This window comes from Chrysemys picta, chromosome 5 (genome assembly GCF_011386835.1).
Source record: "Chrysemys picta bellii isolate R12L10 chromosome 5, ASM1138683v2, whole genome shotgun sequence".
In the NCBI taxonomy this organism is placed as follows: domain Eukaryota; kingdom Metazoa; phylum Chordata; order Testudines; family Emydidae; genus Chrysemys; species Chrysemys picta.
Genome location: NC_088795.1, coordinates 62233851 through 62305939, shown reverse-complemented (window position 1 = coordinate 62305939; position 72089 = coordinate 62233851). Strand labels below are relative to the sequence as shown.

The window sequence follows — 72089 nt, the reverse complement described above, 5'->3', positions numbered from 1 at the left end:
TTGAGCTCTATGCCAATAATAAAATCTTTGCAAAACTGAACTATATAAAATAATTTAATAAAAAAATAAAAAATGTAATACAAAAATCCATGTACTCACCTAGATATATGTATATAATAAAAGACACCACATTACAGGTTGACTCCTGCCAACTGCAATGTCACAGCAGAAGGGGTGCTAGCCAGCCATGATTTCTAGGGACATAAGAAGGCCAGAGAAAATGTTCTCTTTAGAATAATTTTTGTGCTAATGCCCCTTTTACCTTCGTTACTTGAGATATTCAGCACTTGATTGTACGGTCATCACATTTTTAAAGGCATGTTCAGATAATCTTTTAAGTATTTTGGTTTGCTATACCTAGTGTGAGAAAAAAAATAGAGGGATTTGAGCCAGGCCTTCTAGGTGAATATCTGTGTCCTACAAAATTATGCATGTGCAATCGTTTCCTTCAAATTTCAGAGTGGAAAGATATTTACCAGCCTGGAAGGACCTTCTTTGATTTCCTGATAGGTAGTTTAGTACTTGATTTTTAGCACAGAATCCACCAAAGGAGGTAAAATACTAATCTCACTGTCTTTTCTTTTCAGTTATTAAATGTATATGATAAGCTCTTCCTCAATATAATAATGGCTTTTCTCTTTCACAAGTTCCAGGGACATCAGGCCTGTGAGGAATAGATAGAGAAACAGATTTAGAAGAGTGATAGGCTCAACCACCAGTCCCGCACCACTTGGATTTGTCTAGCAATTCTATTAGTGACGACTAAATGTAAAAGGTGGGAATGCAAATTAAGGAGGCACAGCAAGAAGAACTGACAAAATGAAGACCAAGAATCAGGCCAAAAGGCTGTATCTACAATAGTTATGCCAAAGCCTATTGGCTAAATCTTCCTTGTCTTACACAATTTGTCCGTCTGAAATCAATGGGGGACATATATAAGAAAAGCAGGAGATAGCCCTCTGGCCGGAGAAAACTTGTTGTTGAACAGACTGTCCCTCTACAAGTCTTCCCTTCTGCCTTTTACCTCAAGAGAGAGCAATGCTTTGAGGACAATGCACCTCATCTAACCTGGACAGATATTTCCTTCCACATATTCCACTTTTGTAAAATTACAGCTAAAAATGCATCTACATGATATGTTTTTAGAGGCTTTTTTCCCTTTATTAGTGTCATCATATAGAACTTAATGTGCACCAGAATTTAAAACAAAAATAAAAGCCATGCTTCTTTTGAAATCACATGTTAAGACCCTGGATCAAGATATCTGCATTTCAAGATAAGGTACCGGATTGTTGTGGTATATTTGAAAACTGTTGGAATAGTAGGCTGACACTTTAATTTATATGGGGTTTCCTGGTCCTGCTTGCAGGCTAGAGGGTAGGGAAGAGTGCAATCAGAGTCAGTCTGGAGACAGCCAGCTTAGAGTAAGGTGGGGTGAGTTGTGCCTCTCTGTTTTAGGGATCAGCCTCTTTGTCTCTTTGCTTGGGGGTTCTTGGTGTGTTATTGTTCTGAATTTTAAGAAATAAAGGAGTGTGACATTACAACCTTCCAGCAAGAGTATTTATTCTTTTATCTAACTTCTTTGTGTTTATGGCATGAATTGTGCTCTTATTTGAGAGGAGTCAGTGGAGTTAATTTAATTGAAACACGTTTAAAAAAAGCCAATTTGAATCAAATATATGCCAACATAAATCAGATTTTTAGAGACTAAGAAATAAAGGGACTAAACTTGCAGAAATTTCACTATTGATGGCATTAGAATTATTGCACAGATAGAAGGGGGATGTCTGTCTGTGTGACACTGTTCTTTGATCATCCCATTGATTTCCATTAAAACTACATTAACAGCATAGAGTCACCTCTTCAGCTAGTGCTGAGCAGTCCCTAAATCACTTTCCTTAAAGGGATACTTCTTAGAAAACTGAAAGGTGAGCCTCACTTGTTTTCCTACCCTGCCTTACCTATTACCATGGGCATTTCAGTGTGTGTGTGTGGGGGGGGGGGGGGGGTGATTTGGCCCAGAGAGCAGAAGCCCCAAATAGGAGTGTGCTATGCAGACCTGGGAGCAGTGGGGAATATATGAAGAAAAACCTACGCTTAGTGACTGAGTACTTTCAGTCTTTGTCTTTTGAATATGTGTTACCATCACATATGCATATGATTTTCAGCATCATACATTATTTTAACATACTTGTGATGATGAATAGCTCAGTATTTATTAAAGTTCAATTGTGGAGCTCATTCTGGCTATATAATCTAGTTTATTCTATAGATCACATACAAAGTAAACAATAGCAACCTCGAGATTCATATTTCCTTTCCACTGTGATGTTTGCTCAGTCACTAAAGCTGATGAATCAGCTGCAGTACTGAGGTTTTGTTCAGTAAAAATTCATTCTGGAGTGTACTGCTGTTGTATTTAGCTCCTTTGATTATCCTAGTCTAATTGTGTTTGAACAAACATTTGGATAAAGAAGAAATAAAGCACTAAATAAGAAAAGAACTTCTACAAAAGTCTGATGCTTGAAAGGCTGATAAATTTGTAACCTCTATTACAATTATTTAATTGTAAGAAGTAGCCAGCTGTAAACAGCTAGAATGTCTTCAATTTTAGAAGGCTGTAAACCAGGGCAACAATCTGAAAGAGCCTTATCTGTCGTTCTAGGTAGATAATGGTAATTCTGTGGTATATTGAAAACTGTAAAAAAAATCATATGCTGTCACTTTAAATCCTGGTCCTACTTACAAACTAAGGGGCTCTGCACAGAACCAGAGCCTAACAGAGTCCGTTTACAGACAGTCTAGAGAAAGGTGATGTTAGCTGTGCCTCTGTTTTAGAGAGCAGCCTGCTTTGTTTCTCTGTTTTTTGGGTTCTTGTGTGCTGAATTCTAAGAAATAAAGTAGTGTTATGTTGCAACCTTCCAGCAAAAATATTTATGGTTTTATTCACGTCACTATGGTATAAACATCAATTCTTATCTGCCTGTCCTAGGTACTTATATGTCCTGCATCACTGTAGTATCTGAGTACCATGCAATCTTTAATGTATTTATCCTCACAACAACCCTATGAGGTAGGAAAGTGCTATTACCCCCATTCTACAGATGGGAAATGGAGGCACAAAGAAGGTGGAATTCACAAAAGTAGTTAGGCACCAAAATCCAACACTTAGGTGCCTAAGTCCCAGTTTTGGCTCTATTACAATCAACAAAACTCTCCCCAAACCTTGTAGGGACCTAAATTCAATCAGCATTTAAGTTTTTAAGAGAAAAAGTTCCTAAGGCCCTTACATTCCTGCCTCTTTGCACATGCACTGCTGCCTCGCTGTAAGTGTCCAGATGTTAGTCTCCTGCCTAAGACCCAGAGCAATTCATGAACTATGGAAAGACAGATATTCATCTACCTAAGTAGCATGGAGGGCCCAATCCAGTAGGTGTGCTTGGATGCTACATACCAGACCAGGTCCCATTCAAACTCCAAGAGGAGGTGGTAGTAGCAGTAGCCACCTTATAACTTCTAGCCCAACGGTTAGAGCACTTAACTAGGATTTAGGAAACTCACGTTCAATTCCTCCCTCTCTACTGGAGAGAGAAGAAAGGATTTGAATAGAGGTCTCCCACCTCTCAGGAGAGTGCTCTAACAACTGAGCTATAGGATATTCTGACATAGGGCTCCCTTAGTCTCTCTTGTTGAAGCTGTTTTGTTATGGAAAAATAGTGAAAAAGTGACTGGAGGTGAGGGGAGGGGCAGCTGGTCCCAGGATCTACCATCTCCCAAGTGAGTGTCCTAACCACTGGACTACAGAGTTATTAACTCTCACTTTCTGCCTGGACCAATCTTCACATCCAACAGTGAAGGCAACTCTTCTTGTCCAGATCTCGCCAACTGTTGTTTCCATGGTAACATTTCTCTTCCCCCACCAAAACCCCACTCTGAGAGCTTGTCACAGATCTGAGTATCTGTGTGGGGCCAGGTGGCAAAGAATATACAGGGAGGAGATTTTTATGCTCATAATTCCTCACACTACACTCATGGGTGAAAAATATAATACAGTCCCAGGTGCTATAGATTTTTCTCAGCCCCTCACACTCATGCTACAGACTCCTGTTTAATGGGTATGGCTTGCCAAAAACCACCAGAATTACATTTCATGAAAACTTTTGAAGTTTCACCATTTGTTTCCAGCTGATGCAGAACAAAACCATGTTTTTGTGGAAAAAAAGCAAGCGACAGAAAAGCCAGGTGGTCAGGGCACTCACCTACAATGTGAGAGCAGATTCAAGTCCCTGATTTCTATGAGGCAAAGCAGGAATTTGAACCTAGGTCTCCCACCAGACTAGTGCCTATTCTGTAGTGGGTCTCTCTCTCTCTGACCAGAAATTCCATCCTGGACCCAAAAAACCTTCCCTGATAAAAGGTTAGCTAAAACAGACAGTCTTCCATGAAAAGTTTCCATTTAAACAAATTGGTATTTTCTAACATCAACAAAAGAAAAAAGGATTTGTTGAAGAGTTTCAAACCACCTCTAGTCTTGAGTGCTTTTGAAGGCAGGGAAGGCCCTGCCATAAGTCCTAGTGAGTGCAAAGTCTCTTCCATAATTTATATCACGTTTTGCTTAGATGCAGCTCTTGCTGAGAATCAGATTTACTGTGCTTTAGCTATATGTATACCCACACTCAGAGCTTCTAGTAAAACAACGCTTTGCACATACCTAATATTAGAAGCATTAAGGATGATATTGTGGCATTTACATCACAACCCTCTGCATCGGCCAGTACAGAGCCATACAATCCCAGGAAAAGCTCTGGGGAGGCTGTGCCTCAGGACAACACAATCTTTTCTGGCACTGCTCTTTGCGCATAGGTCTGTTCCAAGCATTAGAATGAAGCACATTGCTTCCTCTAGTGGAGCCAACATGTTCCATGAACAGGAGTGATGTGGAGATGGCTGGGGCAAAATGTCACCTCCTTCCTGCCCCTTTCCAGCCTCCTGCTTTCCCTGAAGCAGAAGAAAACAAACCCTGCATTCTGGAGAATCCAGAGAGCGTAAGTACTGCTATTGTGAGTAGCCCTAGTGCACCCCTCCACCCAGGGTGCCTATGAGATTGCCTGTTAATCTGGCCTTTGAAGAACAAAGCTTTGTTGCTTAGTATTTTCAAAGTAGTGCTCCACATTCCTCACCAGAATCCACCTCCAGGCTCCCCACAAATTCCTCATGTACTGAGAGTTTGCAGCTATGGATTTAGGCTAGAGAGGCACAGAATGGCGGAGGGAAATTCTACCACCATGGCATGCTTCCTCAGCCCTGTAGGACACAGTTGAGTTACACAAGAAAGTAATTTGGCCCATTGACTTAAATGGAACATTGATTTCAATGGGAGTTTTGCCTAAGGAGGAACTGTTGGATTGGGTCCTAGGTTACGTCGAAGAAGCATAATTATTAAATTGAAATGTGTGACAATGACTCACATTTCCATCAGAGCTGCTAGCAAGTATATGCAGCATTACAACAACTTCTTTTTAGAAAGAGACTATAAAGCCATTCATTTGATGTAATGCTTTACAAGATCAAGATTTCCTATTAAAAGTAATGTGAATGAGTAGTTACAGCACAGCTAAACCTGCTAGAATTAGAATATATTATCTTTCGTCAACATTATCAAACTTTATTTTTTTGTGTACAGTGACACAGAACAAAGAAAAACTGTTCAGTAGCTTTATCTTATAAAAGGTGAAATCACAGAATTTAACTAGCAAAAATTAAGTTAAACTACCATTCAAATAGGAGTTTATTAGCAGAAGCCAACATAAAAATACAGGAAGCTTGTAAATATTTGTTTTTAATATGGTAAATTTATACACAGGAGCTCATGTAAAAGCAAATTATCCTTCAAAACATTTAGTGAAAATCCAATGCAAGTTTTAAAAAGTTATAGGGAAGAACAGGTTATTGTTTCACCTTATTGATCAATTTCCCCATAGTTTATAACAATAGAAGCTTATTTTAACTTGATGCTCTTTTAGGTTTATAATAATCCCACTTTACAATAATATTACTTGTTATAAAGTTTATTTGTTACTGTAGCGGGGTGGTCACCCCGCTCCAGCCCTGAAGGGGTTAAAGCAGCCCTGGAGAGGGTGTGGCAGGGGAAAAGCCAGGCTGATGTGGGGAAGCAGCCACAGCTGGGGCCACACCCCAATCAGGCCACAGCTGGCCCTATAAGAGGGCTGAGGGCCAGCAGGTGGAAAAAAAAGAGTCTCTCTCTGGCTCTAAAGAGAGAAGGACCTGGCTGCCTAGGAAGCTGAGGAGGGTACCTAGGGTGGAGCTAGGGCTGGCTCCAGGCACCAGCATAGCAAGCAGGTGCTTGGGGCAGCCAATTCAAAGGGGCGGCACTCCGTCTGGTATTGGGGCGGCATGTCCGGGTCTTCGGCGGGAAATTCGGCAGCGGGTCCCTCATTCCCTCTCTTCCTCTTTGAATTGCTGCCGAATTGCCGCCGAAGAGAAGGAGGACCTGCCACCGAACTGTCACAGAAGAAGCGGCGTGATGGAGCTGCTGCCAAAGTTCCGCCGCTCATCTGTTTTTTGGGGGGGGTTTTGCCGCTTGGGGCAGCAGAAAAGCTGGAGCCGGCCCTGGGTGGAGCAGTGCTGGGGAAGGGCAGAGGGAGCTGGGGAGCTCCAGCCTAGCTAAGCCCCAGGCTGCAGGCCGAGTTAAGGGCCCACAAAAGTACTGGGGCTGCAGAGGGGCAGCCCAGATATAGGCAGAGGCAGCTGGTCCACCCCCTTTGCCGATGATGAGTGGTTTACAGACTGCAGCCTGCCTCAGGGAGCGGAGGCTAGAGGATGACTGCAGTGGCCACTGAGGCAAGGTGGGGATTGGGGGTTCCCCTGGGAGGGGAGACCCAGAGTGAGTGGGTGCTGTGGTGGGCAGAACCCCTGGGCAAAGGGCACCGGGGTCTGGGAGGGACATGAGGGCCAGCAGCAGGTGAGACATCAGCTGCTAGAGGGCCCTCCAGAGCTGGAAAAGAGCTAATTCCCTGGAAAACCAGCAGGAGGCGCTGCAGCAGTAAGTCATCACCCCGCCATAGTTACATTAACATTTAATAATATTTAGCAGGTCCATATGTTTTTCATCATAAAACTACATTACAAAAATAAACTGATTAACTTGCAGGACAGCCTGTGAGGTAGATAAACATTCCTGTTTTACAGAGGAGGGAATAGAAGATGATAGATTTACTCAAGGACTTAAATGCCAGGGCTGCTTTAAAAAAAAAAAAAAAGAGTTCCTGTCAGTCCTATGCTCAAACATAGAATCATAGAAGATTAGGGTTGGAAGAGACCTCAGGAGGTCATCTAGTCCAACCCCCTGCTCAAAGTAGGACCAATCCCCAACTAAATCATCCCAGCCAGGGCTTTGTCAACCTGGGCTTTAAAAACTTCTAAGGATGGAGATTCCACCACCTCCCTAGGTAACCCATTCAAGTGCTTCACCATCCTCTTAGTGAAAGTGTTTCCCAATATCCAACCTAAACCTCCCCACTGCAACTTGAGTCCATTGCTCCTTGTTCTGTCATCGGCCATCACTGAGAACAGCCTAGCTCCATCCTCTTTGGAAACCCCCTTTCAGATAGTTGAAGGCTGCTATTAAATTCCCCCCTCACTCGTCTCTTCTGAAGACTAAACAAGCCCAGTTCCCTCAGCCTCTCTTCGTAAGTCATGTGCTCCAGCCCCCTGATCAATTTTGTTGCCCTCCGCTGGACTCTCTTCAATTTGTCCACCCCCTTTCTGTAGTGGGGGGCCCAAAACTGGACGCAATACTCCAGATGTGGCCTCACCAGTGCTGAATAGAGTGGAATAATCACTTCCCTCGATCTGCTGGCAATGCTCCTACTAATGCAATATGCCATTAGCCTTCTTGGCAACAAGGGCACACTGCGGACTCATATCCAACTTGCCAAGGGTGCAATCTATCCAGATCATTAATAAAGATGTTGAACAAAACCAGCCCCAGGACTGACCCCTGGGGCACGCCGCTTGATACCAGCTGCCAACTAGACATCAAGCCATTGATCACTGCCCATAGAGCACGACAATCTAGCCAGCTTTCTACCCATGTTCTAGTCCATTCATCCAGTCCATACTTTTTAAACTTGCTGGCAAGAATACTGTGGGAGACCGTATCAAAAGCTTTGCTAAAGTCAAGATATCACATCCACCATGTTCCCCATATCCACAGAGACAGTTATTTCATCATAGAAAGTATTCAGGTTGGTCAGGCATGACTTGCCCCTGGTGAATCCATGTTGACTGTTCCTGATCACCTTCCTCTCCTCCAAGTGCTTCATACGAGGCCAAAGGTGAAGCCAAAAATGTCAGTGGGACTTATGAGATAAAATTTGCAAAAGAGACATAGGCTCTTCTCTATTTTAGTGCCTGTACAATTTAGATTAATTTAGGTGTAAAGCCTCACAAAGCAGCCGTCCATTTCTTCCTTGGCACTTCATTTATCACTCAGTGTTTCTGCTGCAAACAATGGACATCATCACAGTTGATATAAAAACACTGAATATTAATTTAATTGTTTAATTTTGTTTTCTAGCTCCTTCAGTATAGTAAACACTTCAAAACATGTAGTGTTCATGAAGTAGTTAGTGATGAGGTTCATCTACCTGAAACTGTTCCACAAAGATAACCCTCACAAGCCAGGCTACTGCCCAGAACAATTCCTCAAGTGGCCAGATCCATTGCTAGTATAAATCAGCAAAGCTCCAGTGAAGTCACTGGAACCATGACACCTTCATTTATTAACAGGATCACCTCACCTCTATTTTTTTATCTCCTGGATGGTGAATCCCACCCACAAACTCTTCACAAGGGAGACTTAGGCACTGAAGTCCAAAACCCCTGCACAGCTGCCCCCTAACCCTTTAGGCACCTAAAGTCCCTAGAAGCCTAAATTTCCACTGGTAAAGTCCTTGAGAAACCTAAATTTCTGCACACAGCTATCTAAGTCCCGGCACTACCAAGCAGCTCAGCACCAGAGCTGCAGCAGGATTCGCAAGGCAATACCCACCTATCTCACCTGAGGGGCCTAATCTGATAGATGTGCTCAGAAACTGCCCTAGAGCACATCTGTTGGGTCCCACAAACACACACAGCCAAAAGAGGTGGTGAAACCCTCTTTTCATCCAATAGCCCAGTGGTTAGAGCATCCAGGATGTGAGAGACCTATGTTGAAATCTCTGTTCTGCTTGATGTAGAGCAGAGATTTGAACCATGTCTCCCAGTTCCTAGCAGAGTGCCCTAACACTTGGACTATAGGTTATGTCTCTCTGACTCTCTCCTGACCAAGCTATTCCAATCTGTATAAGATACTTAGATAGTCATTGGAGCAGGGCCTAGAATTCAGGTCCCCAGGTGAGGGCCCAAGTCATTCTCTCTGGCACAGTGAATATTTAATTTCTACACCTACCTCCTTGTTTTTTCTTTAAAAACGGTGCAACTCCAGGAGGGGTCCGCAGCCTTGAACCCTGAGTGCAGACAGGCACACCCCTCCAGACCAGAATTAGGACCCCAACTCCCTTTGAGGGGCAGGACTGATGCCCACCCTTCTCCTCAGTGTTTCCTATTGGCTAGCTTAGGCAGCTCCCAACTCAGTGTGCGGCTTCTGTGAATCCCTTCTTCAGGCACCTAACTCTGTCAATGCACAGTATTAAGGAGCCTAACTGTGAATTCCAATTGGTGGAAGGACACCTAGAAGTTAGGCACTGCAATACTTAGCCTAAGTCCCCCTTGTGAATCCCAGCCTGTGGGCTTTTTCCCAGAAAGTAGCACTTGAAATGTTTAAGGCCTAAGCTGAATGTACACCTCCAGCTCCTGGAATGCTTAAGGGCTTGCCTAAATGGGAAGTTATACCACTATAAGGTGTGAATTTATACTGCTATTGTTATACTGGTATAAACCTTTCCCCAGGGACTCTCTTATTCCAGAAGAAGAGTGACTTTTTTAGCTTATGTCACTTTGGATCAATGGGTGAAAAGCATTAAAGAGTTAGATATTGTTATACCAGAAAAAGACACCCTTCTTCCAGAATAAGAGTTATACCAGTAGAACTATAGCAGTATAATTATATGGGTATAGCTTTGCCACTTAATTTCTCAGTGTAGATCAACACATAGTGTCATTCCAGCACGGTACACCTCCACTCCTGGTACAGCAATGAATCACTCAGTTTCCCCTTACCTCAGTTCTCTCTGCCTTAAGCACAATTCAGTTGCTGAGGTGACAGCCCTCCATGTAAATCACCAAAGAATCCATCCTTTACAGTAATCAAAGGCCAAAGGAAGATATCAACCTCAGTCTTCTGCTTGGGGCACAGCCCTTCCTTTGAGGATCTGGACTGTTGCACACAACAATCTTCAGCCCTTCTTTTGTGCTCAGTTTCCACTACTCCTGGTCTCCGATAAGCCTTTCTTCATCCCCTTACCGGAAGGGGTAATCGCCCACCATTACCCACCACCACCCCGGAGGATGGCAACATAGGGAGAAAACCACAGTCACTACTATGGGTGTCTGGCACTCAATCATACACAACTCAGTTATCAGATCCATAACTCAAACTCAATCTTCCTGTGCACCAGCCTGGCATCTTTGGAAAGACTTTTCCCTCAGGTCTTTCAAGCTCCAGTCCTGGGCTCAAACTTCTTTCCCCTTGGGACAGGGTATACACAGCCCTCCTTTCTGAGATTGTGCTTTAATCCTGGTTGGCTTCCCCAACCCACCAGAGCTCAGGCTTGGAGAGTGTCCTTGCAAATCTCACTAGACGTCTTCCCAAGTGAGCTGAGAGCTGTCCTTTATAATACTCAGGAGGTAGTCACCTGAGTGACACCTGGCCCTCATTCCCAACTAGGTCTGATGATCCTCCCTGGAACATATATTCTTAAAGATCCATGCGTTGGAACAGGTTGGCCTTATGTACCACTGTCCTTAACAGAGACAGACGACCCTGTTACAGGCACCCAGAGATGAGGAAGAAGAGGCAACCAAAGGTTCATCCAGTGATGTGGCAGGAGAAGGCAGTTCCTCAAGCACCCGCTCCTCCTCCTGCAATACCCAAGTTTGGTGGTGTTGCATATTAGGCTGCCCTAAGCTGAGGATCAGGGGATTGCAATGGCACCTTTGTACAATTCTTAGATCCTTGCTGAAGAAACAATCTGACGGTCTCTCTAACTTTTGCCCCTCAAGTCAACAATTGTTGTGGACAGTTATTTAGGGCTACACATTCAAACCATTCTGAAACTGAAGCTAGTACAGAATGCAGCAGGTGGCTTCTTAAGCCAGGTTTTATGCTGGGATAACTGGTGCTGCACAATCTGCAGCAATGTCAGAGGATTCTGTGTGAAATAGGGGGTTGATTTTTGCCTTATAAGTCCCTAAATGTTTTTGATGCCATCTATTTGAAATTACTTCTTTTCCACCACTTCCTGTAGCAGTCGAGATCACTTGAAAAGTTCAAACTGTCAGTCTACTCTTGGCAGCTAAACATTCTGAGTGAGGTGTCATGGGTTTAGGAATTCACTTCCATCTTCAGTTTCTTAGAGTCCAAATGGAATGGCATTCAGGACACACTGCAAAACTGTTCTTCTGGGCTTTTCAAAGGATGAAGAGTAGTGAGGAATGAATGGGAGATTACAACTGACATCAGGGTGGATACTCTGTGAGCAGCTAAGAAGAGTTTTTAGGTATTCTGCCTTTTTAAGCATTATTTTTATTGATGCATTTGGTCAAACAATGTTATTTTTCTGTACTGTTCCTATAGTTTAACATAGGAGCATCTGAAATCTACATAAATATCCCTGTTCTTCACTTTTGTCCATTTTAATTGCTGTTTTAATAATGACATATCCTTGTGCCCTTATTTAACCCATGCCTAATAAAATCACCAAATTATGGCAAGGATACCACATTATAAAAATGAACCAACACTGTGCCTGGTCATTAGAATAATCAGTACAACTTATATTGTGGCTATACCTTGAAAATGGGTAAATCTTTCTAACCAAGAATCAGAGGTTACTCACCTTGTGCAGTAAAAGACGGTTACTCACCGTTGTAACTGTTGTTCTTCGAGATGTGTTGCTCATATCCATTCCATTAGGTGTGTGCGCGCCGCGTGCACGATCGTCGGAAGATTTTTACCCTAGCAACACCGGCGGGTCGGCTGTGGAGCCCCCTAGAGTGGCGCCTTCATGGCGCTGAATATATACCCCAGCCGACCCGGCACCCCCTCAGTTCCTTCTTGCCGGCTACTCCGACAGTGGGGACGGGGGGCGGGTTTGGAATGGATATGAGCAACACATCTCGAAGAACAACAGTTACAACGGTGAGTAACCGTCTTTTCTTCTTCGAGTGCTTGCTCATATCCATTCCATTAGGTGACTCCCAAGCCCAACTTAGGTGGTGGGGTCGGAGTGAGACATTGCTGTGTGCAAAACCGCTGATCCGAAGGCAGCATCGTCCCTGGACTGCTGCACTAGTGCATAGTGAGCCGTAAACGTGTGGACTGATGACCAAACCGCCGCTCTACAAATGTCCTGGATGGGAACTTGCGCCAGGAAAGCCGTCGAGGAAGCTTGGGCCCTCGTGGAGTGAGCGGTGAGGTGCGGTGCTGAGACACCCGCCAGGTCATAGCAAGTCCGGATGCAAGACGTAATCCAGGAGGATAGGCGTTGTGAGGAGACCGGTGAGCCTTTCATTCGGTCGGCCACTGCAACGAAGAGTTGCGTCGTCTTTCTAAAGTGCCTTGTGCGGTCAATATAGAAGGCCAGGGCTCTGCGTACGTCCAGAGAATGCAAACGTTGATCCTGGCGAGTAGCATGTGGTTTAGGATGAAAGACCGGGAGAAATATATCCTGGTTGATATGAAATGGAGAAACCACCTTAGGAAGAAAGGCAGGATGTGGGCGGAGCTGCACTTTATCCTTATGGAAAACTGTGTAAGGGGGCTCGGATGTAAGCGCCCTGAGTTCAGAAACGCGCCTTGCTGAGGTGATGGCTACGAGGAAGGCTGTCTTCCAGGATAGGTACAGAAGTGAACAGGTGGCCAGTGGCTCGAATGGAGGACCTGTGAGCTTGGAGAGAACCAGGTTGAGGTCCCACGTCGGAACGGGCTGACGTTGTTGTGGGTACATCCGGTCTAAGCCCTTGAGGAATCTAACGACCATCGGGTTAGAGAATACCGAAGACGCGAGTTCCCCTGGATGAAAGGCCGATATAGCGGCCAGGTGAACTCTAATTGAAGATATCGCCAACCCTTGCTGTTTTAGGGAGAGGAGATATTCCAATATGAGAGGAATAGGCGCCTGTAACGGGGACGTGGCTCGTTGTTCGCACCAACAGGAGAACCGCTTCCACTTGGCCAAGTATGTGGTCCGTGTTGAGGGCTTCCTACTGCTCAGCAGAATCTGTTGGACAGAGTGCGAGCACTGCTGCTCTGCCTGGGTGAACCATGGAGCAGCCACGCCGTGAGGTGGAGTGATTGCAGGCCGGGGTGACGCAGGCGGCCGTGGTCCTGAGAGATGAGATCCGGGCATAATGGAAGCAGGATCGGTGTCTGAACCGAGAGCTCCAACAGCGTGGTGTACCAATGTTGTCTCGGCCACGCTGGGGCGATCAGAATCACCTGTGCCTGGTCTCTGCGCAATTTGAGCAGTACCTTGTGGACCAGAGGAAACGGAGGGAAGGCATAAAACAGGTGGTCTTTCCAGGAAAGGAGAAACGCATCCGAGAGGGATCCCGGAGCTCGACCTTGCAGGGAGCAGAACACGTGGCACTTCCTGTTGTCTCGAGATGCAAACAGGTCTATCTGGGGAAACCCCCACTTCTGGAAAACGGAATGTATGATGTCCGGACGGATAGACCACTCGTGCGTTTGAAAGGACCTGCTGAGTTGGTCCGCCAGAGTGTTCTGGACTCCAGGGAGGAACGATGCCGTGAGATGGATTGAGTGGGCGATGCAGAAGTCCCACAGGCGAATGGCCTCTTGGCATAGAATTGACGAACGTGCTCCTCCTTGCTTGTTGATGTAAAACATGGCAGTGGTGTTGTCGATGAGAACTAACACACAGCGGCCACGTAGGAGATTGAGAAATGCCTGGCACGCCAGGCGCACCGCCATCAGTTCCCGAACATTGATGTGCAGGGCTATCTGGGTTGCAGTCCACAGGCCCTGGGTATGGTGTTCGTTGAGATGGGCGCCCCAACCCAGGGATGAAGCGTCTGTGACCAGGTGCAGAGAGGGTTGTGGGGCGTGAAAAGGCATCCCCTCGCAAACCACCTTGTGGTCTAGCCACCATGTGAGGGAGGTCAGGACCGAGTTCGGGACCGTGACCACCATGTTCAGGCTGTCCCGATGTGGGCGGTATATTGATGACACCCAGGTCTGGAGTGGGCGAAGCCGAAGTCTGGCATGCCTGGTTACGTACGTGCAGGAAGCTATGTGACCCAGCAGGGTAAGGCACGACCTCACCGTGGTAGTTGGGAAGGCCTCGAGTCCTTGAATGAGGCTCGTGATGGTGCAAAAGCGATTGTCTGGCAGGATGGCTTGTGCACGTCTGGAGTCTAGAACCGCGCCGATGAATTCCATTCTCTGGGTAGGTTCTAGAGTGGATTTGTCCTTGTTGAGTAGGATACCCAATTTGTTGAATGTGTGCACTATTATGTGGACGTGATCTCGAACTTGTTCTTTGGTGCGACCGCGTACCAGCCAGTCGTCTAGGTACGGGAACACCTGTTTCCCTTGCCGACGAAGGTACGCTGCCACGACAGCCATACATTTCGTGAACACCCTTGGGGCCGAGGATAGGCCGAAGGGAAGGACTGCAAATTGGTAGTGCACCTTGCTTACCACGAACCGCAGGAAGCGTCTGTGAGGCGGGTAAATTGCTATGTGAAAGTATGCATCTTTCATGTCGAGGGCGGCGAACCAGTCTCCAGGATCGAGAGAAGGGATAATGGTCCCCAAAGGGACCATGCGGAACTTCAACTTTACTACGAATTTGTTGAGTCCGCGCAAGTCCAAGATGGGTCGCAGACCTCCTTTGGACTTGGGAAAGAGGAAGTAACGGGAATAGAATCCCCTGCCCCTTAACTCCACTGGAACCTCCTCTATGGCCCCGATAGTAAGGAGCGTGGAAACTTCCTGTATAAGAAGTTGCTCGTGAGAAGGGTCCCTGAAGAGGGACGGGGAAGGGGGGGAGGAGGGGGGAATTGAGGAAAACTGGATAGCATATCCCCTGTCCACAGTTGCGAAGGACCCAACGGTCCGAAGTTATAAGGGACCAGGCATGGTGGAAATGGGAAAGGCGATCCCGAAAGGATGGGGCTGGATCCTGTGGGATGACTGGGGCGCCGTCCTCGACCGCACCTTCAAAAGTCCTGCCTGGGGCCTGAAGGTGGTCTAGGTGGCCCCTGGTTCTGACCAGGTTGAGGGCCGGTCCACCTTCTTCTACCACCTCGCCCTCGCCTCCGGGTCGAGTCCTGTCTCTGACGAGGCGGGGGGGGGGTAGAAGCGCTGAGGCTGCGGTCTAAATGGCCTGCGCTGAGGGCCCACGACATGCATCCCCAAGGAACGCATGATCGTCCTGGAGTCCTTGAGGCTCTGCAGGCGAGAGTCCGTCTTTTCTGAAAACAACCCTTGTCCTTCAAAGGGCAGATCCTGCAGGGTTTGCTGCAGTTCCTGAGGCAGACCCGAAACCTGGAGCCAGGAGATCCTCCGCATAGCGATACCTGAGGCCAGGGTTCTCGCAGCAGAGTCCGCTATGTCTAAGGAGGCCTGTAAGGAGGTCCGAGCCACCTTCTTACCCTCCTCCACCAGGGCTCCAAACTCCTCCCTGGACTCTTGGGGAACCAACTCCTTGAACTTCCCCATAGAGTTCCAGGAGTTAAAGCTATAGCGGCTCAAGAGCGCCTGTTGATTAGCCGCTCTAAGTTGCAGCCCTCCGGCTGAGTAAACTTTACGGCCGAATAAATCGAGGCGTTTAGCCTCCTTCGATTTGGGCGCTGCGGCCTGCTGACCGTGGCGCTCCCTTGCGTTCACTGATGCCACCACCAGTGAACACGGCTGGGGGTGGGTATACAAGTACCCGTAGTCTTTAGACGGGACAAAGTATTTCCTTTCCACCCCTCTCGCTGTGGGTGGGATAGAGGCAGGAGTCTGCCATATCGTAGATACATTGGCTTGTATCGTGCGGATCAGGGGTAACGCCACCCTCGATGGGGCATCCGCTCCGAGGATATTCACGATGGGGTCGTGCACCTCCACTATCTCCTCCGCCTGCAGGTCCATATTACGGGCCATCCTACGCAGAAGATCTTGGTGAGCCCGAAGATCTATTGGAGGTGGACCTGTGCACAATGTGCCCGCCACTGCCTCATCCGGAGAGGAAGAGGAAGATGCCTCCGGTGGAACAGGATCCAAGGGAGGGTCCTGGTCTCCCTGCTCCTGGGCCGGAGCATCACCTGCGCTTGAGTCCAGGGCGTCAGGTGGTGCGGACACGGAAGCCCCCATGCCCCCTGGCGGAGGCCGAGAGATGGTGGACTCCGGGGCCCTTCTAACAGAGTGACCGGAGCGAGAGGTCGAAGCAACTGGAGCCCCTTGCGCCTGATGGTACGCCCACGGGGTCCAAAACGACCAGTGAGATGGGCCATGAGAATGGTCCTCTGTTATATTCTGCCAATGGCCCAAGTCCTGTTCCTCGGCTTGCCCCTGAGGGGGGTATGCCGATCTCGAGAGGTCCTCCGAGGAGCGAGACCCCGATCTCGATGGCCATGGCGGTGCCGAGAGCGTCGAGACGATTCCCGTGGGCTGTGGTGCCGCACGGTGCCGGTCTGGAGATGATCTATCTCCACGCGGTGCCGGCGATCGGTGCCGGGACCGCGACCGGTGCCGATGACCTCGTCGGTGCCGGGAGTCGGATCTGGACCTCGACGAGGACCTGGAGTATGCCCGGTACCGGGAGCGGCCTCTCGACGTCGAGCGGCGACCGTAGCGGTGCCGAGAACTACGTCTCGACGTTGATCGGTGCCGACGATCATAGCGGTGCCGAGACGTAGAGCGGTGCCGCGAAGAAGATCTTGGCCGCGAGTACGACCGGTGCCGAGGTGATATTCGGTGCCGGGACTGCGAGCGGCGTGGGGACCTGCTTCGGGACCTGGATCGGTGCCGAGGTTCCAGCCCTCGCGATGGAGGGCGCATCAAGGCAGGTTTCCCCTTCGACTGGACCGGACGAGGCAACGGTGCCATCGGTGCCGGTGGTTGAGGCGGTGCCGGCTCCGTGAGAGCTATTAAGTCTCTCGCCGTCGCGAAGGTCTCTGGCGTCGACGGGAGGCACTGTATCACCGCCGGCCTCGGTGGAGACGCCGTCTGCACCGGACTCAACGGCCTCGGCGCCGGAGTCGACGGTGCTGGAGGCACCTGTTTCCGGTGCTCCACCGGCGTACGCGGCTCTACCCCCGGCACTGGGGGAGCCAGCGTCTTCGGCACGGAGGTCCCCGTCTTATGGGCTTTCTTATGCCCTGGGGATAATGACCGGCGCCGAGGCACTTGCTGTGCTTGCGGTGCCGACGAGGTCCGGTGCCGGGAAGGCTCATCTGACGCCACTCGCGTGGTCGTCATGGCCGGTGCCGCCGGGGCACTGCGCACCGAGGCGCTAGGTGCCGGGGCCTGACTTGTAGATGGAGCGTCCGGACTAAGTGACGCCTCCATCAGGAGTTGCCGGAGCCGAAAGTCCCGCTCCTTCTTGGTCCTTGGTCTGAAGGCCTTACAGATCTTGCACTTATCTGTTTGATGGGACTCTCCCAGGCACTTCAGACAGGAGTCGTGCGGGTCGCTCGTGGGCATAGGCTTAGCGCAGGAGGCGCACAGCTTGAAGCCGGGAGCGTTGGGCATGAGCCCGGCCCCGCGGCCGGGGGAGAAAGGGGGAGACGACCCCCTTAATCCCCTGAACTATTATAACAACTAGACAACTTTTAAAACTATTGAACTATTTAACTATAAACACTAGGACTATAACTATAACTATAACTGCGAATAACGAACTAAGCTAGGGAGAGTGGAGAACAGCTAAGCAGCGCTCCACAGTTCCAACGACCGTCAGGGGCGGTAAGAAGGAACTGAGGGGGTGCCGGGTCGGCTGGGGTATATATTCAGCGCCATGAAGGCGCCACTCTAGGGGGCTCCACAGCCGACCCGCCGGTGTTGCTAGGGTAAAAATCTTCCGACGATCGTGCACGCGGCGCGCACACACCTAATGGAATGGATATGAGCAAGCACTCGAAGAAGAACTGAAATTCTTCAAGATGTGTGTCCCTGTGGGTGCTCTACTTCAGGTGTGGGTGTGTTCCAGCACTGTCTATCGGAGATTTTCAGTAGCAATGTCTGGTCGGGGTGCACGTGCACAGTAGCACTCTCTACCGTGGAGTGTTTAGCTTGTACCCCGAAGTAGAGGGGAGGAATGTGGGTAGTGGAGCAGCCACAGGGGGACACATCTCAAAGAACCTTAATTAGTGCACAAGGTGAGAAACCTTCTCTTCTTCTTTGACTGCTGTCCCTGTGGGCGCTCCACTTTAGGTGAATTTAGAGCAGTGCCCTACATTCCAGAGGATGGAAGGGACTTCGGATTTGAATTCATTGCTGAGGTTAGTACAGTGAGGCCTAGTCTTGTGTTTTGAGCTTAAACTGAGAGTAATTGCATAGTGGTTCGTGAATGTGTGTTCAGAGGCCAAGTTGGACACCCTGCAGATGTCTAGAATAGGCACATTGTGTAGGAATGCTGTGGAGGTAAATGAAGCTCTTGTTGAGAAGGTTCTGATACCTGGAGGGACTTCAGTGTTGTGTAGTGAATAGCACATATGGATACAGCTAGATATCCATTTAGATAATCTTTGCATAGATATGGCAGAGCCTTTTGATGGTTCTATTGTTGACACAAAAAGTCAAGGGTAATAACTAGGCTATCTAATTTTATTTGAAGGTTTTTAGTGATACTGCTAATGGACTCCATCTCAAGCCAAGGACAATTGAGAAGGAACTGTAGGGGTTGGGGTGTGCACATTAGATGAGGCACCAGTGGCGCCGCAAGACTGCTACTGCATATGCGCACCCCGACGAGACACTGCTATAGAAAATCTCCGATCAACGGCACCAGGACACACCGACACCTGAAGTGGAGCACCTACAGGGACAGCACTCAAAGACCTAGAGGCCAGAAAGTTTCATTATATATGTGATAGACATATTAACTTTGCCCTCTATAAATAATATTGCAATCAAACATGAAGTGTGCCATTTCTTTCCTGTTCTTCAGTTCAGTGAAACCCCTTGCCTGCCCATCTACAAATATTTGTACTGTACAAGTGAAGAGATTGGGGGGGGGGGGTAATTGCCTTTTTATAGGCTTTTAATCTACATGGTTAGAATGAAGGAATGGTAACCAGGATAATTTTGAGGTTGTACCAGTCATTTATTTATAATTATTTTAGAATCAGTAATAAGGGATAAATTAGGAGAACATTTGGACACAGAACAATTTAACCAGGACAATCAGCATCGATTTACAAAGAGGAGCTCATGCGTAACGAATCTGATTAATTTCTTTAAAGATGAGACAGTGAGAACTGGCAAGGAAGCAGTAGACATAATCTACATGGACTTCAATATAGCTTTTTTATGGACGCAAACTGAAGACTATTGTGTAAGGTTAATAAATGACTTATTGAGATAACATTTTTAATTTGATAAAATCTAATTTAGCGAGCAAAATCAGAGAACAGTGCTAGAGGGATAAAAACAGCATAGTCTAGGCACCTTGCTCACTCTGTCAGTGATCTTAAGAGAAGGAATCTATAGCACAGTATAAAGATTTGCAAGAGGCACTAACAGAGAGAGGTTAATAATGAAATGGGATATAAAGGATCCTGCAAAAAGGGTGGGGAAGACATTTTAACACAATTTAATGCTTTTTAAAAAAAAAAGCTAAGACTCAAAGTCTGGGGCACTAATAATCTAGCCACAACATCAATACCCCATCTTTCACAGGAAACTAAGGCCCAGATCATCAAAGGTACAGAGGTACCTAACTGCTTTTTTAGGTGCCTAAAGTCCAACTTTTAGGCACCAGTGATATTCTCACCTGTAGGTGCCTAAAACCCCCTAGATGCCTACATTTCTACCCAGAAGGCATGGTCAAAGCTACAGACGTCCTGATGTCACCCCACAGTTAATGAGCTGCTTGCAGCACAAACACAAGCCAAACCTTCAGTGGGATTCTCAAAGTAGGTGTTTCCCGGTCTCTCTCACCTGTGGGGCCCAATCTGGTAGGCTTGCTCTCAGCTCACCTTACCAGAGTAAAATATAGCCAGAGGGCAAGTAGGTCAGGAATTTTGGGGGCTGGTTGGATGTGTAGCACAGTGGTTCAGGCACTCTCCTAGGATATGGGAAACCCAAATGCAAATCATTGCTCTGCCTGAGTTGGAGCTGGGCCTTGAACGCAGGTCTCCCACATCTCAGGTGAGTGCTTTAACCAGTATCTGCACCAGGAGTGATTGTAAAAGGCCCCACCCTAAAACAGCCTGACTGTTGGGGCACTCACCTGGGATACAGAAGAGCTGGGTCCAGGTCTTGCTCCAAATCAGGTACAGCAAGGATTTGAAAACATGTCTCCCACATCCCTGTTAAATACCCTAACCAATGGACTATTGACTACAATAAGGACGGCTCTGTGGTCTTTCATGAGAAATGGCTGACCTGACTTAGATGCTTAACTCCCCAAGAGGGATCATAGCTGAGAATCACAAGCAGAGATAAGCACCTTCCTCTGGCCCATCAGACACTTAAGTACCTTTGTGAATCTTGGCCTCAAATCACTGCATTTAACTCCTGGCTTGCTGAGGTGGCTCCCCACTCAGCTTGCTTGCTTCTGATAATCACTTTTATGGGTGCCTAACTCTCCCTGTGCATTATATGGGGAGCCTAGGGACCTACCTCAGGGCTGAGAATTTCACCTGGTGACTAGGAGTTAGGCACTGCAATGCCTAAAATCCCTTTGTGAATCTAGCCCTATGCAAATAAGTCAGTCATGAGGAGCTCACGCAGCCTGACCACACTCGATAGAAGAGTATTCAAGATATCCAATGGGTTTTCCCTTGGGTTGTCCTTTATTCTTACGAATTTAATAATGGGAGCATGACCTTAACATACAGCTGAAGATCTCATTTCTTTTGCCAGCTGACTTCACTTACTCCTTTTCCTTGAGATGGCTTACCTCTTTTTTTTATGCTGGTGGTATGGCATATCATAAGATCTTCTTGTATTCTTTTCACTTACTTCTTCCATAGCTGTAGTCATCACCTTAGCCCTTCCTCAAGCACAATTTCTTCATTTGTTACACCCTGAATTCTCAACAAGCTGGATCACTTCTTATCAGGTGTCTTCACAGAACCACAAAGCCCTGAATCAGAGTCCATGGAGGTCAATATAGAAGCTCTCATTTAAAAGGCAAATCATAGAAATATAGGACTGGAAAGGACTCATGAGGTCATTTAGTCCAGCCTCCTGCTAAAAGGCAGGACCAAGTATTCTTAGACCATCCCTGACAGATGTTTGTCTAACCTGTTCGTAAAAATCTCCAAGGATGAGGATAACACAACTTCCCTGGGTAACCTATTCCAGTTACCTAGCTACCTTTATATATTTTTTTCTAATATCTAACCTAAATCTTCCTTTTTGTAGATTAAGCTGATTAGTTCTTGTCCTATTTTCAGTTAGCATGGAGAAAACTTGATCACCATCCTCTTTATCAAAAACAACAAGGAGTCCTTGTTATAAAGAGGATGACAGGTTTCAGAGTGGTAGCCATGTTAGTCTGTATCAGCAAAAACAACAAGGAGTCCTCGTGGCACCTTAGAGACTAACAATTTATTTGGGCATAAGCTTTCGTGGGCTAGAACCTACTTCATCAGATGCATGGAGTGGAAAATACATTTATACAAAATGGAGTAATGTAGGTAAGTATAGTGGTCAGTAGGTTTCTGGTATAGGGTGGTGTTTATGTGACCATCATTTATTAGCACTGTAAGTGTCTAGGAAGTGGATCTCTTGTGTGGACTGGTCCAGGCTGAGGTTGATGATGGGGTGGAAATTGTTGAAATCCTGGTGGAATTCCTCAAGGGCCTCCTTCCCATGAGTCCAGATGATGATGTCATCAATGTAGTGCAAGTAGAGTAGGGGCGTTAGGGTACGACAGCTGAGGAAGTGTTGTTCTAAGTCAGACATAAAAATGTTGGCATACTGTGGGGTCATGCAGGTACCCATAGCAGTCCTGCTGACTTGAAGGTATAAATTGTCCCCAAATCTGAAATAGTTGTGGGTGAGAACAAAGTCACAAAGTTCAGCCACCAGGTCTGCCGTGACATTATAGGCGATACTATTCCTGAAGGCTTGTAGTCCATCTTTGTGTGCAGTGTTGGTGTAGAGAGCTTCTACATCCATAGTGGCTGGGATGGTGTTTTCTGGAAACATGCCTCCAGCTTTCATCCAGACCATATCACACGATCCATTGTCTACAACCTCATTTGCTCCAATCCCTCAGACAGAGACAAACGCCTACAGGATCTCTATCAACCATTCTTAAAACTACAATACCCACCTGGTGAAGTTAAGAAACAGATTGACAGAGCCAGAAGGGCACCCAGAAGTTACTGTCTTTGTTGGGCCTGTCTTGTAGTAGGTAACAGAACGCCACTAGCCGTCACCTATAGCCCACAACTGAAACCTCTCCAGCGCATCATCAAGGATCTACAACCTATCCTGAAGGATGATCCCTTACTCTTACAGACCTTGGGAGACAGGCCAGTCCTCGCTTACAGACAGCCCCCAACCTGAAGCAAATACTCACCAGCAACTACACACCACACAACAAAAACACTAACCCAGGAACCAAACCCTGCAACAAATCCTGGTGCCAACTCTATCCACATATCTATTCAAGAGACACCATCATAGAATCTAACCACATCAGCCACACCATCAGGGGCTCGTTCACCTGCACATCTACCAATGTGATATATGCCATCATGTGCCAGCAATGCCCCTCTGCAATGTACATTGGCCAAACCAGACAGTCTCTACGCAAAAGAATAAATGGACACAAATCTGACATCAGGAATTACAACATTCAAAAACCAGTAGGAGAACACTTCAGCCTCCCTGGTCACTCAATAACAGACTTAAAAGTGGCAATTCTTCAACAAAAAATTTTCAAAAACATACTCCAATGTGAAACTGCAGAACTGGGATTAATTTGCAAACTGGACACCATCAAAGTAGGCCTGAATAAAGACTGGGAGTGGATGAGTCATTACAAAACCTAATTTCCCCCTACTAATTTCCCAATACTGTTACTCACACTTTCTTGTCAACTGTTTGAAATGTGCCACCCTCATTACCACTACAAAAGTGATTTTTCCTCCCTTGGTATTCTACTGTTAATTGAATTGTCTTGTTAGACTAACCCCCCCACCCCTACCTGGTAAGATGTCTCGTTAGACTGACCCCCACCCCTACCTGGCAACTCCCATCTTTTCATGTACTATGTATAAATATACTGTATTTTCCAATCCATACATCTGATGAAGTGGGTTCTAGCCCACGAAAGCTTATGCCCAAATAAATTTGTTAGTCTCTAAGGTGCCACAAGGACTCCTTGTTGTTTTTGCTGATACAGACTAAGACGGCTACCACTCTGAAACCTGTCATCCTCTTTATAACAGCCCTTAACATATTTGACTGTTAGCAGGTCCCCTATCAGTTTTTTTAAGTCAAAACATGTCATTTTTTAAACCTTTCCTCACAGATCATGTTTTCTAAACCTTTCTTTTTTGTTGCTCTCCTCTGGACTCGACTTTGTTCACATCTTTCTTAAAGTGAGGCACCCAAAGCTGGACACAGTAGTCAAGCTGAGGCCTCACCAGTGCCGAGGATAGCCAAACAATTACCTCCCATGCAACTTGAGCAAGATTTTTATATAAAATCTCTTACTTCAGCTGTTTGTTGAGCTTTTCCAAGCAGTGCGAACATAGGTCATTGTTACTTGTATTGTATGTCTCTGTCTTAAAAAATGTATTGAACTGACGATATGGATTGTAACTTGAAGATAATGAAATCTCTCGATAACAACTTTAAATCATTTCAACAGTTGACAATCTGTCTAGTTGGTCTTGCTGTCCTCACCTTCTCTCTTTTTCCACCTCAACATTCAGCAATGCTTCAAAACACTAGTAGTGTTTAAAGATTCTATAATGGATGTGTTGTCATAACTCTTTTAGTGGTAGGCTATGAATTGGGATACATTTTGGTTCACTGTGCAGTTATTTATTGTCCATTATGAACGGAATGCACTTTGTTACTATATCTTACATATTATAAGAAATATTCTTTCTGAAATACAAATAGAAAACAAATTTATCTTAAAGTAATAAAGTTATTTTACAACTTTTAAAAACAAGTTATCTACACTAAAATTATTTGGAGAGAATATTCCCATTACACAAGGACATCTGCTTATATTGGCATAATTATTAATCACTACACTGATTTTTTTTAAAAGCTTGCCTAATTTTATGAAACTGATATCTGCTTAAATGCAATTAGAATTTGTCCATCAGCAATTTTATTTAGATTTAACAGAAATGTTACCAAAAAATCAAAGAAACACATTAATTATCAAGTGCACAAATTGCCAATTTAGTGCTTTAATTAACTGCCATTGTTCCTTATAAAGCAACTATTGTACCTCTAAAGCAGAATTTTAAAAAAAAATGTTTAATTCTATAATGATTAAACATTATACTTAATTGGAATTGTCTCCAATAATCCATATATAGGGAATTGCATAACTATTTAGTTTTTACCCAGTTTTGCAATTCTCTGTATCTTGGATTTGGGGGATGGTCCTGCTTGGTAATTATTTTACGATTATTTCTCAATTTTATGGTATGTAATCCTCTGTATTCAGATTGCCTGATAGTCATTGTTAGGGATTTAAATAATCACAAAACAGTTAATTTATCAATAACCTTGTAAATATGCAAATCTCTCTACTATGATTGGCTCATGTACTTAGAATTTTCTAGGTTGCAACTTGCAAACAAGGGGGACAGAGTAAAAAAATGAAAAAAATCCACTCTGTCACTTGTTTACCTTCCACTTTTCCAAGTGAAAAAAAAAAAATTAAAGTGATAGTGGGGAGTATACCCATCTAAACTTTTAATTTTTAAAATCAATAAAACATTTCATTTAGAATTTTTTGCCAAAAAATCAAAATTTTCCAAAACCCTGATTTTTCTTATTTTTTTTTATTTTTGTAAACACTTACTTAAAAAAAAATAATCTAGTAATTAGGCAGCATTTTCGGCAATCCCAGCCATTATACAGGCTGTGCAAAATGGAGGCTGCTTACACTTTATCACAATGAGCATCCCAAAAGGTCTAAGCAGAATCTAGGCCTAAGGGAATAACTGAAAACAAGAAAGTTCAAAAGTGATTCTATTTTCTATCATGTTGGATTTAAACAGTAGAAAAATTTCTCTCAGTGTGTAAGGAACAAGGGTATCTCATGAGATTGAAATTTATCAGATAAGCATAAATCTAGTATGAAATGGAAATGCTACCTATCATCAAAAATCATTACAGGTTACAATGCTAGGTATCTAGGACTGTAAGAGACTTGCCCAAACTCTGTCACGCAGCATTCCTGTGCCAACGCTTTCTCTAAACCAAGAAGCAAGCTACGGTCATTTTGGGCAGCAATGTAAAATAAAAATAATTGGATGTTGTATTCCTAGAGAATCAAATGGGCAGAAAGACCCCACTGCACTAAAATATTAGCTTGCTTTGTAATAGAATGAGCTAATAAAGCCTGAATTTTGTGAACTGTTATGGACATCCTTGTTTTACCATTAGAGATCCTTTAGTGTATACATAGGGGCAGCATGAGAACTGTTTGCAAAGATTAAAGAGTACTTGAAACTATTTATACATTATCTTCATAAGCTATAATGTTTAGGAATTTACACTTTTAAAAGTGTTCCAGAAAAATTGATGAAAAACTTAAGTGTCCAGTTGCTGCTTGAAGTATTATATTTACCTCTTGAAAATGTTCATGACGGTTCTTTCCTTTTGTAAACTTTGGCAACATTTACATAGAAAATTTGTCATGCCTGTCAAGCATTTTGATTTACAGCGAATACGTAAATTTCAAAAGTAAATAGCACAGCGTCCATTGCAATACTCTACTGTTCTAGTTACCGCAGTGACCTGATGGGTCAAGACCACTGACTTACACTTCCAGATATGTTACTCACTTGCTGTACATAATGCAGTAACTTTCTATAATTTTTATTTTATTGAGAAAAAGTTTAATATATTTTTATAGTGCTTAGTATCTTTCCCTCAGCTTACCATACGAGGTCAAATCCTTGCCCAGTGCAAACTGAAACAGAGCTTATAACAATTTATATCAGCTAAGGATCTACTCCCACCCTATCCCAGTGCCAATATCCACCTTCATCACCTTGATCGATCAGTCCATCAGCCCTCACAGAGAGAGCGCCGATCGCAACGTGTATCTGTCTTAAAATACAAGACATTCTCAAGGATATATCTAGATGTGTACATTCCTTTTTTCTAGGTCTAGGATTTAAATAACACTGTTATGAGAGTACAACTCTGCTTCAGAAAGTGCATAAGAAATCAAAGCACTTGTTTACAGTAATCTTGAAAATTTGGACATGACCACAGATGCCTTGTTAGAAAATAAGGACCTGTTGATAGCAATGGTGGAGGCAGCAGTGCATACAGGATGCGCACATTTTCTCTATCATGCACTCTAACCTGAAGAAGGTGGTGAGCCCATCTACACTACAGCTTCAACCAGTAGGAAATGGGAAATAACTACAAAGTTAGCTAGTGCTATAATGTAAATTCCCATTGCGTCTGGTCACATACGTTTTAGAATTAGTTGGAATGTTTGTAGAAACTTTATGTACAGCAGCATTTCCTAAAGCATTGGGCACAACCTAGGCTTGAAGGCTAGTTGGAGAGGGGCAGATGTATAAATTAAGAAGGGCAGGCCTTTTACAGCACATGGTGGAGCTGAAAAAGGAGTGTAGTTTCATTTTCCTAAACAGGGCTCAAGTTTCAAAAGTTTGGCACAAACTGTTGTATAGCAAGCATTAAAGTATATGAACAATAAAATACAGCATTGTTTATAGTTGTTAGAGAGCTATATACAATGCTGTAACTTGAAAGATTGATCCATTTATGCTATCAAATTTGAGAAGTGGTGGATTCTCCATCTCTTCTTGTCTTCACATCAAGCCTGGATGCCTTTCTTTAGTCAAATACATTTTCTCTCAACACTGGAGTAGTCATTTGAAATTCTATGGCCTGTATTATACTGCAAGTCAAGCTAGATGATCCAACGCTCTCTTGTAGCACTCAAGAAAATAAGTGATTTCTTGGTATCTTAAAACAATATGCCTTTAATAGAAAAAGTTCCACTGGAAGTGTTGTTCACAATGCATTATTCACTTTACAGGGATGAAGGGAGTTTTCTCCTATATAATCATCCAGTTGCTGGTGATGTAGAAATGAGAGAGAAAACTCGCTTTTCTGTAAATGTATATTTGATCAGTACAGTTATGGGCAAAAATAAATGTTTCTTACCATGACATGATTTCATTTTCCTGGAAATAACTGTGCTGGACTGGAGCTATTATCCATCTTCCAGTATATACTCTTTTACATACAAAATAGACTTTTACACAATAAATGAATAAAAAAGCCTTTTGGATGACACATACTATTTGAATTCCATAGTTTGGTTTGAGGAGAAAGGTTTAGCGTTTTTGCTATGTAAAGCTACCCCCTTCCAGTGTTAAAAGGATCATTTAACTTGAAGTCCTTGTTTTTATGTACTGGCAAATGCCTCCCTCTGCAGGAAATTGGAAGCCAATTGCAGCTACACCCTGTTGCAGCATAAAAAAATAAATGTCCAAGAAACAAGATAATAGAATTAGTAGAGGAGAATCCACTTAATTAGTTCTTTATTAATGGCATAATGTATCTAGGCTCTAGTTCTGATTTGGTCAATGATTCAATCTGTGATGTCAGGCAAGTCAATGCTTTCTGTGCCTCAATTTCCCCATCTGTAAAAGAGTGATATTACCCACCTTTGTAAAGCACTTTCAAGCCTTTAGATGTTACATAGGGGGAAGTATCATCAATTAATACTATTTTGTTTATTAAATGGAATCCTTACTATTGCCTGCAAGCCTAGCACCAGTACTGTGCTTAAAAGGTGTTAAATTTAGCACAGGTTTCCTGCTGTGCAACTTTAGTTCAGTTCTGGCTCATGCCCTAATCTATGGCTGTTAGGTGAGTCTATATTACCTAGTTTCATTTAGGCAGCGCCTGGCTGTTAAAGTGCAAGACTGAGAATAAAGAGGTCTGAGTTCTATCTGCCACAGATTTGTGGGACAGTTTGTTTGTTTTTAAAAAGGTAGTCGTTGGCGATAGCCACTTTTGAAAATTCCACTAGGCACCTAACTCCCACTGGGGATTCCCAATAGTGGAGATGCCATTTAATAAACAGTGATAAATAATTATACTTTGCCCTTATGTAGCATGTATAAATGCTCTAAAGTATTTTACAAAGATGGAAGTTAGACCGCTAGGTGCTTTTGAAAATCCTACTAAGCATCAATCTGCAGCTTTAGATGCCTAAATGCCTTTTAAATCAGGCCCTGGGTGACTCTGTGCCAGTCATTTAATTGCACTGTGCCCTGGTTTCCCAATCTGTAAAATGGGGATAATAGCTACCTTACAGACGTTCTGCAAGACTATTATTGTAAAGCTCTCTGAGTTCCTTGGATAGAAAACACTTTGTAGGTACAAATATTCAGTTAGTATTAAGGAATTAACTATATGGACTATTCTGGCAGCTGCTCTCCCTGCTTCTGCCACAGAACCCGGCTATAATACTGCATCTGCAGTAGCAGGCTGGTCGCAAATATGTTAGGCAATTCTTTATGAAGGAGCAATATTCTTGATAAGTAGCATGATGCTGTTGGTTAGAGTGCCAGCTTTCAGCACCAAGATTCAAATCCTGAAGGGGTCACTTAAATATTTAATTACAATGCCCCCCATCTTCAGAAGTGTCAGAACAGTACTCAGTGCACAGGACAGGGGCAGGATGGGAAAAGGTATTTTGCAACCAACTTTGACACGCCAAGCCCCAGAGCTATTCAGCCATAACCATAAATTTTAGGCCTTGGGACTGCTCCAAGTTGTGGTGGCTTGTAACAGCCCCACTAGCAGAGACTGCCAGAATGCCACAAACTCTGGCCATACCCTGTGGCTCCCAGCATACACCTTAGTAGGAGATGGGGAGGGCACAGAGTTGCCCATGTCAACTTCCCCAATGCTGGGGGAATTGTCTGATTTAGCGCAGCTTTAATGGTTAATTGGTACAAAGGGGGCTTAGCACAGGATGACCTACACATAAAAATAATCTTTCCAAGATGTGTTATATACCCTTGCAGTGTCCACTCTCAAAACTAAACTATTTATTGTATCGCAGATTTGTAAATGGATTCCACCTTTTTTAACCAGCATGTCAGTATTAGTATAAATCACAGTACACAATTCAATTTTTTTCCTATAGTTTTTCAAAATTCAATGAGAAAAGCTTTGTGACAACTGTCCTTCCTGAAGATTAACTGGTTCCATTGAGAGATTTCTCAATTCTCTGAAGATTGTGTAATCAGCACATTTGTGTCAAGTATCAAAGGAGAAGGCACTCAGGCAGATGCATTTGTTGAGATTTTTTTAAATTGCTTACTCTATATAAAGTGTATAATACACAGGCTACACATGACTTCAAACCCACAAATGGATCAACATTCACTGTGCATCAGCCATTTCTTTAGCTTATTCCTTACAACATTGTTAACTCCAGAATGATTGGATGAACTTTCCTTTCAGAGGAACTAAAATTTCCAGGAATGAATACATTCAGCTTACATACAGCCAAGTATTGCTAATACAGTTCAATTTTAACCAGTTCTTTTTAAGACTTTATACTTTTGGTCAGTCAGCATTTTGTACAGCTTGAATTACCTTAGAGAAAATTATGAATCTGGTTACTAAAGTTATAATGATAATTGAAAAGGATCAAATTCATTCCCCTTTGCAAAGCCCATGTAGTCTTTGCTCAGCATATGAAGTGGGGGTGCACAGGTTTAAACCGCCATTGTGGTTGCATGGCTGCAATGTAGTACCTGCAATTATTATTCTATCCTACAGGTTTCATACAAAATGTCTGATACCCCACCCTGCTCATTAGATGAGTAGTCATGAAATCCCATAACCATCCCACAGCCTGCCCCAAGAAACCCTCCCTGCTGGCCTATTGGTAAGTGTCAAGAAGGCCCCTACATTCGTGATCACTCTACATAGACAACAGGCTTTAATGTCCCAGAGGGCCTTGCATGGCCCACCCCACATAGGAAGATTCCCTTGTTGGTGTCATTAGGCATAACCCTAAGTAACTTGGGAGGTGGAAGACCACAAGTGTCAATGAAGCCTTCCTGCACCAGGCCTAAATGAACCAAACTCCTTCCATGTTTAACTCTAATCGACCTCTAAAGCCAGATGCAGAAATTGGAATGTGTAACAGTTTATCAGGTGCCGCACCGCTCATATCGGTACCAAGCGGTAATAATGAGGCCTGCATACTTCTGGCTGAAAGGCAAAATAATAAATCAAAGGAAAGGGACAAGGTAATAATTCAAAAAGAAGTTACTAACAAGCTGGACTTATAGCCACCAAGATGATTTAATTGCTTAAATGTAATTGCTTGCTACTTGCTTAAAGTAAACTATTATAAGAGGAAGGGAGAGGGAAGGGAGGGGGATGAAGGGAAAAGCCTAGCTGCAAAAAGAATAAAAAGGGAAAACTTAGTGTGCTTGATCTGAGACGTGCCAGTCTCCTTGCACCGCTTTGAAATCTCAAATAAACTTTGATTGCTTCTCCACCCTGGTGTGTTCATTGGCACGAAGCACACCAGGCAACAAACCCCGCTGTTGCTTTCCTCGGGCACTCTGTGCCGGCAACACCCTCAAAAGCATTACAGGAATTTTTCACACTTTTGTACAGACTACTACAAGTGTTATGTTTAACACTTATGGAATGCTAATCCCGGGGGAAGGGTTTTAAAAGGTTATTAATAAATATACTATCAGTATAAAATGAAGTGTGTTTTCTTGTATATGTACAAAACTCAGCATATTTTCACATATGCACAAACTGACTGGTTAAAAAGTGTTTCAATATTAAAGAAATCATCATGAAAATTATTCAAAAATTAATCTGAGCGAAGACAAAGGATTTCTGACACCCCAAATTCAAATTCAAAATTGCAGATTATACCAGGCAATTTGTGCCTCACTCTCAGGTTAAGATTCCCTGTTCTAAGGAATCAATTTGATTGAATATTGTACAATATAATAAAAACTGAAGTACTTTTTTCTTACACCAAAAGCAAAAGTGTGCTAGACTGACGTTTTGAATTCCTCTCCTATACCAGCCATCCATGTTATTCCTGAACTGACAGTAAACAATATTAGCATTCTGATTATATTTGCTTCGTGTTTAAGCTTCACGGACTGACCAAAGGAACAAGAGTCCCAAGGTTGGTCCACATCAAATTTTCTTATGTAACAGTGAAACATGCCAAGCTAGTTTATGAACCTCCACCCCATTCACACATCATCTCTAAAATAAAGTTATTTTACCCTCAAAGCATGTGCTTAAAGAGAAGTTCATTTATGTAAGTGCTTCCGTGGGGGGAGAATGAGGCCCTGTCTGTAAACAATGTTGAGCATTCAACAATATATGCAAACCCCACAAATATCTTTTAAAGAACAGCATAAATTTAATGTCAAAATATTTGAATTCAAGTACAGAAATTAACACATGATTTCAACATTTAAAAAAAAAAACAGCACAACTCTTTTTTTAAAACAGAACTATTATACAGGTAATACCAAAACACAGATGAAGCTTAACAATTTTAACTCTGAATAAATTAACAGCACAAAAAGTAAGATAATTTACTCTATTACTAAAACTATGCAAAGGACCACAATAGTAAATTATTTCTTTAAAGTTAAAAAAAAAGTTTCTTAAAATCTCTCTTTTGCATCATTTTCCGGCTACATAATAGTTGCCTTCTCGCTAAGTAACTACTAATCTTCAACATAACAGCGATCCTTGGTAACAAGATTACAACCAATATTTGCACAGATTAAATTAAAGAGATACTATTCAGTAAAGTAATTATTAGAAAACATAACATAAACCACTGGGTTCTATTGCCCACACTTTGACCAGGAACCATAAACAGATAAAAGAGCATCAATCTACAGTACACAGGCCAAGAAAAGAAACTTTTTTGAACTTTATCTTTTGACAAATGCTTAGTAAAATACTTATATTTACTGAAATGTGAAAAGTTCCCTATATGGAAGTAAATATATTTTACTCATGAAAATGAATAGTGTAGACCCAATTAAAAACTAAAATTGAAAACTTTCATATTAATGCTGTAAAACTTTTTCTTCAAAAGAATGAGGCCTCATTAGAGATATATACTCGCTGTCCAACATGGCTGCCATTAGCAAGCAGAATTGTTGGTGATAAGGGGTAGCTTGGATAAAAATAAGGCCTTGATGTGTATGGAGGCACGCTGGGTGTCCCAGAAGAGAGAGTGGCACTAACAGGGGAAATGCTATTTACTGAGCTGCGACGAAAATTGTAGTCTGTAAATAAATATATGAATAGTTACTTTGCATGTAAGTCTATAAATACAAATTTAATTCAAAGAGGCAAAATAGACTACTACACAAAAAATCATTTTCTAACATGTTTCAATCCTCAATATTTTGTTGATAGCAATGGAGACTATGCTGATTTGTCGCCTTGCAAATCCTGTTTTACCAGTATGAGACACAAATACCTGCACTTCACTGATATACTTCTATACCAGGACCACAGATTTGACTGGAAAGGTATCTTTCCACTAAGAAATTTGTTTTGCATCTTTCTACCTTTGCAGAAACAAATCTCTGATTTATATTACTACCACAAGATACTAATTTTCTTCCAAATTAGATCTGGTACAGAAATACTGGGATTTCATCTCTGAAAGAAGAGGTGTAACCAGTTCATTTTTGCCTTTTTCTAAGATTTATTATTTACAATACAAACTGATAGAATCTTCTCTAAAACTACAGAAATGTGGAGGGTGAGGTATTCTAACTAGATTACTTTGCCAATATTTGATTTACATACTACTGCAAACCTTTTATAAAAGTCTAGTTGTACTTACCATTTAAAGTATTACTGGTAAATACAATTTTAAATAAATCATCCCTTTAAAACAAAAACTATATTAATCAAACATTTGCAAAAAGACAAATAAAATGTAATAAATTTCACTAATCTTTAAATTAAACCATTTAAAATACAGAGATGCTATTTGTAGAATTGTTGTTTCCCAATAAACACATACTTTATTTCCCAGTAATTCTCATACACCATACAGTGTTATCCTTTTCTCCAAAATAATAAATTCTGAACTTTTCAAACATGCAACTATGCTCTTCGTGGTAGTTCAAGCCAAACAAGGTGCAGAGTTGATTCTAGAAATAAGGAGACCTTCTGGCTTCCAAAAAGCACTGTACACTATTTTCAGAGGGAATTGCAAATAAAGTCATTTTAAGGTGAAGGTGAAGGTCTGCACTGCAGTATCCTCATAATTCTGTAAATGTGGTACCTCAATTTTTTGGCAAGCATTAACTTAATGAAGTCAATGAGAATAAATGTTTAGCCAACAGGAATGAGACCAACAGCAGTAGTGTAAGCTCAAGCATCATCAGAAAGGACCTAGTTAAGAGAAAAAATGGGAGAAATTAAAAAAACTGAAACTATTTAGAAAGTTTAGTTTCATTTTCAGTATTGAGACTAAAAAAAAATAATTTTTTTTTCAAAATTTAATTTTCCAATAAACATTCACGGTGGAAATTAGCAAAAACGTATACATCAGTAAGTGATGAGTTTTCAAGCAAATTCTCTGATCCTTCACTGACAACTGTGCAGGCAGACCCATGCACCAGAGTTCCAGTGCAAGATGAGAATCAAAAATTAAGAAACTTTTCATCAAGTAATTTTTAAAAAAGCGTCTTTATGACTTCCAATGACCAGTTATTACTAAGTTATCCAGAAACATTTCTTTACACTGTTCTGGCTCTGAAATGGGGTCATGTAAATTAACATCAGGCCCATCACTTCTTCTGATAAATACAGAATATAATTTGTTTATACTGTATAGAAGATAAATGCTTTATATTATATTATTCCAGTTATTCATATATTTCATGTGCTATATATCAATTTTGTATTATCAGCCTTTTCATTTTACTTGTTTTTATTAAACACATTAAATATTCATTCTGAAAAAACACATTTTGGGGTGCCATATTCTGCCACACTGAGTAATTATTCATGAACTATCCTACTGATTTCAGTGGGACTACTCAGAGTAAGGTTGTAACTCTGGTGACATAACCTGGCCATTTAGCAGCAGAGTAAAATGAGCCAACTTCATTTCTACTAAAACTCCACTGAAGTGAATCAAGTTATGCCAGGGATGAATTTGACCCAACGTCGCCAAGTTTATATTTCTTACCTGTTATTTATTTTCTCCAAATTCTCCTACACAGATCCAGACTGATGAGGTTATGTTCCCTGTCTGTAAGTAGTGGAGACAGAGAATAACTGAATCTTCAAGACAATGTTGTGATCCCTACTTGAAGTATATGGAACCCTAGGAGACTCGGTTACAAAAAATTCCCAACAGTATAATTAATACTCAGGAATGAATAAAAAACTTCATATTTTCAAAATGCCTTAAAAGCATTTGACTATTTAACCCTGCAACAACTCAGTTGAGTAGGTACAAGTATCCCCCTTTAAACAGATGGGGAAACTGAGGCAAAGAAGTTAAAGACATGGTTCTCAGAAGTGCTGAGCACCCATAACTCAAACTGAAATAATTATTAATAATCCATTCAGTCTTCTAGAGAAGATAAGACCTTAATTTCTAATGTAAGAGGCAGTATTTGACTTTTTTTTAAAAATGATGCTTTCTTTATACATCACAAAGAAACAACAAAAGGTAGTAGCCCAATTTCTTTTCTTTCACATCACCATTAAACTTTAGCACTCTGTGCCCAAAAAGGAAGGCAGAGATTGTCCTAGTACAATGAAAGCCTCATAGCACTAGAAAATATTTTGCATCTGTATGTATAAGGCCTGATTTTCAAATGAGAAGCTCCAAGTCTGAGCATAAAATTGTTTGTGGTTGCAAAATGCACTCAAAATTGGAGGTCCAGTTAAGGTCCTTTTAAAAATCAGACCCATAAACTTCACCTGTGCAGCACCTAACATATTCAAAACCTGACTGCAGACTAGCTAAAGCAATTGCACAGGTGAGCAATGGGGCTCTTTGCAGGTAGCAGTACTAGAGGGAGAGCAATCTCCGTGGGAAGGGGTGGGGAGTAGCCTTGGCTTCAACTCCTCAACACACTAACCAGTGCAACTGAGTTAGTGCACTGGGGAAAGTAATCTGTACCAAATATAAACTGGTGCAGATTATTTGCCTCCTGGATTTCTGGGGCACAACTATAAACTGCCCTTTGCTCAGAACTGTGACAAAGCCCTCACCTACTAAATATTCACAAGCTTCTCAATTACAGACCACTAGAACTCACTGTAAAGAGCACCTTGTAACAATATAAATCCTTCCAAATAAACTAAGTCTTCTCTTTACAAGAGACTTTTTGAAAAAAAGACAGAAGAATCAATTTCTGGTGTACAGTGTATGATTAAATTATTTTCAGGAAAAAAAAAGAAAAATGAGTTTGAGAGCAACTCATTTAAGTCTGTAATTTTAACAACAATCAAAATGATACAAATCTTTTTATACAAATTCTAACAATAATAAGGTTTCAAGAAAGAATCAAAGTAAAGCACGGGATAATATTAGTAGCTTAAAAAGTCTGGTGATATCAGGATTTCAGACTATGGAAAAGGTTCCCTACTTCGCTCTAATTGCTCCAACAAATACATCTTGAATTTTGATAAAGCAAACTGAGACCAGACCATATTGAAAAAAGTATAACTCAATTATATGGCAATATGAAAGGCTTGGTGTTTAAATCATAGCACCATGAAAGAAAAGGTTTCTTTATTCAATAATATGTAGAAAGATGGATCCTACTGGTATCTTCAAGGAAATAATAGGATTAAGTATTTATGTTGAAATCATTGCTTTAAACGCCAGACCAAGAGCAAAAAGTTTCTCGGGTGAATTATCTATTTTGTCCTTGATTTATAAGGACTATGTTGAACACAATAACTGAATTTATATTTTTAGATAGCCTCTTTGTGCTTCAGTTCCCCATGCTTCTGAATTTATACAGCTAGCCATACAACATGAGAAAATGATTAATTGGAATTAAAAACAAGAAAGCTGTCATTTAGAAATTGTAATGAAGATAAACTTTCTTATATACTCATTACAATGAGCAGGAAAAGAAAAAATAAAAAGCATTGAAGAAATCACTAAGCGATTTACTGCAGGTAAATTCTAGGATCACTGTAACCTATCCATAACAATCAAAATCTGTGCAGTAGGCAGTGTTTATGTTTCTGAATATTCCTCTTAATTAGGATGAAAAGACACTGGTGTAGGTAGTCTGTTCCCACATTAAAAAACATAGGCAGCAACTATGAATCAAGGAATATTCACAAGGATTTTCACGCCGAGGTGACCCTGCATTGTCATGTTAGAGGAAGGGAATAACGTATATCTTCCCCATGGAGCAGCCACCCGCAAACCTGCTGTATCCCCTAGGATTCACAGGAGGACACAAATCCTCACAGCAGCGCCAACCCTCTGCATCTCCCCCCCATGTGAAGTGAAGGTCCATTACAGCCACAATGCCAGGGACTCCACCTCTAGCTGTGGAGGCTTCCGAGGACCACCAAAGGCTCTGCAAGCGAGTTTATGCAATCTGTGGTAAATGGTGTGAGTGTTGGGTGATAGCGACATGCTTCCCCTGCTCCCCCAACCTTTCTCCCTGCAAGAATCTCTGATCACAAACATATCACTCTGCAGGGCTGTGGGAGGGCAATTTGGGGCACTGATACAGAAAGACTGAGCCCCTCTTCTGCACACAGGGAGATCCACACATGGATCTCAAGATGAATGATGTGGTCCAAGAGAAATGGAAATCCCATTTCTAAAATAATGCGTCTATTCTCGATACCCATCAGTATGTTAAAATACTACACTGACTTCCACTTTTCTGTGATGGCTATCAGGTTCATTTGTTGGGTGCCTGATTGATTTTAAAAATAATCTGATGATTCAAACATCAACTGCTAGTAAGCCAGTGAACATGGGAGTTCAAAAACCGCGCTACAAAGGACCTAGGAGGGAGGGCTCCGATAAAAGTTTAAGGAAGACAACATGTAAGATGGAAAATATTTTTCTTGAACTGTGTAAACAAATGCCAGAACTACAAGACTGCTGTCTTCTCTGGTAAACACAGCAAATAATTAAATATATCAGATTTCCAATACAGACAGTCTAAGGCAAGTTTCCAGAAGTTTCAGTTTCTTTCTGTCTCCACTACTTTCATAGAAGGAATATCATCCCCTCAGTACAGACCTATGTAAGAGAATGAAAGAGAAATATGTTTTAAGAATTATATATATATATATATAAAAAACATAAAAGGACAATTATTTACAAAAAATTATATCCGCAGTAAACGTTTTCATATCTGCCATTAAAAAAAAAAAAGAGAGATATCAATAAGGGCCAGAATTTGATATCCTTCCTCATGTTGAGCAGTAGCTCAACTCTATAAATAGTCACACTGGGCTAATATGTGAAGCCAGGTATTAAATATGAATAATGATATCAAAATTTGGCCCTTAGGTATTATCACTAAAATTGCTTTACAAACTCATGACACAAGATTCTGACAGGATTAACTGAGAATATCCATCAAAGAGTTCCAAACAATTTTCAGTACAATCACGCATGTAGGGAGACTTGTTAACTAGATTACCCACTTCTGACATTAAAGAAGATAAAAGCAGTCACCTTCATTAAGAAATTAGTCTGTACAATACCACCAAAATTTCTAGGACAATATTTGGCTTTGGCCTCATGCCTTGCAATGCACTTGAAGTCCAGGAACATCTTGTTATAACCAAGCACTGTGTTACTGTTTACACAGAAACTTTAATTTATTTAAACTAGTGAATGGTTCAAAACTTCTGTCTAATTATACTTCAAATTCAGTAGATTACTAGACCAGATTTTCAGAAAACCTGGTTATGAAAGTCAAGGAAGTCTCAGACACAAAGTATAATGGAACAAGTGACGACTCTTGGGTCCTTACAAATATTGAAAAATGGCAAATTGACCTCCCTTATTTTATTCAGGTTTCTCACAGGAATATCAATGATATGGGATTATTTATTTTGTGATACCAAAAAGCCAAATAAAAGACTATTATTAATGCATGAATTACTCAATGACTGCCATGCATGTGAAGATCTTTTAACTATGAGAATATCAAAATCTTAAATAAAAAAATTATTACATGGAAAAACAGTCCACCAATTTAGAGAACTGAAAAACCCTGGGTTACTAACATGCACTTGGATATGCTTTTTGTTGGGGGGGGGGGGGGGTGTAGATGGCTCTGAGCCAGGCTTAAAGACACTGGAAGTGTAGTTTTGCTAAGGGTGTCACAAATATACAGGGTGCAATATGACCCAGAAGTTGCAAGCAAGCCTCTGCTGTTTGCAGGCTCTGCTGTATTGTAGAAACAAGGCTGATATAGCTGCTAGGGTTACCATTCTGAACCACTCAGAGTGGACAAAGATGTTTACTCTCTTGAGGTCCAGATTTAAATATTCAGAGATTGTAACATCACCTAGGTGCTTTAAGAGAGTAAAGAGTACCTTCTGTGACATCACTAAACTTGGGGCTCTCAAAGGGAAGATCATCAACAGTGTTTTGCATCTCCTGAGATAGAACACAGGACTGCAACCAAGCAGCCCGATACATTACTACTGCTGTAGCCATGGAGAGTGCAGCATCTAATGAAGCCCGGAGAGATGCCCTGGTGATTGTCTGGGCTTCTGTTATGAGGGCTTAAAATCATCCTCTGATCCTGTGGCGGGTATTCAATAAAAGATGAGAATTTAGAATAGTTTGTAAAGTTACATTTTGTCATCAGGGCTTGGCAACTGGCTAGTCTGAACTGTAGCAAGGCAGAGGAGTAGCTGTTCCATCCCACGAGATCCAGTCTTTTTAGCTCTTTATTGGATTGTGTAGAGTGGAACTGAAATTGTCTGTTCCATTCACTGACTGCCTCAACCAGGGAGTTGGGTGCAGTATGGGAGAAGAAATATTCCACGCCTTTGGGTGGGATGTAGTATTTCTTAACAGCCTATTTATATGTACGTGAGATAGTGGCTGGCACTTGCTACACAGACCATGCAGAGATCAGGAGAGCATCATTGATGGGCAAGGCAATTTTGCCAAGGAGATGTGTGAAGAATATCCAACAAGTATTGGGGTTCCTACATCTCCTCCAACAGAATATGTAGGGTCTTCACTATACATTTCATAAGACCTTGAAAGACCCTCAAATAAGCCAACATAAGTGATGAGGGAGACATGATAGCCTCGTCCAGTGGAGGAAGAGGAGGATTTCTTCGCTCACAGGTGACTCTTGCTCCTCTGTAAGAGCTTGCCACATGGAAGGGCTTAAGAGTAACAGATGCTGCTTCTGATGACCCCTCTTATGAAATGGGAGCTGTAGAACTGTCCATCATAAAGGGGCCAATAGATTCCAATAAGACCACTGTGGTGGAGCACAAGAAAAGAGGTCAGGATCCCATGGATGTCCTTGCCAGGGTTACCCTGTTACAAGTTTCATAATCAGGGCATACCTCAAATGAGGGAGGTGGAAAGGGGGAACCTTATATAGATCCCTTAGCATCAGAAGAAGTGTCGTCGCCCATGTCAATGGGAGGGACAAATGGTGTCAGTACTGGTGATCAAGTTGATATGGGAGCCCGAAATGGATCCTGCAATTGCATGGGAACCGTAGATAGACAGTGTGAAGATACTGGAGCACACTGAATTGGTACCAGCCTGAAATGTGTCTCTTATCTCTAAGAATTTGTGAAGGATTGGAGACTGTGATGGTACTTGCGGACAAACACTACTGAAGATGGTAGCAGAGTGTAGGTAGGCTTTGGGAGGACAGGCCATACCAGGTAACGTTTTTCAGTACCTTTCAGAAGTGGTGATTCTGTCTCCTCCAGGATCCAAATGTCCTCAGGGGTTAGAAAATGGATAGTACCAGAGAAACCAGGTGGGAAACATCAGGAGTCAGAATATCTGGTGGTACCGTAGATGGTACTGCAGTACAATCAGTGTGTCCTTCAAATATAGATACTGAAGGCACTACTGATGTCTATTTTGACTTGGCTCTGGAATCCTTGTGACACAGAGGCACAGACTCTGGTCCCAATGCAGGTATTATTTTAGGTACTTTAAAAGACAGTCTCTTGGTACACAGCATCGTCTTCTTAGCTGGTGCCCTGGTCGCAGTACCAGAGAGGATGGGTGTGTCAGTGGTACCCGTGATGGGATGCAAAGTCTCCAGAGACACAGATTAAGACAGTGACTTTCCTTTTCTCCTCTCCAGATCTGGAGAAGGAAGTCTTTTCTTCTTTTATAGTTTACATGGTTCTGAAGGCCCAAGGGTCTTTTCTTACCACTACAGTATAGATCGGGGTAGGCAACTTATGGCACGCATGCCAAAGGCGGCACGTGAGCTGATTTTCAGTGGCACTCACACTGCCACCGGTCCGGGTAGCTCTGCATTTTAATTTAATTTTAAATGAAGCTTCTTAAACATTTTATAAACCTTATTTAGTTTACATACAACAATAGTTTAGTTATATATTATAGACTTATAGAAAGAGACCTTCTAAAAACGTTAAAATGTATTACTGGCACGCAAAACCTTAAATTAGAGTGACTAAATGAAGACTTGGCACACCACTTCTGAAAGGTTGCTGACCCCTGGTATAGACGGTAACTGGAGCTCTCTGTGGATCCAATGTACAGCAGCATGCCTTGCATCCCACAGGTCTCAGCAAGGGCTCCCTTAAGAAGAGTTTGAGCCTGTCCTCCCTCCATTTCTTAGATCTACTCTTAAAGCCTGATCAGATCTTACATTTGGGAGGGGACAAGAGAGTCCTCAAGGCAGCAGAGGCAGTATGAATATCCATTGCTATGGGGGAAAGACCTATGGAAAGTCTAGCAGGGTCTGAAGCCCAGGGTCTTGGGAATAACCCACACTCACGACCGTGGATTAAGGCCTGAGAAACAATGGCTCAAATTGGGCAAAAAACAGAAGAAGGGAAGGGGAAACCCCTTCACCTTTGAAAAAGCACAAACTCTGCTAAAAAAAAAAATGAAAGAAAATTTAAGCAAGTGTTGTAGCGAGCTGAGGCTATGTAATGGATACTGCACTACTCCATGACAAGCTGCAGACATCTGAGAAGAAACTGGAGTGGCAGTGGGTCAGCTCCTCCCTGTATACTCATATACTGCATCACAAGGGCATCTAGCACTCAGGCAAGGACCCTGCTAGCAAAAATCTCTGATCACGAGTACACAGATATGCGCAGATTCTGACATGGAGCACCTATACTTGAAGAAAAAGTTGATGATGCACATACATAATGCCTGCTGGAGCAGGCCATTAAATATTAAAATATCAATTTTAGATGTATTTTCCTTCGCTGCTTTCTTGTAACATTAAGGTTCAACATATTACCAAACTCACTTCATGGTCAAAAAGTAAGAGAAATTTGAATAAACTGTTTTGGGAAACAGAAATCACCATTTCTATTAGAATGATTGTCATGTTACTTAAAAAAAAATTAAACCTGTACAGTTTAATTGGCTGTTTTATTCCAGGCTTTAACTTTATAAAGAATTCAACAACTTTTGATTATTTTTTCAGTATTTTTTTTTTAAAAACTGTATACACCATTAGATTTTTTTTTTTTTTTAATTCTGAATTGCACTTTTGGGTTTTTGTGCAAAAGTCTTCCCAGGTGGACTCTAAAAGATCTAAATAATAATAATCCTGCTTATGGGAGAAATTGAGATTTCTACATTGATACTAATAGAAATTAGAGATATTGGACAAGATCTTCTTGTGTGTCCAAAAGTGTACACATTAAGTCAGAGGTATGTGTGCAAGTGGATAAAGCTCATTTTTGCAGTTCCCTAAACTGGTGATTCTCTTGGCAGACCAGTTCCCTTGTGCTGTACCAGCAAAAGCAGTATGAAAACTAAACAGGTTTGGAGTAGCATAGGAGCATCCCAGCCATGCTTCTTCTCTGTTATGCCAGCAGCAGGGAAAGTGTGAGGCAGAACCGTACATTGTCAACTCAGTACAAGCACAGGATCACCCTTATCCTGAAGTGTTCTTCCCCAGTTTTATGGCAGATGATGCCAACAGTGCAGTGCATAAGAGTCTTACCGTATGGGAGGCTCTGACCCTTTAAGTTCACGTGACAAGTTGACTGTCACATTCAGCTGCTCTCAAAATGCTTCTCTTTATAGTCATGACACTACAATAATGTCTATTAAATGTGATATTAAAACTATATAAGCAATGTCAAGAGCAAGATACATTTTTACAACTTTTCTGCAGTCATTTACTTACTGAAGAAATGCATTGTGATTTCAAAACAATCAGGAATAATAGAAAAAAGGGAACATCTGTTAATTTTGTTTCTGTATCCCAATGATTGACAGCTAAAAGCACCAATGAATTTTTTTGGGATGATTGGGATTGGTAGCTTTAATACAGAACATACACAATTCATGTTTATGCATCCTCAGTGTACTATTACAGAACTAATGAACTCTGACTGGCAATCACTACTAATACAGGGCCAAAACTTAACAGGGAGAAAAAACAAAAACATGAGTATATCTAGGGTGAGATACAAGACATCTTTTAGCCATCTAGAAATAGTGACCAATTTAAGAAGCTCCCCTATGAAGTACAGGTGATCCCCACAGACACTTGTCAACAAGATGAGAAGTATATTTAGTCAACAGCCAAAAATCTAATCAAATATATTTCAAGTTCAGTCCAAGCCTGATATACAATACTTATTCTAAAATGATACTGTGTTGTTTTCAGGCACTATATTTCTGCATACTGACAGATCTAATAATATAGGGTTTCAAACTATAGTCTGTGAAACACTTGGTACTCTACGATGAAGTAGCTGGTCACATGGTGCAGGCTCTCTTTGTTTGGAGGTACTAAACTGCATTAAAAGACTGCTAAAATATTACTTTCCTCATATAAGCAATTATCACAGGGATACTGTGCAATTTTAAGTGGGAAGTGGAAGGACAATGGTTAGGGCACTGGCTTAGGATATGTGACACCCAGTGTTGCCTAGTGTTTGGATATTCTCTCTCTCTCTCTATTCCTTAACATAGCAGGCAGCAGAGCCAGAGGTAAAAGACTTTGGTCTCCTGTTCTCGCTGGCCACACCCATTGCCTAGGCAGTTCAGTTTTCAATTCTTCCAAAATAGTCCTCTCTCACCCACATATTTTCAAACTGCTTATATAGTTAAAAAAACCCACTAAATTTAGCAGTAGGTAAAGAGAGGTTACTTATCAGTAACTGTTGTTCAAGTCACCTCTCTACATTCTCATTTATAGTGAGTTACCCAGCAGCAAAAGCCACATATCTATTGGTGGGCTCATGAGCATCCTTGAGCATCATATGTCAGATGCCTAGTCTGGATAGGAGCCCAACCATCACTTCAGTTCCTTCTCCACTGCCACAGAGGGACCCTCTGTCATATCTGCTCATTCTCTTAGGTTTCGCTTCAGACATCTTTTTATACATTGTTAAAAATCGTTTAGTGTTCTATTTTACTATAGTGTAGGTAAGGTTGGAAGGATTTCTCCATTTCCACAGATCCCTAGATGCTCAGTTTCAGCACCACATCTATGCCCAGCACTAACCCTAAAAAGTTTTAATAGAATGCATGAGACATCTTTCTTTCCAGAGTCAAATGTGAACACACACTTTGAAAGAGTTCTGTATGCTCTCTTCCAGTGGGTAACTCCCCATAAGCGGGTATACCCAGAGACTGTCAAAAAAGATACCTTTGATCCATAAAAAAAAAATACAAACAAGAAAACTTTATGAACATCTCTCAATGACCACTAAGTAGATTGTTTCTAGCCAGAATCTTGGCTACAGGAATCAAATTAACAAGTAAAAATGCATACTGTTTGTGATGTGTAGCTATCCTATGCACTGTACTATATTGCAAAGAACTCTAAAGAGGACTTCAAAAATCCTACTGGGCCTGATAATGTTTTCCCTACTATTGTTACAAGGAGCACCTACAGTTACTACACTGAAAATGATTAGAGAAGAAATTACTTCTCTCTATTCCCCCCCTCCACATACACACAGTTTACATTTTGCATTTGACCTTAGTCAGTTTCACCATAGAATCAGGCATTTTGCCCCAGTTGTTTATGCAGGTCTTTCCACACAGCAACATGGGATACAAAAGCCATTTTAAAAATTAGGAAAATGTGACTGTAAAACCACAAAAACTGGCAGGGGGACTCATTTGTAAATTTTAACTGAAACTATCTCTAGTTCATTTTTTTAAAGTGACAATGGGCTTGTCTACACTGCCTTACAGATCGAACTGTGGGAGTGGGAACAGCAGTGTGCACAAAATGGCTGCCCTGTAACTCCCCTGTGTGAATTTTCTGGGTACCAACTAAAAGGTTCCTGGTTTGCATTAATGTAACTGTTTGAACAGAATTACATTAATGCAAACTACGAACTAGGGCTGTCAAGCAATTAAAAAAATTAATCACAATTAATCACACTGTTAAACAATAATAGAATACCATTTATTGAAATACTTTTGGATGTTTTCTACATTTTCAAATATATTGATTTCAATTACAACACAGAATATAAAATGTACAGTGCTCACTTTATATTTATTTCTGATTACAAGTATTCGCACTATAAAAAAACAAAAAGAAATAGTATTTTTCAATTCACCTAATACAAGTACTGTACTGCAATCTCTTTATCATGAGAGTTGAACTTATAAATGTAGAATAAGATACAAAAAACCCTACATTCAAAAATAAAACAATGTCAAATTTTAGAGCCTGTAAGCCCACTCAGTCGTACTTCTTGTTCAGCCAATCGCTCAGACAAACAAGTTTGTTTACATTTGCAGGAGATAATGCTCCCCGTTTCTTGTTCACATTGTCACCTGAAAGTGAGAACAGGTGTTCACATGGCACTGTTGTAGCCGGCGTTGTAGGATATTTATATGCTAGATGCACTAAAGCAGGGGTCTCAAACTCCCGGCCCGCGGGCCCTCTGCGGCTCGAGAACCTCCCCACTGCAGCCCGCGGAGGAAAGACACATACAGCCACGCTGCCGGCTCTGACTGCTGCAGGCGCAGCCTCCCGCAGCTCCCATTGGCTGGGGGAGAGGGACAGAAATATCATCACTAGTCGCCGGGCAGAGTCAGCCATGGAGGCAGCATCACTTTTTTCCACAATGAATATAAACAAGTCAAAATACCAAACAATTATCTGATGCACACCTGGCTGCAATCCTCAAGGTTTCAACTACTCAGTCGCTGAGGCCAAACATCAACAAACGTCTTAGCGATTGGCTGAACAAGAAGTTGGATTGAGTGGATTTGTAGGCTCTGACGGTTTACATTGATTTTTTTTTTACATAACTGCACTCAAAAACAATCTACATTGTAAGTTGCACTTTCACGACAGATTGCACTACAGTACTTGTATGAGGTGAACTGAAAAATACTAATTTTTTTTCATTTTTACAGTGCAAATATTTGTAATCAAAAATAATATATAATTATTTCAATTACAACACAGAACACAATATATATGAAAATGTAGAAAAACATCCAAAATATTTAATAAATTTCAATTGGTATTCTATTGTTTAACAGTGCGATTAATCATGATTAATTTTTTCGAGTTAATCGCGTGAGTTAACGGCAATTAATTGACAGCCCTACTACAAATCTTTTAGTTCGCACCCACAGAGTCCACACAGGGGAGTTACAGCACAGCACTTGGGTGCACAGTGCTATTTACACTTCCATGGTCCAAATTGTGGGGCAGTGTGGACACAGAGGCTGTATTTCAAGTTAGTGGTTTTTTAAACTTTTGAATAGTCCCAAACTGGATTTGGAGTGGGAATGCCCCTGATTTGCAGAGTTCTGAGAACAGTGGGAAGAGATACTGAACTCCCGGGATAATAGGTGCCGACTCTGTGGGTGCTCCGGGGCTGGCGCACCCACGGGAAAAAAATAGTGGGTACTCTGCACCACTGGCAGCCAAGCTCCCCATGCCCCCCGCTCTATCTATACTTCCTCCTCCTCCCCCTGAGTGCGCCGCATCCCCGCTCCTCTGCCTACCTCCCAGCGCTTCCCGCCCAGCCGCAGCCAAACAGCTGTTTGGCAGCGTTAGCACGCTCTGGGAGGGAGGGGGAGGAGCAGGAATGTGGCATGCTCAGGGGAGGAGGTGGGGAAGAGCCGGGGCTGGGGCAGGGATTTGGGGAAGGAGTTGGAATAGGGGCAGGGCGGGGGCAGAGACTTCGGGGAAAGGGTTGGAATGGGGGGTGGGGTCTCATGGAAGGGGTGGAATGGGGGCGGGGGCAAAGGGGAGGTCGAGCACTCACAGGAAAACGGGGAAGTCGGTGCTTATGCCCGGGATGCATCTCCCCAAGGCTGTTAGCAAATGCAAAGTTGACCAATTCTACAGCATTTAAAGAAAACAAGCACAAATAATCAACTTGCAGCCTTTCTATTTTGTACATTATGAGCCAAGGATACTCTGACAAAAGTATTTCCCCAGAGATGACCAACAACATGTAAATAAAACAAATCAGTACTAAACTGGTGGGAAGGAACAGGTTGTACATATTGGACATTTCCTTGCATAAGACTTTTTGGACAGGAAGACTAAAATCAAAGAAAAGAAGAAATCTGAAATTGTTTTGTGCTGTTTCTCTGAAGAAGAGACAACTGAATTTCACACACAAGGTGTGTGTCCAGCAATAAAAGGCAAAATCATTAGCCTCCAAGTGACAACCAGCTATGTTCCGGAATTAAAACAACAACAACAACCCAAACAAACATTCTCAGTAGCTTCCTGGAATAAAAAGATATTTTTGGTTATCTAATTTCTCTTCTATTTCTCATGTCCACAAGTTCTACAGTATTGTACAGGGAGAGAAGGAGAATTATCATTTCAAATCTGAATTAGGCCCTATCTACTAAAGGAATGACAAAGCAGAGAATTTCTATGCGCATCAGAGAATAATTCTAGATTACTAGCCCTTAAACACACACTCTGTATAAATGATTATACTTATAGAAATATTCCACTTTACTCATTCTATCAGGGGATGGGCTGTGATCTTGCTTGGGCCTTCTGAAAGCTACAACACATCCATCACCACAGAAGAGGAAAATTGCACTGTAGAATACATAGGAAATATGTTAGATGCCTATTTATATAAGAGTGTGTATGGGTATCTAACACACACGCACACACACACAAATGCAGTATTAGAACTCCAATCAACTGATTGGATAGGACTGACATATCAGAAGTAGGAGAAGATATATGGTAAATTCCATCAAAATTTCTCTTTCTCCTGCACTCATACATAGTTCAATACTAAAGTGGAATATATACAGGAATGACGATCCTAGGGAAGGAATGTAATTAAGTATAACTATATACAACTTATTTTTTTTCATTTGAGAAGAATTTTTTTAAATAATCATGAAGTCATTAAATTGCTGGACTCTTTCATCAGCTGAGACTTCCAAGTCATTCTTCTAGAGCTTTGACAATGTATGTATAGAGGAATCAGGCAACTGCTTTCCAGATCTAACTGTTCAACTGAATATGGATTAACAACCAATTTTGCTTTCCTGTATACCCAAACAAACAGTTTATCATTCCAATAAACCTAGATATTTAAATCAATTCTCAGCAGGGTGGATAAAAATTAATGATTTTTTTTTAAAGTGTCACAAAAATCTTCTGTATAGAAAGACTAACCTAAATAATCTATTTACCCAATTGGACTCAGTGCTCAGTCAGGAAGATACCATGAAAGATGCTTAGTTTTGCAGTTGTCCATCTGTGGATTTGCATCTCCAGAGATAACATGCTTGTTAACAGCAAAAATGTTTTAAAATAAATAAATAATATATAGAGGTGAGAAATAACAGATCTAAACCCTATTGTCCCTCTGCAAATTTGTGTACACAGAGTCAATCCCTTACCTCTCTCTAAAAGTGCAAAGTTTCAAAAAGTTCAGTGAATAGAAGATCGTTGGGGACAGAACAGACCTGGACAAGGAGAAGAAGTCTTGAGATAAATGTGAGAAGGGAGGGACAGGCAGTAGAAACAAAAGCAAAACTGTTTAAGCAGCACATTCCAGAAGTCTTGAGGTCTTTTTGAGTATAGCCTTCATTGATTTGAGATCTACAATACCATACTCTCATTAGAAGGGAAAACCTATAATGGCAGCAGGCCATAAAAGAAACCCAGTTGGGGAATATTTTAATTAAGTTCCTCTACCTGTGAGTAAGACAGGCATGCATGCAAAATGCAAACAGTGCAACAAAGAAATGCAAGGCCTCACTGCCTAGATAAAACAACGTCATGAGAAGTGTTCCTTCTCAGGAGGAAGCGGTGTTGAAGATGATGAAAGGAAAATGCAGTATCTTCAGGTTGGTAAACTTTTTTATTTCATACTTCTTTCTTAAGGACTGCCTGTCTTCCTTCTGGACTATTCTTGAATTCTCATGTTTGAGCAAAAAATATAGTTGTTACTCTATGGTATGTTTTGTTAAAAATATTATATGTCTGCTGTGGAAGAAAAAAATCCAGAATATATAATATTGTTGTTTTAGTTAAATAAAACAATTTAAATGTCTGTCTGGTGATGTTCTCCTCCTAATACAGCACAGCAAGAAAATCCTCCAAATATTAATGATTAACCTGTTGAATTGAAGATAGTTCACCTCCCAATGACTTCATAAATATCTGCTTCAGTTACCTTTGGTAAATGAAATAACCAAACCTTCATTCATTTTCTAATATAGCTGTAAAATCAATCTGAAAAGTTTTCCGAATAAACTTTAAAAATGTATAGTGTGTACCTTCTAAAAATGAAACCTACATCTATCTCTGAGTTGTGAAGAATATGTATTAAGGTTATAACAACCAACAAGAATGCACTTTTATATAGAAATCCATGATTAAATTGAGTCTTCCTGACTAGTGATTTAAATCAAATCCACCCTGATTCTCAGCTTCAGATAGAGCTCTATCCTTTTGGTCTAGCCAACTTGCCTATGGCACAGGACCCGGGACGAGGTAGGTGGTTATAAAGCCACCTTTCTATTGCCACAGTCCTCGGTTCTACAAGACAGGTAAGTCAATCCCTCCTGAAGGCAGCTATAGCACTTCCTGACATGTAACTATTTCTTCTTCCTGGTTAGTCTCCTGTAGCTTATGGTCTAAGTCAGGGGTAGGCAACCCGTGGCACACAAGCTGATTTTCATTGGCACTCACACTGCCCAGGTCCTGGCCACTCATCTGGGGGCTCTGCATTTTAATTTAATTTTAAATGAAGCTTCTTAAACATTTTAAAAACCTTATTTACTTTACATACAACAATAGTTTAGTTATATTTTATAGACTTATAGAAAGAGACCTTCTAAAAACATTAAATGTATTACTGGCACGCGAAATCTTAAATTAGAGTGACGAAATGAAGACTCGGCACACCACTTCTGAAAGGCTGACGACCCCTGGTTTAAATCATTCCTGTGGGCAAAATGTATACCATCTGATGATGAAACTCCTATTGGAGCCCACTTTGTACTCAATTCAAAAGAGAAGACGAAATGGGGAAAAGTATAAAACAGATATAGGGAAAAGATCAAAAATAAGAGATGCATTGTTACAACCTGCATTCATGTGAAGGAACTAAAGCAGAAAAATGGCCCTGGAAGTGTGAAATTGAAGATTTCCTTACTGCTGTGCTTCTGGTTTATCACGAGCAACAGTGATACCACCCTAAAGTTATAGACTGGTGAACTGAGAATACAGGAAAGATGATGCACTTGGCCTTCAGGCAGCAAGTACGTAGGCCAGGGGTCGGCAACGTTTGGCACGCGGCTCGCCAGGGTAAGCACCCTCGCGGGCCGGGCCAGTTTATTTACCTGCTGACGCGGCAGGTACGGCCGATCGCGGCCCCCACTGGCCGCGGTTCACCATCCCGGGCCAATGGGTGTGGCGGGAAGCCGTGGCCAGTACATCCCTCACCCACGCTGCTTCCCGCCACCCCCATTGGCCCGGGATGGTGAACCGCGGCCAGTGGGGGCCGCAATCGGCCGTACCTGCCGCGTCAGCAGGTAAATAAACTGGCCCGGCCCGCCAGGGTGCTTACCCTGGCGAGCCGCGTGCCAAACGTTGCCAACCCCTGACGTAGGCTATTTACACACAGAACAAATTTAAAGTAACCTTCTCTGGTTCAATTCTTAAGAACTAATTAAAAATAATTATTAAACTTACCTAAATGTAGCAATGTAAACTGGGCTGCCAATTCCTTTGCATCTTCTAATGTTGTGCAGAGTTTGTCTGGCATAAAATAACTCTGGGATCCATTTGCAATAGTAGGAATAACTATTTTATATACCAAGAGTACTTTTCCATCCTGACTTGTTGTTGAATATAAATAATATTCCGGTGGTGCCCAGTTATTTTTGTTGCAGTAATAATCCAAATGCATTACTGCAGAACTGAAATGATTGGATTTTAAAGAATACATGCTAATTGGAGTAAGCTTTGTCCCTGGAAAAAATGGGTAAGTACACCTTTCAATTTCAGGGGGGCTTGGACTGTGCTGACCATTAAGACGAATTGAAAGATTTGCTGGTTTTCCTAACGATTTTTGATGACCATCTTCCTTGTTAGCAAAAACTAGAATATTTTCAGAATTGGGACTAATCTGACCATTAAGATGCTGTCTCCAAGTGCTCTCTTTGTTTACAGGTTTTGCCAGTGTTACCTCAATACTAGCACCATCAATGCATTTTCCATTCATAATTGACATAGCTGCAACTGCATCCTCTCGGTTGAAAAAATGAACAAAAGCATAGTCTCTCAGTTTCTTTACACGTTCAACTGCTCCTGGCTTAAATTTGTTAAATTCAGCCTTAATTGCATCCTCTGTAGTAGAGATCATTAAGTTTCTTACATACAACACTTTAACCCTCTGCATTGTTTCTTCATCAACTTCTTTCTCTGGGTCTGCCCAGTCTACTTGAATAGTATGTCCCCATAGCTGGAACGTTCCTAGGACAAAGTAGTATTAAATTTAAGTAAAATGCATAATACTGAAAAAAGAAAGCTAAGGGATAAATAATATTCATTAACCATTCCAGGAACCAAAACACTGGAATAAGCCTATGTTATTTATAATACTAAATTTGAAACAAGCCACGATGAAATGTTTTATTTGCATTCACTTCGCTAAACAAACATTGCTTGAAAGTAGAGGTCAATAAGAAAAATAAAACTTTGCAAAAAATTCTTCAGCAATGTTCATCTGTTTAAAAATTACTCAGTCTGCTTTTGCTTAAACCACAACCAGTGCCAATTTTGCTAAAGATGATTGCTTTTGTGAAATCTATGTGGTTTCAAGTAGTCAAAAATTTTGCCAGTTGATGATGCAATGTATTTTTAAAATAGTCATACTTGGGGGAGGGGAAGGGGGGGGGAAACGACAGGGAAACAAAATACAAAATAATGTGTGTCGATGTTAGAATGAGCCCTGTTAATTTATTTCCCCAATATGCATTAAAACAAATTCACTGAAGATCATAAAGCATGTTATGTTTTTTAAAAGTTCCATGCCATTTTTAAAAAAGTTCCATGCCAAATTTGAGTGCCATGCCATTTTTTCCCTTACATTTGTGTTGAGTTGGCCTTATTATTTCTCCTGTTACTTTAAAGAAGCTTATCTAAGCCTTGAAAAGTCAACACTTCTTGTCTGTGACCAACATAAGACTTTGGGTGAAGTCAATAGGAGTTCTGTCAATCATTTCAATGGAACCAGGATTTCACACATTTTCTTTGCCTTTCTTTCATTTCTCCAACTCTGCTTCCCCTGATCTCTTCACTCCTTTTCCTTCCAACTCTCTCCCTTGCTACTGAACCTTTTGCTCTCTCTCTCTCTCTCTCTCTCTCTCCCCCTTTCCCAATTCCAGTATCTTCATCCCTCAATTTAAAAAAATCCCTGTCCAGGAGAGAACTAAGCATTTGTCAAGTCCCACTGAAATCAACTGAGTAAGGCCTTGGCTACACTTACCCGCAAGTCCGACGGCTGGAAATCGAACTTCTGGGTTCGACTTATCGCGTCTAGTCTGGACGCGATAAGTCGAACCCGGAAGTGCTCGCCGTCGACTGCGGTACTCCAGCTCGCCGAGAGGAGTACCGCGGAGTCGACGGGGGAGCCTGCCTGCTGAGTGTGGACCAAGGTAAGTTTGAACTAATTCGAACTAAGGTACTTCGAACTTCAGCTACGTTATTCACGTAGCTGAAGTTGCGTACCTTAGTTCGAATTAGGGGGGGTAGTGTAGACCAAGCCTAAGATAAAGGTGGTGTAAGCACAGATCTATTTTAAATGCTTTGATTTATAAATTGCACATTTAATATTAAAATTAAAGGCTTACCTGGAATTAGTTTTCTTCTAGCCATAGCAGCAGCTCTGTGAGACTCATATTCTACAAAGGCAAAGCCACGGTTTTTAGTTTTATCAGTAGCACTTGGATAAACAATAACATCAACCACTCCTTCTGTTACTTTCTTCATTTCATCCAAGATTTCTTCTTTCTTTTTCTCTTTTGGAATAGCTCCAATAAATAATCTGCAGTTGTCTAAGCTTACACAGACACCAATAAATTTTCCTGGACGAATTTCATAATTATTAAGGATCCTTATGGCCAGCTGGGCTTCTTCTTTAGTTGTGTACATCACAAAGGCATATCCTCGATTCTCACCACTAAATTCCATCATCAATCTGAATTCATAAATCTTCCCAGCTCTCTCAAAAACAGGGACTAATTCATCTTCATACATATCACGAGGAATCTTTCCCACAAAAACTTCACAGCCACGAGGTGGGGGAGGACCTTCCCAACCTTAAAAAAATTGTCCAGCAACCAGTAAGTATGAATGCCATAACCACAACTGTCTCAAACAATATTTTTTCAGAATTTGTAAGCACATTTCTGATGTAATAATACTGTACAGTGTGTTACAAAGGTTATTATCGTATTGATTCATGTAATCTTTTCTTGATTCCCTACAGCTCTGAAAACAAGACAACCCCATTCAACATTTTCGGTTTGTTTGTTTTTTAAGAACTTTTACTAAGTTCAGTAAAGCAATTAGAGGAAATACATTTTACACAAATAATTTTCAAAGGTAAATCCCTAATGCTTTGTCCAAAAAAAGTCAGTTACATTCTACTGTAAGGGAGATGTGTCAAATTTCCAAACTACACATATCTCCGCATAAAATTGATCCAAATCCTTCCCAGACTACAACTGAGATATAGTTATGGCAAAGGTTTCCAGATACATACTGCTTAAACATACAGAACGTGTTCATCCAAAAGCTAGCTCTTTTCCTGGTGCGGTGTTTATGAATTGCAAGTGTGTCATACTCCATGAAATGACAACTTCAGCTTCTCTTACCTGGCTTTATAAATAGCATCAAATTGATATTAACATTATCTAGAGCACTTTTATGAATGAATGTGACGTGTCAATGACTTATACCATAAATACCCGATTGACTCTTGGGGAGGGGGTATTGTGAGGGGAGACCTTGGGGGGGGGGAGGAGCCTGTCGCACCAGCTACCAAGGGGAAGAGCGCCAGGGGGGCACCTGCTGCCACTCCTGCCATGGCTGGGGGAGCCCCATGGGACCAGTAGCTGCCCCGGCCACCCTGGGATCACTGCCGGGAGTTGCTCAGCTCTGGCTGCTCCCACTGCCCCGGGACTGCTGCTCAGGCGGTACTCGGGGCCAGCCACATCAGTCACTGCTCGTGCAGTCCCTGGAGCCAGCTGCCTGGGGCCGCTAGAGCAGCAGCTGGCTGCGGGGCCATCCAAGTGGCTAGCTTCAGAGCCGCTCCAGCAGTGGCCGGTGTGGCTGACCCCAGGGCCACCCGGGGAACAGCCACACCAGCTGCTCCAGAAGTTACAGTGGTTGCAAGAAGTGACTTCCGCGACCTCCGTGACAAACATGGAGCCTTAATCATAATTAAATCACTTGTGCACGTTCACACAACACTCCTTGTGTCGGTGGAGTGCATCCGCAGTTGGTACTCTAGCACTGACAGAGCAGTGCACCCTGGGTAATTATCCCACTGTGCAAATCACTTTCTCCTGCTAGGAGTTCTGGATTAGTAGTGGATTACAGTGTATCATGATGCAAGATCACTGCCCCCCATGATGCAGTTTTCTCAATCCCATAATTCCAAGGGCTTCCAACGGCATTTCATGCTGTTTTTCAACTGCCCCTGTAAGCTTTGCACTCATCGCTGTGCTAGGGCCAGTCTTGTGATAAGTGTTATGAATGAACAGCAATTCATGCTGCCTGCCCTGCTGTGTGCTATGGAAAGAAACAATTCAAGACTGACATTGGCATTCATGGAGCAGCTGCACTTGGTGGACCATCGCTATTGGGCTTGAGAAACAAGCACCGAGTGGTGGGATCAAGTTGTGATGCAGGTATACAATGACACACAATGGCTGCAGAACTTTTGTATGCTCAAAGCCATCTCCTTTGAAGTGTGTGCAGAGCTTGCCCCTGCCCTGCAGCGCAAAGACACCAAAATGAGAGCTGCCCTAATGGTGGAAGAGCAAATAGCAATCGGTGTGTGGAAGCTGGCAATACCAGACTGCTACCACCCAATCGCGAATCGGTTTGGACTTGGGAAGGCCACCATAGGGGTTGTGGTGATGCACGTGTGCAAGGCCATTAATGGCCTCCTGCTATGAAGAACTGTGACTCTGGGCAATGTGCAGGAAATATCAGATAGCTTTATGGCAATGGGATTCCCAAACCTTGGCAGGGCAATTGATAGCTCGTGTATCCCAATTTTGGCTCCAGACCATCTTGTGATAGAGTACATCAACAAAAAGCGCTACTTCTCTATGGTATTGTAGGCACTGGTAAATCGCTGGTGTTGTTTCACTAACATCAATACAGGCTGCTTAGAAAAGGTGCATGATGCTGGCCTGTACAGAAAGCTGCATGCAGGAACTTTCTTTCCAGACCAAAAGGTTCCAACAGGGGATGTGGAAATGCCCATAGTGATCCTGGGAAACTCAACTTACCCCTTACACCTGTAGTTCATGAAACCATACACTGGAAGCCTTGACAGCAGCAAGCAGCACTGCAACAACAGGCTCAGCAGGTGCATAATGATGGTAGAATGTGCTTTTGACAGATTAAAGGGTTTCTAGCACTGCCTTTTTGGCAGGTTAGACCTCAGTGAGGAAAATATTCCCATGGTGATAGCAACGTGCTGTGCTCTTCGTAACATTTGTGAAGCTAACGAGGAAAAATTTCCCCAGGAGTGGAGCGTTGCAAGGGATCACCTGGCAGCTGATTTGGAGCAGCAAGACACCAGGGCTATTAGAGGGGCTCAGTAGGGGGAAATTCAAATCAGGGAGGCTTTGAAGCAGCATTTTGATAATGAGTCCCTGTAATGTGTCTTTCTGTAATGAACTGAGCCAGGCATTGTTTACTTGCCCTCTTGAATGATCCATGTAATGATTCCTACCTGAGCATTAATTATCTGCAAACGTGGTGATTGCCACGATATTTGAACTTATGTTGCAACCACCCTGTGTAGGTCACAAAAAGAATCACTGACTTTGTAAGACCCAATTTTTATGAAACAGCAATACACAGATTAACATTTCTTACAACGGACATGACAGTGAGTAACACTCACTGAAGTGAGGATCTCACAGCTGTATGTAAATCCACCTGTCTTTATGGAACATGTGCCTAGAGGTGGAGTGCAAGAGGTTCCCAGCCCATCGCCGTACATGAGAGAAATGTGGGGGTGGGGGGAAATTTGAGGAGGACAAGGAATGCACACCTCTATGGGCTGTAGAGGGAGCCTTCTGGTACACCTGCCTCAGCTCCTTTATCTTATCACAGCACTGCTGTGTCTCCCTTTCATGCCCCTCCTCATCCATGCCATGAGCAAGCTGCTCGTAGGCGTCAAAGTTCCTATGGCTGGATCAGAGATGCGACTGTACAGCCTCCTCTCCCCCCAGACCCAACAACTGGGGTGTACTCCACATGGGAGCTGTTTGCTGCAGAAAGCCAGCATGGGCAGCTAGGAAGATGTGATGTGAGCTGTCCACACCAAGTAAACTGTAAGTGGAATTTCAAAAATTCCCAAGGCTTTGGGGGAAGGAGGGAAGGGAGCATGCACATGTATATCTGGCTGCAGAGCAGCTGAGTAGAAACTGCAATGATAGCTATTGTGCAAGGCCTCCTTGAGGCCACTGTCCGCTTGCTAAGGTTTCCCTGTGTCTACAGTGACACAGTATCACTAATTTTGTCGCCAAAAGCTCTATGCCACTCGTCGAGATGGATTTATTATTTCAGCGTAGCATGAGTTAAATCGGTAGGGGGAGCATTGTTGTGTGTACACCTCCCCTATTTTGTCAGCAAAACTACATAGTACAGACAAGGCCTAAGTTTGGATTAGATTTTTACATTTCAGCTATGCATTTCATATAATAGTAGTTAACTGTACTGGCAGTGAAAGAAACTCATATTTCATATCCTAACCTGTAAAAGTTGCTTCTCCATACCTCTTCCCCTCCCCCTCTTCCTGTTTTTCAGGTTCCTGGTTCTCCTGGAGCTACTTCTCTTTCCCCACCCCACCTCCCAAAAATCCCACACATTTTTGTTCTCCTTTCCTTTTCTACCTAATATGGGAGACTGGCTACAACCTTAATTTGAGCTGCCATAATAGATTTTCACTACTGAAGTAGGCTGTGAGCCCACCCCATCCCCAGAAGCCACAGGGAGAATTCTCTTCCATCTCTTGATGTAAAGTTCCAAAACAATTGCAAAATTCTCCTCTCCAATTTGTGCTGCAAAATTAATGCACATCCCTATGGCACATTCTCCAATTATGCAATATTTCAATTGAAGTTCTAAGAAGAGGATATGCTTCATTATTTTCTAAAATGACTCCTGTTGCTCAACCCTGTAAACATTATGCTGATCTGACGGTGCTATGTCAGGTAATATGTTTGTAGGCCCTCAGGCTGTGCTATTCCATATCTTGCTCGCAGTATGAAACAGAACAAAAGACTTGTCCTTGCCAAAACATGAACATATGGCATATTTTTCACTTTGCTGACATAAAATTCTGCATCCTTTGCATATTTAATAATTTGCAGTCTACTGTTTTCTCTCATTATATTCAAAAACCGCAAGAAAATTATACCCACTTTGCTCATCCCATAATTCTCCAGTTTCACAAGCTGATGCCAAATTAAGTTTCATATACACTTTACGTCTGAGTTTATTTATGCTAACAGGTGCCTTATATTTAAAATTTGAGAACGTTTGAAGAGTATAGGTGAATTTTCCTTTGGAAAATATTAAAAAATTGTATCCTGTCCCATGTCAAATTTTGAATATGCAACTAAAAATCATACAGTGATTCAAATCCATAGCATATTAGTACCACTGTGTGCACTAGGATCTTTACACTAATAGCTGTAAGTATTCATACTAGTTTCCATATATCAGTTATTTCAAATTGAATGGAATAACCATTCTGATTTAACTGTTCTTCATTTCAGTCACTCTCAGAACAAAAGAATCTGAATCAATGGTGCCCCAGACTGAAGAACAGTCTTTCCTAACACTGAAGGGAGAAACCAGACAAATCCTTAGTTGGTGTCTGAAAGTACTCATCAAATCCATGTATCTCTCCTTTAGACAAGCTAAGTCTTCACATGCCCTGATTATCTGGTATCACCGCAGATCTGATATAACATTATCTTTCACCACTGCATACAAAATATCAGATGTTTTAAAAGTTATAGGATGAATTTTGCAGACCAATTTGAATAGTGATCAACATCCCCTTGTAACATATCCTTCGTCTTTGCACGCTCTTCCACAACTTAGAATGAATGAGGAAAAAAGCTTTGAAAACTAAATTGCATCTACATGTAAAACAAAGAGCAGATTTGAGGATTATGAGATGACAGGCAGCATGGAGAGACAGGAGAAAGAGGAAAGAAATAAAACAGGGGAAAATAAGAAAGAGGCAGGCTTGCGAGCCTCCAGAAGGCGAGTAAGAATTTGCCTAAATTTTACGTGAAAGCTTATCAATAATTAAGACACATTACAATAACTTTTGTAAATAATGTTATAGTGATTAAATGTGTACAAATGTAACATTTAGTGGACCAGGTAATCCTCATCTCCAGAAAAGTCCCAGAGATGCAACAGCAGAGATGAAAACTCTACCAGATTGGCTGGGTGAGGTTAGCCTCCAAACAGAATGATCTGATTTGCCTGCTGGGTTGCCCAAGAACTGCACACTACATAGTGAATCCGCCAGGGTTATCAGCATCCATTTGGAGCCACATCACCAGGGTCTACATAGCACTTCATTGTCCCCAAACTTACATAGCATGGAAGTGCACCACTTAAATGTTAATAAGGCTTAAGGCTTTATTAACATGTAAGACTTCTCCTCAGAGGACTGATCACAGGACAAGGCAGCTAACACAACTGGCAATCTAACACTGCTACGACTTGCCCCAAGCAGGCCCCTTTCCTACGTGCAGATAGATTCCTGATTTGGGGACAGAGGAGGCAATACAGATTTCAATCTTCACAAAAAGGGGCAGATACATGTGCATGCTTTGTATTGTCAGGAAATCATAAAGTTAAACAATAATGGATCCTTTGTTAATGTGACTTGATTTTTTATTGTTACTCTCAATCTAGCCAACCAATTAAGTCCTAAATAAAACTCATGTTCCCATCTCTTCTCTTTTAAGAGAGTGAACTGATCTAATTGCCTTTTTCAATACACTCAATATTGCAAAATATTCAAGTTATATATACACTGAATCAGTCTTCCACAGCTATTCAAAATTAGTTTAGCTCGGTTTACCAAATACTCAGTGTTTATGCAAAGTGCATTAGGCACTTAATGGTTGCAACTTTAGACCTGTTAGTGCCAAGGGGTTAAAGTTGCATTAAAAAAAAAAAATCAGCAAAGCCAAACTATACTGCTAGCAGTATCTGTCAGCACCTTCACTGGTCAGTCTAATCTTACATGTCAAAGAATTAATGCAAAATACATACCATAGTCAGAGACTGAAGCAGCACATCATTTTGCCAAATGCAGTTAGGCTATGTTGTCCTCCGCATTTTTTGTCATTTGACATACTGCTGATGCTGTTTTGGAGAATGACCATGCTGGAAATACACCAGAGTCGGTATTTTTTTTTTCCTCCAGACGTTAGCAAAATTTGTATGTGCTACACCAGAGCCTCAAAAACTGTGACCCATGGCTCCCTTGGAGAATCATGAGGGGGGGGGGTTCATGGGAGAGCCACGAGCGTATGAGAAATTTTTTTCTTTTTTAGCAGATATGCCCATTTTGGGTTTTCCCCTAAGTAAGAGACTATTAAACTAAGCTTAGAAATCACTGGGGTCTTGTCCTGCTGCTGCTGATACTGTGACTGGAAGCATCTCCATGCCCTCCACTCCTGCAGGGGGCCCTCAGCAAAGAGACTTTTTGCTGGGGGAAATATTCATCAGAAATCTCTGCTGAAGCAAAGTGCACAGAAAGGCTCCCAGTGCCAGCAGCAGCAGCACCACTGCATTAGCGGGTAGGGGGCTGAGGCAGAGACAGGTGAGTTTTATTTTTATAATGGAACAATTTTTACCAAGTGCTAAGTGTACATGTAAGCAAACATTCAACTGAAGACAATTTTAATAAAGTTAAACAGAAAAGGAAGAAAATAGACAATATGGTGATAGTTACATTATGTTTGGGTTTTCAGGTCTGGATACTACTTTGGAAAGTCCACAGCCACAATGTATCATTTGTTTTCAGGCATTAGTAAATGAAAGTACAAGGCCAGGGAAACTACAGCAACATTTAGAAAGCAAACACCTAGAATTTGTAAATCAGAGCTGTGACTTTTTCCTTTGGAAACAAGGAGAACTAAGGAGGCAAAAGAGTAATGTCTAAATAAGCAATCGTTCCTCAAAAAGCCTTAGAAGCATCTTATGTTGTAACCATGCAAACTGAAAAACATAAACAAGACCCTTATACTAGCAATAGACATGCACAGAATTATGATTGGGAGACAAGAAACCATAACACTGAAAAACATTCCTATGTTAAATACCACAATCCATCAACATGCTGATGGATCTTGCAGAAAACATCCAGGACCAGCGGACAGAACAAGTTAAGAACAAGATCCTCAATAAATTCATAGCGGATGAAAGTTTTGAATGGACTGTGGGGGAGGCTGTGCCCTGATGGGGCAGCAGCCATGACTGATAGAAGAGCAGGACTGCAGAATGAGTAAAGTGGCACCAGCAACAATTTGGACTCACTACATAATTCACCTCCAAGCTTTGACATTTAAGAAGCTGCAATGTGAAGTATGTGAGGCCCTCAACAGTTACCAAATTTGTTAATTCCAAGCAGCAAACACACATTTTATTATGCTGTGCAAACAGATGGGCTCTGACCACACTCCACTTGTTTCACAGAGAAGTCACGTGGGGAAGTATTACAACAGGTCTTTGAATTGAGTGACAAAAAAAAAATCAGAATTTTCCTTCTTGGGAAAACAAACCTTGCAGATTACATGTGTAATGCTGACTTCTTAAATATATTAGCTTACCTAGTGGAAATATTTGACCGACTGAATGCACTGAACCTAATACTTCAAGGAGGAAAGCAAATGTACTAGATATGAAAGGAAACTAGGCAATTCATGAAGCAACTTTGTCTTTGGAAATGTCACATTGAAAAGGGAGTTACCAAGATGTTTCCAGGGTTATCACACTTTTTAACAGAACAGAGTGAAAGTAATCAAAATGCCACTACAGACCAAATATTGACTCATTTGTCTGAGTTGTATTCCTATTTTGATGAATATTTCATAGATTTGAACATTTGTTACTGATTGGATTAAAAACAGATTCTCGGTAACACATGACTCCATACCAACCTTAAGTATCACATTGTCAAGTGATCACATGTAGAAGATCACATATTTCAAATATAAAAATCCAGGAATTCTGGATTTCTGTTAATGGTCAGTACAAAGAACTCCTTGATGAATCCATGAAAGTGCTGCTCCCAGTTATCTTTGAGTCTAGGTTTTTACCTATGATTTGTGAAAACTAAACACATAAATCATTTAAATCTGGAAAACACTGTGCAACCATGCAGTTCGAAATAGGACCATTCTTCTCATTAAAATCTTCAGTTGTGTCCAAACATGTCAAAAATTCATAATTTTCAAATTATTGTTTTAAAAATCTGGTTTAGATCACATTATATAATTAAACCAACTGAATAGTTAAATAAAGGTCCCAAACCAACCAAACTAGTGGTCCCTCTTGAAGTTAGTGTCCTGAGACAGTAAAAAAAATAATAAAAAAAAATGGTATTTAGTTGTGGGGAGCCACCAAATTGTACAGTATCTGTAAGGGAGTTGCTGTACTAAGAAGTTTGGGAACAATGGTAGTGTACACATTGTTTGACAGACTATACTTAACATCTCCAAATTATAAAACAAGGCCTTTGTTCTGTTGAATTATGCTTATTGTATTTAAGAATACATCAGGGGTGACATATTCTACCGAAAAGTGGGGGGGGGCCCACAAGGCCCCACCCATTCCATGATCCCACCCCTGCCCAACCTCTTCCCCTGAGGCCCTGGTCCCCGGCCAAACCAGAAGCCAGGCTAGGGAGCCCAGACCCCTCCACCTGCCAGGGGTGGGGCCCCCCCCACGAGAGCAGTTCCCAGCCTGTCTCCCCACCCAGGGCAGATGGAAGGTCTGCAGCTCCCCACAGCTGCCCACGCAGCTCTTACCCTGACCCAGTTCCGGCTTCCAGCCTGACCGGGGGCCAGTTCCGGCTTCCAGCCTGACCGGGGGCCGGGCTTCGGGGGCCAAAGAGCCACAGCCAGGCCATGGTAAGAGCCTCCTGGGCAGCTGTGGGAAGCCACGGACCCTCCATGTGCCTTGGCCGGGAGGTCCAGGGGACAGGGACACAGACCGGGGGGTGCTCTCGGGGCCCTCCCACCCTGGGCAGGTGGAGGGTCCATGGCTCCCCACAGCTTCCCATGCTCCCCAGGCTATTCTTACTCAGGCCAAGCTCCAGCTTCCGGCCTGGCGGGGGGGAAGGGGGAAGACACTGAGAAGGGGACCAGGCCTGTGGTGGAAAGTGGGTGGGCTATGGCCCCTTGACCGCCTCCCTTCCCTTCACCCCTGGAATACATTTGTAATTTGGTTTCTGAAACAAGCTTCTAAGGCCTAAATCCATGAAGGAACCTATTGCTCCACTCAGCATTGCCACAGCTGCCATCCAGGAGAATCCTCAACCCAAAGGCCCCATGGCTCCCTATACAATGCAAGGGAAGAGTCAGGCACCTGTAAAAGATTCACGGATGCCAGCATACTGAGTGGCAAGCCACTAAGATAGTAGGAAATGCTGAGGAGAAGGGCATGGCTTAAGTCCTGTTCATCAAAAGCTAATTAGGCAATATCGGTGCTAAGGATTCACAACTGTGAACCCTCTCCTGGAGTTAGGTGCCTAAGCCAGGTAAGCCATTTCTCACAAAATACCAGAGAAAGAAAAAGTGAGAGCAATACCCCCCCACCCCATTATAGCCAAGAGCATAGTGGTTAGGGCACTCACCTGGGAGGTGGGAGACCTGTTTTCAAATCCCCACTCTGCTCAGTTTGGTGCAGGAACTTGAACTTGAGTCTCCCATATCCCAGGAAGTGCTCTAACAGTGGGGGTATGGAATCACCCTGCTCTTGTCTGTCTTTTCTGGTTTCCAGATTGGGCCATGATAAGAGGAAGAACAGCAGCATTAGCTCGAGATACAACTTTAATGTTGTTCCTAACCCAAATCCTACGCGCACACACAAGTCTCCAACTCAAGTGGTGGTTTAAACTCGAGCTAGCTCACCTATGGGGGAGGTGGGGGGCAGTTGAAGGCCAAGTGCTGCTGATGCTTGAACTAGTAATACTATAGGGTCTTGGGTCCAGATTTTTAAAGGTATTAGGCATTACTCAGCTCAACATCACAGTGCCTTTCAAAGTAAGTGCCTCAGCTACTCTGCACTGCTAATACATACAGGCTATGCTGCTCGAGTGACGTTTTGCTGCTCTCACTCAGGCTCAGCTAACTCAACAGGCGTTAACTCATGGGTCGATAACTTGAACTAACACTGCAGTGCAGTCAAGCCCAAAGCCACTGAGACTTTCAAAAGTGACCTGCAACTGCTATAGAGCATAAATGCAGTTTCCACTATTGTCTGTAATTTTATCAATAAAATCATTTGTGCTTAATATTCAATTATATTATTCAGCATAAAAACATTTTTTCTTCAAGTCTGAGCAAAATTCATTGAGCTGGTTTTGAATTATCCAAGTAAGAAAAACTGCAGTTTCCGTACTTATTCCAATCAGAAATTCTTTATTCATATAACTTTAAAAGTGCGAAATAGTTCAAAATTTGCCTGTAAATCTCATGGTGAGTTAAAAAAATAAAATTTGAGGAAAACTGATTCAAAATTAAAATCATATCTGTTTAAAGTTGACCATGTTGTGCATGCACAGAATTTTAAGTGCATTCTTAAGTGAAGAAATACTTATTAATAGGACTATAGATTAATCACAGATAACTCATAGGATTAACTCAAAAAATTAACTGTGATTAATCGCAGTTTAAATCATGCTGTTAAGCAATAGAATACTAATTTAAATTTAGAAGTAGGACTGAGTGGACTTGTAGACTCTGAAGTTTTACATTGTTTTATTTTTGAGTGCAGTTATTTTTTGTACATAATTCTACATTTGTAAGTTCAACTTCCATGATAAAGAGATTGCATTACAGTACTTGTATTATGTGAATTGAAAAATACTATCTCTTGTTTTTTTACAGTGCAAATATTTGTAATAAAAAATAAATATAAAGTGAGCATTGTATGCTTAGTATTCTGTGTTATAACTGAAATCAATATATTTGAAAAAGTGGAAAATAACCAAAAATATTTAAATAAATGGTATTCTATTACTTTTAACAGTGCAATTAATCACGATGAATTTTTTTAATAGCACAATTAATTTTTTTAATCGCTTGACAGCCCTAGTTATTAAGTCCAAACCTCCACAGCCCTGCCCTGCCACCATTCTTAAACTAAACATGGATCCCCCCGCCCACCCTTAGAACAAAAAGAGGAACATTCTAAAATAAATAACTCCATTAATGATATGTTAAATTGGGAAATGAAGCATTAAATTCAAGAAGTTATACAAGTTAAGGTATCTTCTTCCAGGTCACCTTAGTTTCACTGCACGTATGTGTTAGTATATAGGCCTGTCTCTTAGCTTGGGATAGAATTTTGGGTTTGATTTTTGATATTTTTATATCCTTACTAATATGTGAACAAAGAACAAACATACCGTGTGTTGCTTCTGCCTAACCAGATGACGTTTATAGCACAATGAGTAGAGATAAGGAAGAGAGTTTAAGCGTTGCTGGGTATGGTGGGAGCTTAATATACGAGTGTACACTTGAAGACTGCCTTGACTCCTATCTCAAGGCAAGGTCGAGAAACCAGTCGGGAAGGGCAAGAGGGGATGGGGCAGGGGAGGGGAGGCATAAGAGAAACTAAAAATCCAGAGAAAAGGTGACCCTGGCCAATACATAGCCTCACTCCTTACCCCTCCCATGGGGATAAAGGGGGTGGTACCGAAGTCCCCAGACTCATGAGCCTCCAAAACAGAACATGACCATAAATTGTAAGGGATGGGACCAGGGGCATGCACTACAGGTATAATCAAGCCTGCCAAGAAGAAGGAGGTGGGGGAAAAGGGGACATGGAAGGCTCTGTGGGAAACAGAACTATGGATATGCTTGCTTGATTAACCCCAATAAACATTGCATTGCCTGCACTTCAGACTTCAGGACTTCTGCTTTCTATCTGCATGACAAGGACCAAGGGAGGGGCAAAGGGAAAGCCCTTAACACCTATGATGTATTCTCAATTCCCTGTTTTCTTTGCTAAATGTCAATTTCAATGGTTTAACTGGGAAAAAAGTAAAGGCAGAACTTGGCCTGGTATTTTTATAATTTCAAACAAATGCTCACCTGGTGGAGGACCACCAAATTTTCTTTGTCCATTTTCTTGAACCATGCTGTAGCCAGTCTTTTCCATCAAAGCTAGTAAGGCAGCCTCATTCTGAGTACCAGTTCGGATTTTGCCACATCCATTTGTTACATCTGTACTTTCGTCATGCATATTTGCAATATCTTCAACAAAACATTAAGATAAAATTTCATAATACAGAATTCTAGACTTATCCACATACAATAGCTACTAAAAGCCAGAAAAGTAACAGCATAAGTTATTTCAACTTTACCTCATGAAATTCTTCCCTTGCAGGAGTAAGCTTTTTTGTTCTAAACTAGCAAGTTATCTATATATTTTCTTGCAAATATGGTCTCATTTATTACAATAAAATTACACATGAGAATACAGTACACATAAGCATTAATAATCTGTAGGATATAGCCTGAAAGTTCTGTTTTATGTGGTTTACTCGCCAACGGAGTGTCACATGGTGGCCAAGTGCAGCGCTTTCTGCCAGTTTCCTTTAGTGTCATTAATAAGTTCACCAAGGCTTTATGTAGGGAACAATGCCCCTTCTGAGAGGTCTAGTTTAACAACCTAAAACCCAATGAAAATATAAGTAAGACTTCACCCCAGGATCTTAGAGTCAAGTATCAGTTTATCCATTCCCACTTGGGTCCACCATTGCCCTCCAGCAGGGTTCTCAGCTCAGTACCTTTCCTGGAGTCAGGACTCCTGCCACGATGCAGAGCCAGATATCTGCAGAGATCTATTCACTGCAGTTCTTCCATGGGGCAGCATGTAGTTCCTGACAGGCTGAGCTTCCTGCTACTGTTTGGGAGTTTCCTATCCCTCAGAGAACAGCTTCCAGGCCCTTGCTCCATTTACAAATTCCCACAAATGCATGAAATAAGGACCCTTATCTTTTTAGTAATACCATCCTGGATTGCAAACAGCCTTACTTATATTCTTCATTAAAAGCGACCTAGTTCACAACTAGGTGGTATTTCAGGGGCCTGGAAACTTGTAAGAGGGCCAGAGGGTGCAGTGTAAGAGGCAACAGTGAGGCAAGGTCAAACTGGAGTCAGGACAGCCTCTGTTAAACCTCAGGATGCATTTTGCTGCTTCTGAACATTAATTACCACTCACTTTCTTCAAACATAGCCTATTTTGTAGCTCTCAACAAGACTTTTAAAAAATTTGAAAAAAGTGGGGTTAGTAATTCTATCATCATAAATATTTCAAGTCAGCATGTCATGGTACAACCTTAACTCAGTTTAGAAGGATTTAAACTAGAATACTTCAGTTTCCCCCCATAATATTTAAAACATGCTCAATTCCAACTGGTCTTTAAAGAAAAGTTCAACTTGAATTTAACAATCAATTTTAAAAACACTCAAATGATTTTTTTAAATTTCTATTAACAAACTAAGTTTGCTAATTTCACTACTATAATTTTAATGTCAGCAATGTTTAAAATGAGCAAACCAGTTCTGAAGCAGGGACAGACACTGTGCTTGCACAACATAAAAAACAAAATGCGTACATGCTTAATATACAATCTTAAAATACTAACAAACGAAAGTCAAAAGAAAATCATTTTTTCTATGCAAATGTCCTACTCCTCATACAGAACTATTAGATAGATTAAGTAAATTAGATGAATATTTATTATACCTCAAAATTTTAGGGAAAGCATTTTGTATGAAAAAAATTTCTAGGAACAGTATTTTCTTTAAATAAAAATAAAAAATAATTGAAAGAGAATTACTTCAAAAACCACTAACATTAAGGGCCTGATTTCCAAAGCAGCCACCACTTGGAAACCTTGTATGTATACATTTTTCAAGCAGCAAAACATTGCATGGGCACATGTTAGGCTAACACCTACACAGTCAGGTAAGTTATTTTGCCTTTGTTCATTGAAATTAACATACACATCTGGAGGTATAAGTGTTTGAAAAAAGTATCCATAGAAAGAAGGCTGCTATTTGAACATAAGAACTTAAATACATATCACACATAAATAGACCAATGAAAGAAAATGTCTTTAGTTATTATTTTATTACTATTTATTATTGCTCACCCCACCCTCTTTGCCGTTCCTTTGCATTAAAATGGAGATTAAGTCGGGCATGAGGGAAAAGAGAGTGGAATAATTCTTTCCTGGTAATTCCTGGATAGTGATGATGATAGAGGTGAGTGTGGCACAACTGCAGCTTGCCACACTAGCTGTTAGGGCTGATCTATGCTGAAAATTTACATTGGCATAGCTCTGTCTTTAGGGGTCCACACCCCTGACACATTTATGCCAGCCTAACCCCCAGCGTGGACAGTGCCAGGTTTACCAAAGAATTCTTCCATCAATTTAGCCACCCCACCACCTCCCAGGGAGGTAGCTTATTTACAACAAAGGGAAAACCCCACTGTAGAACTGGCAAGTGGCTGCGCTGAGGAGCTGTAGCTGTTTAAGCGTAGACATAGCCTGGGTTACTTTTACCGTGGTTGGCAGCATGCAGGCCACGCATGCCCAGAAGGAACGGCAGTCACTCAGCAGACCCCGACTTGGCAGACACACGTCTCACTGTTGATAGGACACCACACGGGACAAATGGATTTGCCTCTGCTGCACCCAGTCCAATCAAGCTGGCAGGAAGGGGGTGGGAATATCTGTGGAAACATCAAGACCTACATAGCAGGGAAAGGGCATGTTATATTTGATGCAGGGGGAGGGGCTGGCTGGCAGGGCACAGGGAGCTGTGGGATTGGGGTGGCTGTACACAGCGCTGGAGGCTGTGAGAAAGGGACAGGGGAGGCGGACAAAGGCCTGGGTGTGGGGCAGAGGTGGCGTGGGAGTAGGTCCCAGGGAGAGAAGGGTGGCAGGGGAGAGGCTCCCTGGGTCTCTTGGTGCTGCCTTGGAGTCACTGGAACAACAGTCACAGAGGCGCTTTTCCATCCAGAGCCACAGGCGCCAAATCTGAGGGTGCTCTGGAGCTGGAGCACTCACAGAAAAAGTATAGTGGATGCTCAGCACCCACGGGAAGGCCCCGCCAATCAGCTTCTCCCTCCCACCCACCACGGATCAGTTGTTCAGCGGCGGGCAGGAGACACTGGAAGGGAGGGGAGGGGAAAGGGCAGAGCAGGAAGAGGCAGGGTAGGGGTGGAGCCTTAGGGGGAAGGGGTGGTGTGAGGGCGGAGTCTGGAGCCGAGCGGGAGTCGAGAACCCCGCGGAAATGAGAAAGTCAGCGCCTGTGTCCAGAGCCCCCCGCCCGCTTCCCCCCACGGGGCTTCTGGGGCCGCACCCGCGCTGGCCTGTCAGCCGCCGCCCATCCCAGCGGCGCGGCAGAGACTTCAGGCTGAAGATACCCGGCCCCACCCGCCGAGGTGGAACCGTTACACAGAACGTTGAACAGCCCCCCTCCCGGGAGACCCTTACCGCCAACGGCGACTCCCGGGACTGGGGAAGGGGCAATGGCAGCGCGAGCGCCTCACCTGCCACCGCCCTTCTCACGCGCGTGGTATTCGGCGCCACCACGACGACCGACTTTCCCACTCTTCGGCGCGTGGCACTGTCTGACGCCCCAGCGGCACCAATCAGCAGCCGTCCGAGTGGGCACCTGACAAAATTGACGGGCGCCAGCGACCAATCAGAACGTGTCGAGAGTCGAGTAGGGCGGGGAAAGCTTTTAAAAACCCTTGGAGGTTGAGGGAGGGTGTGCGACCAATTAAAAGGAGGGTATGAAGGAACCAATGAGAGAGGTGCTACCATGTGAGTGCGGCGTTGAAGGAGAAGGGTGGGGGTGTGAAGTGGACTTGGGAGGGCTTCTTACCCTGATGCTGACAAAGCTCATAGCAATGTTGGAGTCCCACTGTTCCATGTGAATCCCAGCCTGCTAGGGTACAGCGTGTTCATCCCTAGGGCTGCAAATCCACTGTTCCCTCTGCTCCTGCAAATACAGCCAAACTGAGGGAAAGCCTCCGCAATTCGCGATATTTGCTCCGCTTAGTGTGATTTCAGTTTTACTAACGTATTGCAAAAAAGCGGGGCACGATGGCGTGTCTGAGAAATGTTGAGCTTTTCTGAAAGTCACATCATTGCTGAGTGAAAATGTAAAGTTGCAATCAGACTAAGATATGTTTTCACCTGTTTTGATTTGAAAGTCCAATCTTAAACAGTCCTGCAAAAAGGTAGCACATATAGCAGGTGCAAAGTTACCTGAAACAAAATTGCAGAAACATTCACAAAAAAAATCAGTTTTATACAAACCCATTGGTACCAGTTAATAACCACCACAATTACAAAATAGGTACACAGCAAGAGAGAGAAATTTAAAATTATTTTATCTCTCCATTAAATTAAATAATGGAGCTAGGCATCTCTTAAATGCCACAGCAATGTTGTGGAATTGGAGGCCACGTATTTTTTACACAACACTCAGAACCCCAACAAAATTCCTCAGGGGTCAGAGCATGGCTGCAGAACCATACCCATGTCATATACATTTGATGGGCATCCATCAGCTGCACCAGAAGTCTGTAAAGTTTGTTGGTTGTGGGCATTTTAATTTGCTGTTATCAAAGTATTGTGTACTTATTGCACCCGGACTGCACAGCAATGAGGTCATTAAAGAAAAAACATACAACTTTTAACTCATTAAAGAAGTTCCCCAACTTTAATATTTAAATGCTTAATTTCATATTCCAGTGAATCAGAGAAATTATAACTCGTCACTATAGTAACATGCTTCAGTACTTTTAGTCTAATTTTAAATGAGTGCCAATTTCTAAGTAATTTCTAATATGTCATGGTAGACAATTCAGCTAATCAGTTTATTAATTTTTTTTCAAAAGAGATGGTTTGTTCCATTATTGTTATTTATAGAATAATGCTTTAATGATATGTTTGACATTTAATACTTTTAACAGTAAAAGCTTAATAGTGTACCCAGTGATATCACTTTTCATGGAGGGGCACCACATTTTTCAGTGTAGGTGCCTACAATCATTTTCACCTCATCCAAATGAGTCATGACATCTCTAACATGAGGGAATTGAGTGTATGTAATGTTAACAAGCCAGTATATTTTGGCAGCAACTCAGGCTTTCCACTGCCTGAGATCAGTCACTACCCAATAAGAAATTCCATTTTAGTTATTGCTATTTTACAGTATGCTAGGTATATTTCTTTTCTATACTTTAAAAAAAAATTGGAGTGTTTAATCTGGATTCCATTCACGTGAGGTCTCATTGTCTGGGGCTGTACCAGACACTTCCGAAGTATTGCTGTCTGCCATTGAGTGTACAGAAACTGAATAATATTCCTTTAAATAGTAAATGAATATTATCTAATTTCTATCCACAGTAGCCAATAGATTGCACAAATTTATGGTCAGACTTCCTTTTATTTTATAAAATGGCTTAAATGAAAGGGAAAATCTAATTGGCTGAAAGTGTTCCAAACCTATGTCATTATTTTTGCAATAAACACGGATGTCAGAACTATGCAACCTCTTCATCAAGAAGATTACTAAAACACATTTTTATTAAACAATTTTAAATCTAGTTAATTTAAATCTTCTATGCAATTGTGTAAGTTTATCAAATAAACAGCAGTATGTGCATGAGAAGTGAGTTCCGTCTCCTTTCCTTCCCCTCTGTCTCCTTCCTTTTACCTTCTTCTCTGGCTCTTCCTTCTTCAATTGCCTCTCCTCCTTCCTTCGCTTAGGTAACACTTGTTGGGAGTAGGTCTTTAAAAGAGAAGCTGCTGCCCTTGCTCCACTCAAGTGTTTGTCAGTAGTCAAGCTTCAAAGAACAAGTGATATAAGCAGAAGGGTAATTAAATCTTCATGCCCATCTCTACTAAAACTGCCAACAAGAGTGACAATATCAGCTGTGACGACTGTTTTTTGACATAGACACCTGTCCACTGGAACTGAACTGAGACCACCAAACTAGTGCCAGGTTTAACTCTGCTGGTTTTGATGTACTACTATTTGGAGGACAGGAGAACAAGACCCTGATTCAGGAAATCATCATTAGTCAGCAAAACACTTAATGCTATGCTTAAGTGCTTTGCTGAATCCGGACTTAAGTACAGCTATGTTTTAATCTTTTTAGTCTTGATAAGCAAAGACTTAAATAAAGATGTGTAAAGGGGGCATTTTACAATA

The 72089-nt window shown here is 42.1% G+C and overlaps 1 protein-coding gene across 12 annotated transcripts; it reads right to left on the bottom strand.

Moving 5' to 3' along the window:
* Positions 1 to 32031: 32031 nt before the first annotated feature.
* Positions 32032 to 69566, bottom strand: RBM46 (RNA binding motif protein 46). 12 transcript variants are annotated; one of them, XM_065596468.1, is made up of 7 exons: positions 69356 to 69566; positions 68414 to 68589; positions 65937 to 66098; positions 53181 to 53648; positions 51019 to 51801; positions 34866 to 34928; positions 32032 to 34063 (listed from the first exon to the last, which is right to left on the bottom strand). In XM_065596468.1, exons 2-6 carry the CDS (start codon positions 68445 to 68447, stop codon positions 34873 to 34875), a joined length of 1503 nt encoding a protein of 500 aa, XP_065452540.1. In that variant the 5' UTR covers positions 68448 to 68589; positions 69356 to 69566; the 3' UTR covers positions 32032 to 34063; positions 34866 to 34872. The 12 variants fall into 12 exon arrangements, 10 of the variants coding, with proteins under 10 accessions (XP_065452540.1, XP_065452539.1, XP_065452536.1 ...); XR_010601377.1 differs by having other exon boundaries at positions 33913 to 34063; positions 34866 to 37913; positions 69356 to 69564; XR_010601378.1 differs by having other exon boundaries at positions 33913 to 34063; positions 34866 to 37913; positions 68420 to 68589; positions 69412 to 69562.
* Positions 69567 to 72089: the final 2523 nt, after the last annotated feature.

What these genes read in the sequence shown, in the direction of transcription:
- RBM46 (XM_065596467.1), bottom strand. Translation starts at nt 68,447, where the DNA reads ATGCGTGGCCTGCATGCTGCCAACCACGGTAAAA. An exon ending in TAGAAGAAAACTAATTCCAG is followed by an intron (nt 51,802 to 53,180) that starts GTAAGCCTTTAA and finishes ACTTTGTCCTAG; the next exon opens with GAACGTTCCAGCTATGGGGA. An exon ending in GTTTACATTGCTACATTTAG is followed by an intron (nt 32,938 to 51,018) that starts GTAAGTTTAATA and finishes ATTTATTTACAG; the next exon opens with ACTACAATTTTCGTCGCAGC.